General features: G+C 40.7%; 1 protein-coding gene across 1 annotated transcript; it reads right to left on the reverse strand.

The window, feature by feature from the left end:
• Positions 1-21295: 21295 nt before the first annotated feature.
• Positions 21296-31269, reverse strand: LOC141126973 (uncharacterized). Its single transcript, XM_073613059.1, has 6 exons — positions 30723-31269; positions 30563-30631; positions 30070-30126; positions 29862-29945; positions 28494-28720; positions 21296-21373 (listed from the first exon to the last, which is right to left on the reverse strand). The coding sequence occupies exons 1-6, from the start codon at positions 30913-30915 to the stop codon at positions 21296-21298; spliced, it is 708 nt and encodes a 235-aa protein (XP_073469160.1). The 5' UTR covers positions 30916-31269.
• Positions 31270-72089: the final 40820 nt, after the last annotated feature.

Genomic DNA, 72089 nt, shown 5'->3' on the forward strand with positions numbered 1-72089 from the left:
GCGCGCAGTGGTCAAGGTACATCGAGGACTTGTACACGACCTCCTCCTCCCAAAGTCCTAAATGGAGACAGGCATAGGACGGGGCCCAAGGGGCACCCATACTAGTGCCTCTGATTTGTTGGTAGAACTTCCCAAGAAACTGGAAGAAATTATTGCCCAACATGAATTCCAATAGTTCTATAATGAATTCATTGTGGGCTCCAAATAATGGATGATGAATGTCCAAGAACGTTTTGGTAGCTTGAATACCCCACTGGTGGGGAATCGATGTGTACAGACTTTCCACATCTATCCCCACCAGTAGGGCACTTGAAGATAGAGTGAAATTGGACAGCTTTAGAAGTATATCTCTGCTATCACGGACAAAAGAAGGCAATTTAGTTACCATGTCTTTGATCATCGAGTCAACAAATTTGCCAACTCTTTCAAGGGGACCCTTGATGGCCGAGACGATAGGTCTCCCTGGGGGGTTAGATAAAGACTTATGTAATTTGGGAATGATATAAAATGTGGGGATTGTTATATTTTCTACTTTAAGGTATAAGTATTCCTTGTTAGTGAGTAGGCCTGTTTCCATAGCTAATTTTAGTTTGGTGTTCAAGGTGTCGACAAGGGTGGGAAAGGGGGTCCCAGTCAGTTTCTTATAGGTCGATTGATCACTCAGCAATCTAAGTACTTCGTCCTCATAGATTTTTTCGCTGAGTAGGACCACATTACCGCCCTTGTCACTTCTTTTGATCACCAAATTGGGGGCTTCCTGTAGTTCCCGTAGTGCTTTTCGTTCAGGGCCATTTAAGTTATTAGATCCCAGCCATTCCCAGTTGATCTTTTCTAGATCATGTTTGACTTGGTCAAGGAATAATTGAAGCCATTTATGCTTGGATAGGGTTGGCATCTTTGTTGACTTGATTCTCAAACTAGATTTCCTTCTAATTGGGTGACTGGTTTCAGTTTCCGAATCGCTATTGGCGTTTTCTTCCAAGAGTGATATTAAATTATTGATGGCCTCTCTTTCCTCTTTGTCTAAATTGGATTCTGGGGTGGATGTGTTATCAGGGTCTTTTTGGTGCCAGAGTTTGAAGAGGACTTTTCTAAGGAATAGATTAATGTCCTTAAACACTTCAAATTCATTCATGGGCGCAGTGGGGGAAAAAGATAGTCCCTTTTGGAGAAGTGCAATATGGTTAGAGTCCAATTGGAAGTCAGATAAATTAATTATATTCATGTCCATAGAGGCTGAGTTAAGAGTATTGTTTAGTGTTTTTTCTGACTCCTTAGTCTCCCACTGCGCCGATTCTGAGCTGTGTTTCGGTCCCCGCCTCTTCCTTCTGTGTTTCCTCTTCCTATTCCCCTGGGGTGACTCTTTTCCACTGATTGTTTTGGGCAGTCCACAATTATGTTGCCCTGGAGTTCCTCTAAAAAAGTGACAGATTTCTTAGAACTATCTTTGTCTAGGTCACTATCTGAGGAGGAACCAGTTCTATTCCTACTAGTACGTTGTGAACGTCTGGAATTTCTTGAGGAAGATCTACTTCTATTTGGTAAGGTGGGATTAAAGATGTCTCCCGCTTCCCAATCAGTGATATTTTGTCTAAATTTTTCTTGTTTGGTGTGTTTAAGATTTTTTTGAATTCTTTCTATTTCTTTCTTGATGAACTCATTATTTTTTACAAAGTCAGGTTCATCTTTGTGGGATTCAAGGGCCTTTGCACTAATTTCTAATTCTCCTTTAATCTCCTGAAGTTGTATTTCTTCTTCAGACACAATAATTTTCATTAATGCTAGACCTCTATTCAGACATTCCTCTTTCCATACTTCCAAGAATCTCGGGGTATGGAGATGTTCGGCAGGAATTATTCTCTCCCTCAATCCTCTAGGGATGATATTGTGAGAGATATGCGATTTTAGAGAGGCAATATCCCATTTACGGTTCAAAAATTTAATCATAAGCTTCTTATGATTTTTAAAAAGTTTGCGTGTTGATTCTAGCTCTATATTATCACTCCTTCCGTCAATAGAAAAGGCTGTATCAATCTCATCATCTAAATCTCGATCAATCATATAAGCCATATATGTAATTATGTATACAGTTTGTGTAATATAAACGTCTGTCACTTTGCTAAATCACTGATATTAATACAGTGATGGTGGGATCCACAGGGCAAAGAAAGGGCAAAAGACGCCCCAAAATTAGCAGACAAAAGAACAGGAATTTTTTGCCCGGATCAACCAATGAATATTAATAGTGGTGGCTAGTTCCAGCGGGTAAGTATAGACCTATCATACAGGAAAAAAGCCTGGATGCAGTTCAAGTTGGCCTTTTAAACATATTGCAAAAAAAGGGGAGATGAGAAACAGAGGGTTTCTCTAAAGAAGGTCAACATAGAACACTATTGTCAAATACAAAACCAGCTTTATTAATAACCAAAAAATATATATAACCAATTAATATATCAAAAAGTGAAGATATAAGCAATATGGACAGACGGTTATCACAAACAAATTAAAATGGACAACGTTGTCACAGGGAATATTTAAAATCAAATGGGAGCCGCGGCAACACGCCCACACATACACATCATACACACTAGATATGGGGTATATTGAATTAAGGATAGTCCTGCACAATAGATTGGAGATTAATGGAAAATGTTCCCAATATAAAGTGTCCAGTAGGGCAGGAACAGTCCTATATCACTAGTTTGGTGATGTAAGTGGGTGGATGATCTGACAAATCAAAGAGTTGGACCATAGATGGAGCGATCTCTCAAACGATCATTGCACTCAGTGGTTATTTAGATCACAGCTGATGAAATAGATTACAAACGCTTTCCCAGTTGCAGTAAGAATGATTGTATAGACATCTACAGAGGCAGCAGGATAAATGTCCTTGGAGACAGCATTTAAGGAAACATAGAAAAACTGACATACGTTTTGTTGAAGTGCTGAGTGAGGTGGAAGAATCTCATTAACTGCACTGTGTCCGTCGTCAGACTATGTTAATCCTGGATGTTGGAGTCTCTCTGAGGGCAGATGCCAGTCACCCAATTAGAAGGAAATCTAGTTTGAGAATCAAGTCAACAAAGATGCCAACCCTATCCAAGCATAAATGGCTTCAATTATTCCTTGACCAAGTCAAACATGATCTAGAAAAGATCAACTGGGAATGGCTGGGATCTAATAACTTAAATGGCCCTGAACGAAAAGCACTACGGGAACTACAGGAAGCCCCCAATTTGGTGATCAAAAGAAGTGACAAGGGCGGTAATGTGGTCCTACTCAGCAAAAAAATCTATGAGGACGAAGTACTTAGATTGCTGAGTGATCACTCGACCTATAAGAAACTGACTGGGACCCCCTTTCCCGCCCTTGTCGACACCTCGACGTACTCGTGATATGGGAAGGCTCAGTGGAACAACTTTTGGAATTTTTATCCCTACTAAACCACAATGAAAGGAATATTCATTTAACCTATTCCTATTCTACTGATGCCCTCTCTTTTCTTGATTTACAAATCACTAGATGTGGAAATAAAATAGCAACAAGCACCTTTAGAAAGGAAACAGCAGCTAATACCCTCCTCTTAGCACAGAGTCATCATCCAAAGTCGCTAATTAGGGGAATACCCACTGGACAATTTTTAAGGATCAGACGAAACTGCTCGGAGGAGGATCAATTTCTAACTGAAGCACAAGAAATGTATAAAAGATTTAGGAAAAGAGGGTACTCACATAATTCTCTCAAAAAAGCTAAAAATAATGCATTTAAAACTAAACGTGAGGACCTTCTAATCACAAAGAAGAATCCCCAGGAAACGGACCAATCACACTGTGATTTCCCCAGAATCATCACCAGGTTTGGCTCGCAATGGACCCAAGTCCAGGAGATCCTAAACAGACACTGGCATATCCTTAAATCGGCACCCCTCATTGCTAACATAGTTAGCCCTAGACCATTACTCACGGCCAAAAGGGCACGTAATTTGGGAGATACCCTGGTTCATTCAGAATATACCAGAACGATTAATAAAAACTGGCTTACTGAGAGAAAACCTCCCCCAGGTATGCATGCATGTGGACATTGTAACATATGCAAATATGTACATCACACTGATGTGTTCGCTGATCCAAGGGGTGGCAATGACTATCGAATTAAACAATTTATTAATTGCTCAACGGCACGTGTCATATATATGCTCACGTGTCCTTGCAATAAAAATTACATAGGAAAAACCAAACGTCAGCTCCGAATTAGGATCAGCGAACACATCAGTGGTATTAGGAATAAAACCAAGAATAAGGATGATGACAGACCTATTCCAGTACACTTTGCTAAATTTCATGACAGCAATCCAGCAGGCCTTACAGTTAAAGGGATCTATGTGCTTAATCTGCCCCCTAGAAGGGGCGATTTTGACACTATACTCCTGCAAAAGGAGAAAATGTGGACGTACTTTTTAGATTCTTTAGCCCCAAAGGGGTTAAACACTGAATGCAGTTTACAATCCTTCCTAGCAACATAAACAATGCTTCCTATTTGTGGAAATAAAATCCCTATCATAAACATTACCTCTATTTCTTCACTCCTTCCATGGCTGATTTTCTAAAAAACTGTTAAAGTACTCTTTTTTCTTTTCCGTCTCTATCTCGAAAATATCTAATATTACTACCCTAATCATGTAATTAGTATGTATGCTTTGTTTGCTGAATGACTTACACTGAGGGGCTATGGTCGACATCTAGTGGATACAAGTAGTATCTGCACTCTTTATTGCTTATTTAAACTCACCACACTTGACCCCTCCTAGCTCTGAGGAAACCAGCGTCCATTGGCTGGTGAAACGCGTCAGCGGTGTGACGTCAGCACGTTCTCGGGAGCCGCGCGCAATTTGACCTGACTCATCCTTACACGGACCTAACAGCTGATCCAACAGCTGACGTTGATTCTTTTCCCTGCAGCTACGCATCATACGGCGGCAGCGGTGCTTCGGCGGCTCCATGGTGAGGAGCTGTGAGTGACGACTCCTTACCGGCCTGCACTCCTAGTGAGCCACACAGAGGCATCTGCCCTCAGAGAGACTCCAACATCCAGGATTAACATAGTCTGACGACGGACACAGTGCAGTTAATGAGATTCTTCCACCTCACTCAGCACTTCAACAAAACGTATGTCAGTTTTTCTATGTTTCCTTAAATGCTGTCTCCAAGGACATTTATCCTGCTGCCTCTGTAGATGTCTATACAATCATTCTTACTGCAACTGGGAAAGCGTTTGTAATCTATTTCATCAGCTGTGATCTAAATAACCACTGAGTGCAATGATCGTTTGAGAGATCGCTCCATCTATGGTCCAACTCTTTGATTTGTCAGATCATCCACCCACTTACATCACCAAACTAGTGATATAGGACTGTTCCTGCCCTACTGGACACTTTATATTGGGAACATTTTCCATTAATCTCCAATCTATTGTGCAGGACTATCCTTAATTCAATATACCCCATATCTAGTGTGTATGATGTGTATGTGTGGGCGTGTTGCCGCGGCTCCCATTTGATTTTAAATATTCCCTGTGACAACGTTGTCCATTTTAATTTGTTTGTGATAACCGTCTGTCCATATTGCTTATATCTTCACTTTTTGATATATTAATTGGTTATATATATTTTTTGGTTATTAATAAAGCTGGTTTTGTATTTGACAATAGTGTTCTATGTTGACCTTCTTTAGAGAAACCCTCTGTTTCTCATCTCCCCTTTTTTTGCATAGGACATCCCTCAGCATGCCAAAGGCCAATGTGAACTCTGGGACACATAATTTGCGATTCAGTCTGGGGTCTTTGGCTTTAAGGACCACCGATACGTCACCCCAGGTATAGGCCTTATTTTCTGCCAGATCATGGACAGAAATCAGGAGAGAGGCCAGGTTGACGTCCCTGCCATCCAAAATGTCCTTCATGATACTGGTTGGAACCAAATGGGAGGGGTAGACAATGGGGCTCCACCCTGTGGTACCTGCGGGAAGTGGTGTCAAAACTTGACGTATGCGGTAGGGTTGGGGATAGCCGCGGCCGGCCGAGCCTCCAGGAGTGCCACGCTGGTTTGTACGTCTGTGACCGAGGAAGAAAGGGACGCCACCATAGTGTGAAGTTGTGAGATGGCAGAGGATATCGACTGGAGGGATGCCTGCTGGGTACTGGGTCCTGCTGCAGCTGGTGGAGGGAAGAGGAGCTTGAAGAGCTCGCCTTTCCTGGCTGTAGCGGGGAAGGGCACGCCTCTCTGTCTTAGATCTGCTGTCAACTTGGGGATAGTCCATCCCCTGAGGGACTGCACGCTGCCGCTCTCTGAAACCGGAGAAGGTGACAGAGGGGCCGTGAGGTCTTCGCTGCTGGCATGGGACATGGTTGATCTGGTTAAGATATCCTGTCCTTGAGATAGTGTTTTGGTTGACTGTAACCTATTAGGGGTGACATGGATTTCAAGTTTACTTCGTTCCCCTAAACCATACTTACCCAGCTTGTGCTTCTCCCTTTTTTTTTTTTACCTGGGGGGATATCGTCCAACCTGGTGCAGGGTGGACCTACTGAACTTTGACTGACCTGGAGGAAAATGAAAGATGATAACTCATGAAGGGTTTGCTAACTAGCTTGAAGTAGTAACTAGTATGGTGATTCGCGGTATAGTGACAATGAAATGACTTGAAATGTTTTGCCTTAATCATGAAATGAATGAAATCTCTTGCCATGACAGTGCTCCGGCTCGGTCATGCCGCCACTGCAACTGACCATGAACTGGACTCTGGAGCATGTACTGAAATGAGGCAACAGAAAACATTGGTGCACACTGGGACGAATCGATGCATCTTTGGATGCATCTGGATTCGAATCGGAGCGCAGTACGAAACAACGAAATGACAGAAACGTTTTTTTACCTTGACCGAGGCTCAAATTAGTTGTGCTGTATCTGCGACTGGCAACGAACCGAGCTCTGGTACAGGTATGGATAAAGCCAAAACAACTGGGGCATTCCGTAACGAACCGGTGCATCTCGGATGCGACTGGTTTCGAAACGGTGATGCGATATGTGGGAGTGAAATGACTGGTAATTAATTCCCATGACAGAGATGCGGATCGGTCGCCCGATATCTGCGACTAACTACGATCCGGACTCTGGAGCATGTACTGAAATGAGGCCGAACCCTGGGGCACACCGTGATGAATCGGTGCATCGTAGATGCGACTGGATTCGAACCGGAGCGCGGTGAGTGCACATGTAATGGTTTGTTTGCCATGACAGAGGCACAAATCAATCATGCTGCTATTGTGGCTGACTACGAATCGGACTCTGGAGCATGTACCGAAATGTGGCAAATACCTGGGGCACGCCGAGATGAATCGGTGCATTTAATGCATCTGAATTCATATCGGAGCGTGGTACGTGACAGTGAACTGATGGCCATGACAGAGGTACGAATCGGTGAGTCGTGACTCTGGAGCATGTACTGAAATGAGGCCGTAAACAACTGGGGCACACCGGAGCGAATCGGTGCATCTTTAGATGCGACTGGATTCGGATCGGAGCGCGGTACGTGACTGAAATGAATGAAATTATTCGAAATGGTTTGAAATGTTAGAAATGTTTAGAAATGTTTCCGAAATGAGAAATGACTTAGTATCGAACTGACATGAGTCGATAAGAAATAGCGAATTGCGAATCACAACGGTTGTCTACTGACGCATGGTAACCATTTGTTAGTCATGCCTGAAGGAAGCGACGTCTATGTCGCTGTGGTTTACTAATAACAAGAACGGTAACATAACACCGGTATTTGAATAGTCGGCCTAGTGACGTATATCGCGCACAGGAAACCGACAATCACCACAGGTGAGCGGGCTGCTTAAATACCCCCCGGGCTCCTCCCATAAATTCAGGCCATCATACTGGCCTTCCTACATATATATGGTCTAGGTCTTCATAGGTGCACTCTTACTAATTTGAGGAATGTACTATAGTGACAATTGTCTGATGTGTTTTTTCTGACGTTTTTACAGAATTGTGCTGTTAATAAACTTTTGAAGTTTTATTTTTTGAGTGCTCACATCCTTTTTTTCGAGCTTATATGTGGCAACCAATAAAATTCTTTATCTTTTCTTCTTTTTTTGTTCCTGGCAGCATTGGTGACACTGAGACAGGCGGCTGGCTGCAGTTTATTCACAGAACACTGTTGGGCAGTGATCAAGGATACTGTGAGCTAGCTTGCACAGAAAGTTGCCATCAGAAGAACAGACTGACACAAGCAACAGCAGCACTTCAATATGAAGAAGCCTTACTGGTTAAATTAAAATATATATATTTTTTACATTATTTTCTTCACATAGACAAGATGGCACAGACCTCAGTTTCTTTTTATGACCAGTGCTCAAGGTCCTCTGGCACCCAAGTATTACACCACAATAAATACAGGGATTTGCCCCTAAATAAATATCCATATATACATTGCTCAAAGCCAATTAATAAAAACAATCCTGCAGGTAGTACCTAATGCTAAAGATTACTGTATTTATTGGCGTATAACACTCACTTTTTCACCCTAAAAATTGGGTGCAAATAGCACGTGCGTGTTATATGCCAATACTTCAATTTTAGATGCCTCGGAGGGGACAGGGAGGGGGGTGGGATGAGCGCTGTCAGATTACATATAGTGAGAATCTCCTGTTTACTTGGCGGCCTCTGTAATAGGAAGTCCCGTCTCCTGGGCCGCCATTGGACCACTGTTCTGTCTATCATAGGAGATTCTCACTGTATATAATCTTTCGGCGCTCGTCCCGCCCCCCTCCCTGTCCCCTCTAGGCTGCAAATGTGCATCGATCAGGCTGCACTGATGGCAATGGTGAGGCTGCTGCATTGATGTGGACTGATGGGGTCGCATTGATGGCACTTGTGAGACTGCAGATGGGCATTGATGGGGCTGCATTGGTGGCAATGGTGAGACTGCAGATGGGCACTGACCCTTATTTTGCTTCAAAGTTCCTTATTTAAAAATTATTTTTTTCCCCTGAAACTTCCCTCTTAAAATTAATGTGCGTGTTGTACACCTGTGCGTGTTATACGCCGATAAATACGGTAATTATCTATCAATAATTATCAATAGCCCCTCATGCAGCTGCCTCTACAGCCCTGGCCAAATGTTTTGAGAACACAAATATAAATTTTCATTTATAGGAATAAAACTCACTAGCCTGGGCATGAGGAAGCGCATGTAGCAGAAGTCCTGTGAAATGCAACAATGATGAGATTCCAGCCTGAATAAAAGGAAGCAACTGCTGCAGTGGCCACTGACTTTCTGCTCTCAGTGCTTCCGCTATGGGACACAGGTTTCTTCCTCTCCTCCTCTCCACCCTTAAGGGATGATAGGACGTGTTTCAGGGAATGCCCTCCCCTTCCCCAGCCTAGCTTGATTCTATCTTAACTAAACTATTAGTTAAAAACTTAGTTATTAATTTGTTTTAAAAAAACACAAATTTGTGTTTACTATAAATTTTATTCTGTGATTTGTCCCTTTTATAAAAACGCTTGAATTTTGTTTATGGTACAAAAAACTTTTTTTTTTTTATTTATAGAAATACAAAGAAACAAAAATGTAAAAATGATTAAAGGAAAATAAAAAAATATCTATTGTATGTTCAAAAAAGAAGGGAATTAGGAAGTTAATAAAAAGCAATTTGATTGTAATAAAGGCTAAAATGGTGTTTTAAAAATTATTCACACATAACAGTACATCTTGAATCAAAGGTACAATGGTAGCTTTCATTCATTATTTAATGCAGTGCAGGACCCAAGCTGTGAAACTGATAGTGTAATCCCACCAATTACACAGAGAGAATGTGGCTCTCCCTGTGTAGTCATCAGAGAACTCTGTAAAAGTCAGTAAATGTGCTCTTTTTATCAGGAAAATACTCACAAGTGTTATTTTGCAGAGTATTTTTATGAAACCGTTTCTTAAAGCTGAAGTGTGAGCAAAAATTTTGTTAGGGAATTAGCTAGGTACCAGTAAGGAAAAAACAAGTAAGCAAACACTTTTGTTAATAATGAGTTGGTCTTTATGTATCAATACTATGACTGTTCCATGAAATAATGATAGCATGACTATGTCACGTTAGTAATATTTTGTAATATTTCTTTATACCATGTTTTCTTCAACTCTGAACACCAATTGAACTTTTAAAATTAGTCTTAAATTTAAGTGTCTGCTCTGGCTCACTAGAGTGAGTGTTAAACTTCAGCCCCTATTCTGTTGGGGTTGCCTAAATTTCATATGCCACTGTAGAAATATGACAAATAACACTAAGACGGGATAAGATTTTTTTTTAATTTGCACGTATCTAAGATGAATTCTGAATTGAACTCTCATTATATTCATACATGAATTTGTGATAATCCACAATCTAAGGAAGGCACTCAGAATAAAAAAAGTATAAAAACAGTAATTAAACAATATGTTTATTGTTTACTGTATGACAGGTAATCAGAGTCTGAAACTCAATCTACTTCAATAATGACAATTGTTTACTACCGTCTTAACCCAAACTAATCATTTATCAGTCTGATATAGAGTAGTCAAGGAAGATTAAACTCCGTAACACCTGAGTTGCCAAATTATGTTGATATCTCCACTAATGTCCGAGGTTTATTTACATGAAACTCAATGTGCAGTTATATAGTTATTATATTTTACAGGGGAAACATTACGAGCCTTGTTGAACACTAATGAGCCATCCTTTAATCAGTATTCAGTAATGCCCAAAACATGGCAATCACTATTCAATTCCCATCTGGTCCATATTGTTTCTTCTGCTCATCAATTAGCTATTAAACTGGTTTTGTTTATGCAACACTTTTAATTGAAGAAAAGGGCTATATATTCAGTATGGGTAGGGCTATAAAATGGCACAAACAATGTATACATCAAGCTACAAATGCTCCCCAAGTCCTTAGTTTATCTCAACATTCAACTTAGTAAGATGTTTACATGATTTTGTTCATCAGTACAGTAGATAGACTCACATTTATATTAACATAAACAGAGGCACGTTCACTAAATTTTTACCACTGTCTTAAAATAGATTTTAACACCAAATTTATCAAGAGAATCCACCACCAAAAGTTTTGATGAAAATGATACAACCCTCAAAACTTTTAGTGTTAGATTGCATTACTCTGTCTAGTCATTTTTGCAATCAAAGGTTGGTTGACATTGGCTGAAAATTACTGTAGGTATTGTTAGCATCAGGATTCTCATTTATGTGAACTATTGTACCTCCTTTGTCTCTATAATAATGCAAGCTTTCCTCGACACTACGCAATCGTTAAGGCACCACTGCTTTTATGGGTATTCTTTTAAGAGCTTATCATGGCTCATTATGGGTTATATGCTTCCCCGGGGGATATGTACCACTTTCCCCATCAAATATTTATCATTACAAGATGCCCTTCTTGACATATACATTCTATCTTCTGTTTGGCATCTAAGAACAAACTAATCAACACCATTAGTTTTATCGATAATAAAGGCTCACCTGTTCTGCTCCCGAATGTCCACATTCTGGGTAAGGATGATGATCTAAGCAAAATTTAGTTCATTGGACTTTAGCCAAACATTTGGAAATCCATGAACCCCAAGCATAACACCAAACCATATTAATGTTTATTGAAGACAAATCTTATAATTTTTTCTGGCCTTTTTCATGACCAATTTGCAAGCTTTTGGTAAAAGGGCATGGGTAGTTGAGCACTAGTATGGGAGGCATATACCAATATGAGAAATATGTCGTAAAAATACCTTTTTAATGGGGCCTGATCTTTGGCTTTAAGGTAAACATTAAAAATACACAATTCCTTTAAATAATAATCTTGAGAGATGCCTTAAACCTGCAAGTGAAGTTGCACACTTGTACGACAAACTCCCACAAAAGTGACATTTAGAGAAATGTATTCTGTTTATAAAAAAAGTGAGTGGAATCCCCCTCAAATGCATGACAGACCCTTAAGGGACCCCGCACCATTTTTTCTTAAAGAGACAGTATATATTGTTTACATAAAATGTATACTGTCCTATTAAGAAAAAAACAAAATGGGGCCCTCCCCAAAAGTTACTGTATATCAGACCCTATTTTTGATAAGGGTCTCCTGAATCAGCACTTGTGATAGGCAAAACGCCAGTCCAATGCTGGGATGTGTTCTGTCTGTCACAGTCATCGGGTCAGGAGGCAGGGTTGTGTGTGACGGCGAGCAGAGGCAATTCTAATGTAAGCTGTTAGAGAGGGCTATCACTCTGTGATCCAGCTGGCAATCCTCTTTCTCCACGCTCTCTTCCCCTGTGATGATCCGGCCGCCCTCTCTTGCCCTCTGCACAGGTGAGGCTGCAATGGTGGGCACAGGTGAGGCTGCAATGGTGGGCACAGGCCACACTGCAATGATGGGCACAGGTCACGCTGCAATTATGGGCACAGGTCACGCTGCAATGATGGGCACAAGTGAGGCTGCAATGGTGGGCACAGGTGAGGCTCCAATGGTGGGCACAGGTCACGCTGCAATGATAGGCACAGGTCACGTTTTAATGGTGGGCACTGGATAGTACCTCAGGACTTGAAATTTTGAGCCCTGCCCTAAACCATACCAGGCCATATTCCCTCAAGATCCCACCCCACACACACACACAAACCACTTTATCCCAATGCTGATGGGAACAAGGCCCTCATCCTCATACCCCTGTCACAGGAGAAGTTGAGGTCTGTGGGAGGGAAACTTAGAGTGGATATTCATGAAATTTGAGCTGGGCACATATATCTGAAGTCCAGTGGCTTTCTCCTGCTCTGTTCTTCTGTTAGCATGATAACTTCTGAAAAGTTTTCCGACACCTGTGATAAAACCAGGCTGAATTTTGTGTCAGGGTGGTTGCTATAAATAGATTAGTAGAAAGCTGCTCTACTCACAGGACAGCTCTGAAACTCTTTGCCCATCTGAAGGGGGCCTGTGCCTTTCCTCCAATCAGCTGTCTCCCAGTGTTATCCAACACTAAACTGCTACTACTGAATGAGGAAGTGCAAATTCTAACAGGATGTGGACATTCTAAAAAGTATATAAAGCTGAAGACAGCAGATATACAAATAAAACGTATGTAGGAGGATTTGTTTCATCTCTATGTATCATCTGAGGCTGTTCACTTCACTGGGTATATGTGAGGGTTTACATCCACTTTAATAGAATCTTGAATCCCCCTTTAAAATAAGAGGGCCTCTAGGTATTTTACCCTCCTACCATGCATGAATAAGGGGTACATAAAACCCCCTGTTGCTCATTTAAAACAAAATAATTAAAAAGTAAATAAAAACACAGTAATTAAAAGTCCTTTACTTGAACAGTATTGCTTAATTACATTACCTGGGTTTGTTAATATTACCAGCTGGGAAGCTGCCATTTGTGATGGGAGTAGCGGTGGGAGAAGGGGCAGGTTGTCATCTCAGTGATTTGTTAGTCATCATGACTGACACTGAATCTACATTGCTGGATGACGAGGTAGATGTTGTATTTACATTGTAGGATACCGTTTATTTATTTTGTAATAGACTTTTACTAGAGTGTGTGAGTTTTATTTACTATTGACCTTTTTTTGTGAATATATAACAAGTGGAATAATGTACCCTGTACTCAGTTATGTAGGGAAATCAAATATCTGGGGGCCCCCCCAATCTAAAGGGGACTTCCAGATTTCAATAAGCCCCCCCCACAGACTTCCATATCCACCAGGTCAGGAATGTGGATGTGAGACCCTTGTAGACTGATAAGGACACGGTATATAAAGAAAAGTGTTGTTGGACTGTTTCCAGAAACAGATGAATGTCTCCTAATCACAGGTAATGAATACACCGAGAATGGGAGGGAGACAATGCTTCCTCTAAAAGAATGGGATCTTTAATGGAGACATCAACGTCTGTTGCCAAGGTAAACATGCAGATAGTAAGGTTTAGTTTAAGAAAGTATTACATTTATTATCGCATAATAACATAAAAAAATCACATAGTCATCATTGTCTATAGACCATAAGTGATACTTGATAAAAGAAATAACAACAAGATGCTTGGATATGCAGAAGGGCCGACAAGTTTCGCAGATTTCTGCTTCTTCAAAGGCACCGCATGCATCTATAGTTTCATCTAGGTTACATAAAACATATCATTAATAACGCAATTTAAGAATCATAGATAATAATCACTTGGTTACTTAAATGTGCGTGCTTATCCAATTTGAGGCTTCTGATGCTTTTCTGGACAATTGTGGCGTGATTGGAAATCTCTTTTAGATGGATATCTAGTGCATATAAATGCCATAACAATAAACATAATAGTTAAGTAGGAGTTGCGACTATAGTAAATGTTAGGGGAAGAAAGGGCTAAATAGTAATGTATAACTGCAATCACATATGAAACAGCAAAGGTGTTATACATCAGGCACAAAAACTATAAAGGGATAAGAGAGAGTGATTACTTGTCCGATGCTGTCAATACCTTTAGTATATAAAAGCCCTGGTGGGTGCCAGAGTATCCACTGTGCACTTCGCTGGGTAACAACCAAAGGCATGTGTCGGCGATAACACCGTCACTGCCATCTTAAATGTGCGCAATCCCACTGGAAGCAAAGGGTCAGAACTGATCCCTGACATCATTTTCAGTGCGGGGGCCCCTGAGTGTACGCCTGCGCAGTGAGACCAATGGTACGGCCATTGATGCGCAGGCGCCCATGATCGCATGCAATAGGCATGCGAAGGGAATGAGGGGGGAAGAAAGATATCCCTCCTCTCCACCAGGGGCACCCGAAAACTGCCACTAAGTACCATCAGTCATAGAAGGCTAGTGAACCGAGTCCAGAGCATGGGATGTCACACTGTCCAGCGTAGCATCCAAAGTCCCAAGTGTAGATGGGCAATTTAATTAGTATAAACATTGATTTTATCATATAAAAATGTACCAAAAAGATTTTCAAAGACAAAAGAGCATACATACATAAGTAAACACGTTCTTCTTTGTGTGTAGAATACAAAGTGTCAACTAGAAAACAACAACCAATACAAATGATGAAAGAGGGGAGAAGGTAATAAAAAATAATAAAGTAGTTGAAAAAATGAAATAATCCGAAAATGATGATTATACTCTAAAATAAATAATCAAATACCGTACACATGAAAATATACCATATATCAAAATAGGAACATCAATAGTCAAATTAAATCAGGACCAGAGTGTGGGTACTGGTTATACATCAGCTGTTATACCATACGGTAATTATTTCCCACAGAATAGACATATCTGTCAATCTCGTATTAAATTTTTTATCTGTATTATTTAGACAGTTCACGCCAGGGGAACATAATTAGACAGAATGATTATAGATTCTATATAGTTATAAAAATTATAGTTATAAATCCCCTATATACAGGCCTATAATTACAGAAAGGGTTTGAACGATAAGGCTGTATTCAACCCAAGTGGATAGGTGGCCCTTTGATTAAAGATCCATCTAGCTTCTTGCTGGAGAATCTTTTTATCGAAATCTCCTCCCCTCTCTGGTTCTGAGATCACCTCCAATGCAAAGAATGAGATGTATGCTGGGTCATAGTTATGATTTAATCCCACATGTTTGCGTACTGGGGTATATAATAGTCCCACTTCTAAATAATAAAGATGGTCCTGTATACGTTTGGTGAATGGACGTTTAGTCTTCCCAATGTAAAATGCGCTGTATTGTGAGACAGACAATACCAATGGTACAGCAGTCTGCATACATTTTAGATTTAAGGTAGTCTCCTCTTGGTAAGGAGCAGCCTGTACCCTCCCTAATCCATGGACATTGATCGCAGTGGCCACATTTAAAAGTCCCCTTTCCACCAGCCACTCCAAGGAGGGGAGCAGTAGGTGCAAAGTGACTATGCATGAGGCTATCTCTTATTGAACAGGATCTTCTATAGGTGATCTCTGGTCTAGCTGCCACATATTTTGATATAACCGGGTCCTCTGACAAAAAATGTCAATTGTTCTCTACCAGTTTACGAAATATATCCTGGTGTGCACTAAAGGTTGTAACAAATTTTGTCGTGGAGTTGATCTCACGCGTCTTAGTTTTGAAAATTAGTGACTCACGTGTATTCACTTTGGCCCTTTGATATACAGACTGCTATACCCGCACTCTGGTCCTGATTTAATTTCACTATTGATGTTCCTATTTTGATATATGGTATATTTTCATGTGTACTGTATTGATTATTTATTTTAGAGTATAAACATCATTTTCTGATTATTTCATTTTTTTCAACTACTTTATTATTTTTTCTTACCTTCCTTACCACTCCCGATTTTTCCTCCTCCCTTCATCATTTGTATTGATTGTTGTTTTGTCGTTGACACTTTGTATTCTACACACAAGGAAGAACTTGTTTACTTGTATATGTATGCTCTTTCGTCTTTTAAAATGCTTTTGGTACATTTTTAAATGATAAAACCAATGTTTATACTAATTAAATTACTCATCTTTACTTGGGACTTTGGATGCTACGCTGGACAGTGTGGCATCCCGTGCTCCGGACTCGGTTCACTAGCCTTCTATGACTGATGGTACTTAGTGGCAGTATTTGGGTGCCCCTGGTGGAGAGGAGGGATATCTTTCTTCCCCCCTCATTCCCTTTGCACGTGTATTGCGTGCGATCATGGGCGCCTGCGCATCAATGGCCGTACCATCGGTCTCACTGCGCAGGCGTACACTCAGGGGCCCCCGCACTGGAAGTGATGTCAGGGGTCATTTCTGACCCTTTGCTTCCGGTGGGATTGCTCACATGTAAGATGGCAGTGACGGCGTTATCGCCGACACATGCCTTTGGTTGTTACCCAGCACAGTGCACGGTGGATACTCTGGCACCTACCGGGGCCTTTAGATACTAAGGGTATTGATGGTGTCGGACAGGTAATCACCCTCTCTTATCTCTTTATAGTTTTTGTGCCTAATGTATAACACCTTTGCTGTTTCACACGTGATTGCAGTTATACATTACTATTTAGCCCTTTCTTCCCCTAACATTTACTATAGTCGCAACTCCTACTTAACTATTATGTTTAATGTTATGGCATTTATATGCACTATATATCCATCTAAAAGAGATTTCCTAGTCCTTCCCCCCCTCCCCTTATCCACACACGCTTTACATTATGTAAAGATTTACCAGGTTCCCCCTCCCCCTTTTTTATCTAGTGTGGCTCATTAGGGCTATGTATACAATTCTTTCCAAAGATTGATGAATATGCTCCACCTCATAAGTATCTGAGCTTGGAGCACAGATCTTATGATATGTTTTTTTCTTTATTTGTTTATGTTAGCTACTCACTAGTTAATTTGAATTGCCTAATGGCATTATTCTACAAATTTAAATCCTTAGATTATCTGTATTATCCGATTCCCTGGTAATTACGCGATCCGATACCTCCACTATCCAACCCCAGTGGATCTGACTTCCACTGGGAAGCTGCTATATTTGGCTGGCCTTTACGGCCGGATCCTGTGCATGGAATCACACCACGATTGTCTAGAAAAGCATCAGAAGCCTCAAATGGGGTAAGCACGCACATTTAAGTAACCAAGTGATTATTATCTATGATTCTTAAATTGCGTTATTAATGATATGTTTATGTAACCTAAATGAAACTATAGATGCATGTGGTGCCTTTGAAGAAGCAGGAATCTGCGAAACTTGTCGGCCCTTCTACATATCCAAGCATCTTGTTGTTATTTCTTGTATCAAGTATCACTTATGGTCTATATACAATGATGACTAGGTGATTTTTTATGCTATTATGCGATAATAAATGTAATACTTTCTTAAACTAAACCTTACTATCTGCATGTTTACCTTGGTAACAGGTATTGATGTCTCCATTAAAGATCCCATTCTCTTAAAGGAAGCATTGTCTCCCTCCCATTCTCATTTAATTGACAAGGTATCCAGCGAGGTTTGAGAGGTTTTGCTTCCTCTTCCCCTTGCAAGGCACACTTCCAATGTTGACTAGGCATGTGCAGTTCGTTTTGTTACAAATTTGTTTTTTAACGAATTTCAACAAATTCATTAATTTCAGAAATATCCAAATTAACGAAAACCCGTTTGACCTCCCTGGCGGTATGATTATTTGAGATTTTTGCGTCTCAAAGCAGTACAATTATTTTGCATAGAAATTTGGTGTTTTATATTGTAGGCCTGTAATTCTTAGCAATAACACACTTAAATCTGTCCACCAAGAGTCTAGTAGATATCCCGGGTATGGTGAAGTTTGAAACACAAAATCATAAATTATAATATAATACATAAATATAAATAATTATAAAAATATTAATATAATAATTATAAAATAAATTTCCCCACAATTCACTATTGCTCAATTTTGCAAGTGTTCTAATTTACTATCGCTGTTTTCTAGCTGGTCTAAAACCACTTTTGACGTAATGGGACACTTTTTGGTTGCCATGGACACTCTCCAGTTTCCAGACAGAAAGAACAGTATATATCATATAAAACTGCATGCAGGGCATTGGACAAAGCACTGGAGACAAAAGGGTTGTGAAATTATTTCATACAGTACTGTAATCTGTAAGATTACAGTGTACTGTATGTGTTATGAATTTTCACTTTTTTTTAATTTGCCGCCAGGCTCCGTCCCTGTGCGTTGCGAGAACCGAGCCCAGCACACAGGACATTGGGGCGGAGGACAGAGCCAGCAGACACAGCGGGGGACAATGCAGCATCCTGGGGACAAGGTAAGTACACTGCACCAGGATCCTGAGATGTAATCCCGACTAAAAAACAAAATTCAGTGCAGTGCAGATGATAAAAAATGAATAAAGTCCATATGTAAATAGAGAAATCTCTTGGGTTAAAGCCAGTCCTTCTGAATGAAACAGCGATCCTCTCCACTTACACACATGTAGTATGCTTACGGGATAGGATGGACCTCTTAAATTACAGGAGGTCAAACGAGCATAGGCTCCATACAATCTGGATGGACATAGCACGGCCCCTCTGGTTGTCCTCTGTGGTTACCGATAAATGGCTCTCAAATGCGGCAATTAAGCAGGTGAGCCGAATAGGATGGACCTCTTAAATTACAGGAGGTCATACGAGCATAGGTTTCATACAATCTGGATGGACATAGCACGGCCCCTCTGGTTGTCCTCTGTGGTTACCGATAAATGGCTCTCAAATGCAGCAATGAAGCAGGTGAGTCTCCAGTGTAATTAGGAATGCAGCAATCCCCAAAAAGAAAAAGGAAAAAACCTAAAAGCGGTCCGTATAGTAAAGCCGTGCAGGCAATTTATTGAAAAAGTAAAACCACTTCAAAACATGCGCTGAAAAGCGCTGGTATAACAATATCAATCCAAGGATAAGGACAGACTGTTCGCGTCCGAACATCTGTGAGATGGCAGCGGGTGACGTCAGAGTGAAAACTCCGCCCCCGGAGTGTGGCTCGGGGTTACCGCTAATGGTTCTGAAATTTAACCCCGAGCCACACTCGGGAAAACCGCCAGGGAGGTTAATAAATTTTCCGAATATTCGTAAATTCGAATATTCGAAAAGTCGTAAATTCATTAATTCAAAAATTGATAACTTCGGAAATTTGAAATGCGAGAATCTGAAAACCCAAAAATTCAAAAATCTGAAATAATTACTAACTAATAATAACTTAACCGTTACTAACTATTAAATTATAGGTATTGGAATTTCCTTTCAAATTTGGCTATTAGTGAACATAATGAATACAATTTTATTCAAAGTTACAAATTATCCGAAATAACGAATGCCGTATCTAAACAAATGGAACGTAACTAACTAATAATTAATAACAATAATAATAATAAAAAACGTTTTATTATTATTATTATTATTATTATTATTTATTAATTTGTTCCATTCCATTTGTTTTAACAACTTGCCCCAACACCCACAATGATCTTCTCCCATCGCACTCCCATAGCAAATGACAACTCCTCCTCCCCTTTACCTGTTGTTCTGTTTTCTGACTCCTAGTATTCTTAGTTGTAAACTCCACGACTAAAGCCTCATACATACGTCAAATTTTCCGACGGGAAATGTGTGATGACAGGCTGTTGGTGGAAAATCCGACCGTTTGTATACTCCATTGGACAATTGTTATCAGGTTTTCTACGGACAAATGTTGGATAGCAAGTTTTAAAATTTTTCGCGGACAAATGTCTGTTGTCGGATTTTCCGAGCGTGTGTACACAAGTCCTTCGGACAAAAGTCCAAAGTGCAAACACGCATGCTCGGAAGCAAGGACCAACCAGAAGCGGTTGGTCTTGTAAACTAGCATAAGTAATGGAGAATTAATATTCGTGACGTGGCAAATTATGAAATCTCGAAATGCAGCACACATTCTCTTCTTCTTTAATGGGATAATAATGAAGCTGCTTTGCTGGTGATACTGATGGAGTTATTGCAAACAATGTTCAAAGACTTTTTTTTTCTAGTGATATCAAGAATAATATTATTATGCTTTTTTTAATTATTTGGACAAGTTACCAAAACACCATTATCCCGTAGTTTTTAAGATCAAAGATACAACTATGTTGGTGTCCCTTGTCAATTTTACATTGTATTTTTTTAAATGTAACTGCCTACTCCCAAACTGTCGTTTGAAGTAAAACACATAGCAAGTATTATTCTACACAATTTTTTTTATTGTGCATTAAAAAAAGAAAACAAATAAAATTAGACATGCTATCTGCAAATAGAACTTAACCAAAAAGTGCATTCTATGCATCCAAAAATATACCAAATCAAATCATTATTCAACCAAAAAATAATGTCAAAGCGATAACTCCAAGGCCAATAATAAATAACACGTTACCTCCTCTGATTCCGCAACATGTCTGGTTTACGAAACCATTCAGAAACGAACTGAAAAGCATGAAATGATAAGCACAAACTGAAAAGCACGAAATGAAAAGCGCAAAAAGAAAAGCACGAATCAATACTCACCAAACTTATACTAATATGAAATTAGCAGAAGGAGCCCAAAGGGTGGCACTAAAGAGCTGAAAATGTAGTATGTCACTACATTCGTAATTGTTGGCCAACAATTGTGTGCCTTATGTATGCAAGACAAGTTTGGGCCAACGCCCTTCGGACAAAAGTCCACGGTTTTGTTGGCCAACAATCCGATCGTATGTACGAGGCTTTAGGGTATTCTACATTCCAAGACTCTGGCTCTGAAATGGAATTTCTTGTTCAACTATCAACCAGCCTTCTGCTTCAATGCCTGTTTTCTGCCAACACAACAACTCATTGTTACTCTTTTTCCCATTTCTGGCCATTGGCTGAGCCTATTCAAGCAAGCTATACCTAATAGTAGATGATAAAAATTTAACTGGATTAGTTTTGCAATGTTGAAAATGTTTTGCCACTCGTCAAAGTAGCTTCTTCACCTCTGATGAGTGTTCGGAACCAACTGGAACAACTATGCAGAAAAATGGGCAGAGGCCTCCATTACCATCTGTTATCAACATATAATGCTGTTCTACCCTGGTAATTTGACAACAGTTTACACCTACCATGGAATTCAGTCAATTAACACTGGTTGCAGACTTCTTGACACGATGGGAATTGGATTATGTAACTAGAATAGTAAGGTTTCACAAACTGTCACACTTCTAATTTTGTTCTTGGAAGAGCAACATCAGCCTTGAATTATTTTATATTTATTGAATTAAGTTCATTAATTTGCCTGTGTGGCTTTAAATACTGGGGAATGATTTGGGCACCCAACAGAGCTGAGGGAGCTACATGGATAAACAGTAAAATGCCTTCTACATTATAGAACATGTCCAGTTGGATGTGACAAGACACTGTTAGGTAAACCATGACTTGCATAATTGAAAACCTTTACAGACAAACTGTATTCTTGAGCAAGAAGCTTTTCTTAGCTGGTCACTTCCCTTGAAGTAGGCCAGGATGAGGCATGTCAACAGGACATTTTACTTTTACTCTTAAGAAGTAAGCAAGCATGTTTAATTGTGGCAGAGCGACCCTTACTATCAGATTATCACCCCTCAGTAATTATACAAACTCCAGTATCCCTTTTCTTGTAAGTTACAAAAGCATAAACAAACAGGTGGAAGTGTAATCACAAATCAGGTTCCTTCAGTAAAGTCTCTGTGACAAGTTTACAAACATATGCACCTGTATTCCTGGACAACCAGTGTAAAAGTTTGCAAAGATCGGAGACAGATTTATTCATGTAGATGAGACAGATTTCCACTCTAAACAGATGCATAATAAAGAAGTGATCAGGGTCAAGTTTCATGCAGTCACAAGGCAACATGAGAGCAGCCAAAGGAGGATTTATTTGGCTCCAGCTATAACCTTGTAATACATTTGTCTCATAATACATCTCACTGTTCATGTTTAGCATTGCCTTGCAGTGAAACAGAATTGATAAATGCCCCACAACATACATTCCTAGCTACTGAGGCCAGCTTTACAGACATAATTTCAGTTATTATTAGACATGTGCATTCGTTTTCGTCCGAATGCATTTTCGTCCGAATTTCAGGTATTTTCGTTATCGTTTTAACAAACGATAACGAAAGCGCAGATTCCGAAAAACGAAAGATCCGACATAAACAAATGCTTTATTTTCGTTTTCGTTGCGACAACAGTTCGATATAGATAGGAGATTCGACATGACGCTAACAATAACAATTTGTGTCTATCGAACCTGTGGTCGAATGTGCCTAACCTTAACTCTATAGTCTATCCACCATAGTAGTCCAAGATTATTCGAAAAGATTCGACATAGAGAGAAGATTCGACATAGAGAGAGAAGATTCGACGTAGAGAGAAAAATTAAGTAAAATAAAAATAATGATGATGATGGTTATTATTGGTCAATTGTAACCAAAGAGGAGGGGCAGTAACATAGCTAGAACCGCATGTACAGCCAACTTAGTTTCACTTACGATTTGCTAGCAGAGAGAGACAGACACGCTGATTCATTTCAGAACAGTCAATCTTAGCTGGTCCGTTTGAATTCATTGTCACTTTATCAGAGATCCTGAACTATTTCATTTGAGCATAAGCTAAGCACAGCAGCAGAATAGTAGTGAAGCAAGCTACATCTGTGTTATGAACTTGATAGATAGACTAGTGATACTAGTGTTGCTGCTAGTGTTGTGATAGCCTCAGAGGCTGCCCGTGTTGTGGTGGGGGGTGATTTATAGATTGAGATTCTATATACCCTATCTCCACTCCAGTCCATTTTCTGACTTGCAGTTGCTGTAAAGTTCAGAAATGTACCGTTCTAATGTAAAAGTGAAGGCTGGTAGAGGTAGTGGTCGTGGTCCCGGTGGACGCCTTGGTAAAAAAAGTGGCAAGGTCTCTGCTACTTGTGCCTCTGACACTTCTGCCGCCACCAACATGCCGTCCACAGCAGTGGGTGTCACCGCCAATGCCACCAGCAAAGCTAGTTCCACCACCCCCAGTTCTTCTAATATTACTTTTCCTGCCAGACCACCAACATCTGCTGCCACTTCCACTGCCAGTGCAGCGCCTCCTTCCACTTCTACAGGTGTCATGGCTGCATATTTTTATGGAATAGGCAAGAAACCTAGTAAAGTGGAGTTGCCTTTACAGTCACCACCACCAATCACACTACCAGTGCCACTGCCCAGCTCCCCAAAGGAGCAATTGAGGGAGAGAGCAGCAGAGACAGAGTGTGAGACTTTTTCTTCATTGGCCCAAGAAGATGATTTAGAATGTGATGCTCCTCTTTCCCCAAACACTGCGGATGACCTGGAGAAAGTGCAAGAGGGATATTCTGTGAGGAGCAGGACAGGTAGCAGTCCACTTTTTTCATCTGCTGCTAACTCCCCTTCTCCCTCTGTTATTATGGAAGAATCCTGTGATGATATCACCGACCTCCCAGTCCCCAGCACCCCTGCCATTAGCAGCACTAGTTCTAGTTCACCAAGTGTAACTGTAGTGGCAACAGCTTCCACCACTGGTGTGCTACCTGCTGCAGCTATATCAGCCCTAAATAGATATCCACAGGGTCAAGGGGCTGCATCCCGCCGCAGCAACGTTTGGAAATACTTTCAAACATTGGAAGGCGGGTTCTTTGCCAAGTGTAAATTGTGTGGGAAGCAAGTAAGTAGGGGTAAAAAGTTAGGTCATTTAACCAATGCTGGTATGAACCTACACCTTAAAAATTACCACCACTCTACTTTACTGCGGGCAGAGGCAGAAAAAGAAGATGGTAGCGCAGGAAGCAGCATAACGGACTCTGACTGTACTGGTGGTACCTCCTCAAGCACACCACTTACTCAGAGCACAGGAGGCAATAGAGAGGGTTCAATTAATACAACCCGCCCACGTGCAGTAGTTCCACTGCAGACCCAATCAGGCTCCTCATCCTCCCAAGGACATCATCAGCCTACCCTCGATAGTTTTGTTGGCTTTAGTTCCAAGGGCATGTCAAAACAGCAGGCCAACAAGATCACCCGCCTCATTGGCCAATTCATTGCTGTTGGAGGAGCCTCTTTTCGCATGATTGAAGGGGAGCCGTTTAAACAGCTCATGCATGCCCTTGCTCCACGATACGTTGTTCCTGCACGAACAACTTTCAGCAGAAAGATTATTCCAGCACTATACCACTCATGCGTTGGATTATTGAAGGAAAAAATGGCCAAAGCCGAGGGTCAGACAATTCATTTGACAACTGATTTGTGGACAGCTCCCAGCGGTCAACACGCTTTCCTGTCTTTGACTGCACACTGGTGGCAGGCCACTGTGCCTGTTGGTGGTGGCGCTGGTGTAAGAGTTCAAACTCCATCAGGAAGCAGGTCTGCAGCGCAAGACCAGCAGGGTTATCAAGCTTTCCTGCTCCACACAGAAGTCCGTGATGACCAACACAGCTCTGCCAACATATTGCGGGCAATTAGATCAATGTTGGCCAATTGGTTTGGAGAGCAGGCAGTCACCAATGTCTCTGTTGGGTTCATTGTGACAGACGGAGGTTCAAACATGGTTAAAGCTCTCCAAGATGGATCTTTTGTCGGTGTGCGCTGTTCTGCACACATACTGCATTTAGTGGTCAAGGGTGCAATCCCAGTGGAGAAAACCAACAAGATTGCTCAAATCTTGAACCTTTGTAGAAAGATTGCAGGGCATTTCCACCGCAGTGTTGGGGCTAGTCAACTGTTGAGGGAGGAGCAAGAACAATCAGGGCTCCCCATACATCGCCTGAAACAAGATGTCAGCACCCGGTGGAACTATACCCTGGAAATGCTGGAACGCATTTTGGAGCAAAAGACAGCCATCCACAATCTATCATCCCGCCACAGCATCGGGATTGATTCCACACTGGGACGTGATGACTGGTGTATAATTGGGCAGCTCGTTTATGTCTTAAAACCCTTTCGGAATGTGACGGAAAACTTGAGTCAGAGCAATGCCAGCCTAGGACAGGTCATACCCTTGTTTACCTATCTCATAGATAAGATGGGATTGTACCTAGAAAACAGTGAGCCTGTTTGTGGCAGCCCACTTCATGCCGATGTAGCGTCTTTCATCAGAAAGCTACAAGCTAACTTAAAAGATCGGCTAAATGACCGTGTCCGCAAAAGCCCTGAACTCATGCTGGCTTCCCTGTGTGATCCCAGGATCAAAGGTAAACTGGCACTCAGAGACAACAGCCTCTCCTACTGGAAACAAAAATTAATTGAAAGGGTCCGGAATTTGCAGCAACAGAGATGTACGACGGTTGAGGCTGGTTTGGAAGATTCACCTGCCATGTCTGCTATTCCAAGGCCTGGCAGCATCACTCAAAAACAACAGAGTGGAGCATGTGCATGTTGGGTAGAGGCACTTGACAATCTGGTGGATGCAGGTCAAGCAGCAGGTAATCGAGAGGAGAGCAGTGCCTCTGAAATGGTCAGGGCCTACCTATATGAAGCACCTTTGCTTCCTACAGAGGACCCTTTGACCTATTGGGATGGTAAGAAAAGTTTGTGGCCTGGTCTTTGCCTGGTTGCCCAGCAACTACTATCCTGTCCTCCAACCACTGTGCAAAGTGAGAGAGTTTTCTCTATTACTGGGAATATCCTTAATCCACACCGTTCACAACTAACACCCCATTTGATGGAACAAATAACTTTCCTCAAATTTAACCTCCCCAAGCTGGGTTACCCTACCCTTAATTTGTGAGACCTGAATCATTGTTACCATGTGAAGATAGATGGGACAAGAGTGACTTAATTGTGCGTGATTGCATGAATGAATGTTGTGTGAATGGACAGTGAAGATAGATGGGACTCAGAGGAACCATCCAAATGTTGAGGAAAATCATTTTTTTTATTTTCTTACCACTTGACACAATAGCAGTTGTCTACTTGACTTTGGTGTGACCCCAAGATTTAAATAGAATTATATTGTTTTAAGCAATCCAAATTTTTCCCTTTATTCCTTCCATCACCCTTTTTTGTAATGAATGTTGTGTAGAGTGACTAGAGTATGCTTGATTGCATGAATGAATGTTGTGTGAATGGACAGTAGCAAGGGTTGAAGCCTTGACGTGGCGCTACTGCTCACGTGTTGCTGTCTTTGTAAATACAAATAGCAACATGTGCTAATTTAACCATTTTTGTTTGGTGGTCTGGAAATAAGAGACAATGATTAAAGATGACCTCAACAGCATGACAGTTCCTCTTGATGGAGAGACTGTCAACTCAAGGATCAGAATATGCTACCAACACAACATAGCACAAAGAAGCATACAGTTGGAAACGTGATTCTATGCAAGATATATTAGTTGGTCACTGCTGAGCTGCATCCAGATGCCCAGGACCCCTCCCATTTACCATCTCTGACCCTGGGGACACCAGGGCCCTCTCTGATCCTCCGCCTGTTTCATGACCATCTGCAATTGTCCATAGTCACTAGTGTGAGTGAGTAATCTACCCTGCTGCCATGTTACTCAAGCCCTGGAAATGATGACTGCCTGTCAGGTCACCTTGAGGCTAGGTGACAGATGCACTCTGTAGGAATCGGAAGTGCACCGCTAGGTAGTGGATCCTAGGACTGACTGCTGTGGATTGAAACCTGGGAGGTTCAGGAAGCAGGTCTACTGGATCACTAACACAGATCCCACTGGGCGCTAGAGCATAGATTCTCCAGGGCGCGGAGTCTAAGAGCCAGTAGGTGTTCACCAGAGCCTCTAGTGGTGAGGATGGACTGCGCTGCAGTCTGGCTCCAGGTCGCAGCCCCCAGGGTCTCACATCTCATGCTCACGGTAGACTACAGGAGAAGAGGAAAGAGGCAGCAGGCTGGAACAACAAGGAAGTAAGGGACAAGCCAAGGTCGAGGCCACAAGCAGACAAGGACAACAGAGTACACGCCAAGGTTCAGGGTCACAGGCAAACAGGGATGGTCAGGGACACACCAAAGGTCAGGGTCACGAGTAGACAGGAATAGTAGAGAACAGGCCAAAGTCGGTAACTGGAATCAGACGTAGGAAACACAGCCAGTACACACGAAAGCTAACACACAATGGTTGATCAGCACTGCTGGCTTGCAGTGCACAGGTTAATATAGGGTTCCCTGATAGGAGCTGGGGTGGAGCCATGCTAGAGGAGAGCTTACAAAAGCAGTCAGGTGAGGGTCAGCTGGTCTCTAGAGATGAACACATGGAGACAGGTATGCTGACAGACAAACTCTATTGCATAACCATGACACTGCCCTTTGAACTGTTGCCCCTTGTAATTGCGTTAGCCTGTGAACCTCTGTCCGGTTAACTGTTGCCCTCATGATTGCAAGCCTGCAACCTATGTCCTGTGAACTGTTGAGGACTGTATAGAGTAACCCCTGCTCTAACTATCTGCTGTGTATTCTGGTGGAGGGAAAGCTGAACGGCGTGACTGGACACAATACATTGGATTACCCTTTGCACATTGAAATAGTGTAGAGAGAAATCTCATCAATTTTCTAAGTTCAGCCTGATGGTTAAATGTAGAAAAACTACAATTATAAGGCCTCTAGTAAGTTAGTAACAATATATGGACTAGTTCATTTAGATAAACATCACACAAATCTAACAAGTAAAGCAAAACTCAAGAAAACAATTATTTCTGAACAAAATTTTTTTATTTAACATTTAACATAAACAAAACAAAAAAAAAATTAGAGTACATTCTCCCCCAACCTGGTGACCAGTCGCTGTAGGGACATATTAATCCCAGCCAACTGGTCACCAAGGTACCGCGTAGCCTCCAGGTGTCTCCTGAGGCTACGCTGGTACCTCTGCAGAGCCACAGAGTGACGGAGCTGCCGGCGATTGTGGAGGGCCAAAGATCGACGCAGCCTCCGGGTAACTGCAAAATGTCTCTTTTGGACCTCCACAATGCGCCGCAGATAATCCGTCACATGTGGCTCTGGAGGGTGGGTGATGTGTGCCTGTTCTGGAGCGGGTGAAGGATGCACTGGGGAGGCCAGGTGGGGGGATGTTGAAGGGTGGAGGACTGTAGAAACCACTGGGGACTCAGAAGGACAGCCAGTCCAACCAGACGCGGGCAGGTCCAGGTCTTCGTCCACAGGCTGCAGTTGCAGGATGAAGACTTCACCTGTGAAGAAAAGAAAATACATTAGATAGATAGATAATACAATACACATACACATGGCTTCTTCACCCTAACATTATATAAAGGCAACGATCTCCCAGCCCTTGTAGACAATCCTGTAACATCTTGAGATGTTTTCACTTCCATCCATACCAGTTTTTGATATTTAGTGAGATGCACCTAATCAATTTGTGTGTAGGAGATAGTGGTGTCTGTGTCAATTCGCTGCATCATACCAAGTTTGCAGAGCTGTGCAGGAAGGTGTAGTACTACTTTACTGTACTCTGACCGGGGTGGAGCTGAGTGTCCTCCCCGGCCAGAGTACAAAGGGATTCCCCTCTACACATCGAGCAGTGTAAAGGGGAATCTCCCAAAGATTTTATCCGCTTGGTCGCACGGGTGGCTGGAGAAAATCTTAAGGTGTAATGGACGCCTAAGTGCTACTGCTAACTAATCTACCTCATCCAGACTGACTGACTTTGGCAAATATGGAGGATCAGTTGCACTTGCAGAAAAACATATCAGCTATACCAGCTTTTAACATTACACTCACCAAAGAGAAGCCATTCAAGCCATTGCATTTGGGATGACCTAATAAAAAGTTGTTTAATAAAATATAGCAGGCTATTTTTTAAAGTTGATAATTTTGTAAGGCCACTGATTGTTGAATAAATTAAGCCCCACTTCTGTTCTAGGCTAGGTAGGTTACTCACTCCTGGTCTAGGCTAGGAGGTATAACAGGTATAACATCATGAGAAAAGTGTTAATGCATGCATTAGGGGCATGCCAGAGATTGAACATGTCCAGGGACTGCCAGCCAATAGCTGGAGATTCTTTTCTGACACCCCCCTCCCAGCCTGTTGTGTTATTCATAATGATTAACAGTGATTGGCTCAGACTGGCAATCTAAACTGCAGCAAGAAGGTGGCATGATCAGGGACATTGGGGAAATATTAACAAGCACAGGTCACGCTAACAGGAAGACTGGAATCATCTGCAGAGGGGAACTAATATAATTAATAGTTCCAGCTAAACCGAAGCCTTGCAGAATAAATCACAAGCTATTCTAGACAAGGTATGCCATCAGCATTTCATATTTAAAATACTATATTTGCCTGTAAAATACAAAAAAAGTTATGCTTACTCCCTGGATCTGCCGCATCTGGCTGTTCCTCCGCATCCCCAGCAGCCTCTACAGGGCAGGTCTCCTCCACCTCCTGCTCAGCAGCTGTTGAGTAATGATAGAAAAGAACATTACAATCTGCAGTGTACAACAATCTCACACATTAGTACAAGAACATTGAAACATGTATGATCACTCAGCAGATACCAGCAAGATTATACTAACTTACATGTGGGCGTTGCTGCCTCAGCCTCCTCCTCAGTCTCCCCCTCTGACTGGATGACACCTATTTATAAAGGAGAAATGATGAACGTTAATAAACGTAAATAAATATACTGTAGTGTAAATAGATAAAATTAATTATCCATTAGCATGGCAATACAGGGCAGGTCACTAACGTTTATCTACAAGGCAGGGACATGCATTCACCATTTAGAAAAAATCATTTAAAAAAAAAACAAATACGAGGCATTTACCTGTCCTGGTTCCAGCAGCGCCGGCGAGTGCTAGGTGCACTGCCACTGATCAGGCACCTCAGTTCAGAGCGGCCACGTTCTGTCAAATTACGTAAGTTACGCAATCGCTTGCGTTACCTGACAGAGCGTTGCAGAGGCTCTACCTGTCACTACATGAGCGAGAAACAATGACGCTGGAATCAACAATAGAAGGCTGGACAAATGGAAAAGGAACCACTGTATTAGTGTCACTACTACAGTACTTACTGCATGATGACGTGGAGGACTCCTGCTCCTCTGCCCTCTGCCTCCGGCGGCGCTGGGCCTGGAGACGATCTTTAAATAAAATCAAACACATCATGGTAAATGACTATGCGCATGGTTGACAAAAAAAATTTCCTACACACAAAGCAATGCTGACACCAACCCTGATGAGCAAGCAGTTTTTTTATCTCATCCTCCCCTACAGCTGCTAAGAGCTCCTTCTCATGGGGGAGGAGAGATACCTGCTTTCCTCTGTGCCCCGACTGCCTGCGTTTACGCGCTATGGAACTGCAAAACAAAAAGAGAAGAGAAACGGGTTCCACAATTAAACTACAATTGTAATCTGAAAATGACATCAACACATGAAACACATGTAGAATGAACCCGTAGAATGAAACAATGCAAATGGAATTTTTGGATTAGGCACATTTTTTCATGTAGCACAAGGTTTGCACATTTATTTATTAACCAAATTTATTGTAAGAAAAACCTATGCTTTTTTGGTGCACAATAAATAATAAAAGGCAGGATAGGGATTGTGCCGAGTAAATGTCCATTGTGTCCACTCCAGTCCACCTTTCTATTACGCGCTTGTGTGAACTGTGTATAGTGTAAAATTTCCTTCCTTGTTTCTTTTGCAAAGCATTAACCCACTTGCAGATGTGGACCCCCCCCCATAGTAACTAAAAATATGGCGGGTCCGCAAGCTGGTTAAGTCCAGCCACCGTAACACTTTTTTATATATATACATATATATATATATATATATATATATATATATATATATATATATATATATATAACTTTTTTATTTTTCAATAACAAAAAATGTAAAACCCAGCGGTGATCTAATGCCACCAATAAAAGCTCTATATATGGCGGGAGAAGAGCATAAATTTCATTTGGGTAATACATCACAGGAGCGTGCAGTTTAAAGCTGCAAAATATGGCCTGGTCAGAAAGGGGGCGCAACCTACAGGTGGTCAGGTCAAGTGGAACTTAAAAGCACTTACTGCTCAGTTTAGTGATAACTAACTAAGAACAAATAACGGCATGGAAATATTCCTCTTAAAATGATTGTGGCGATAATATATAACATGTGCAACTGCAAACTATGTGTAGGCTAGGCACACCTATGCGCAAATTTGGTTTTTCACAGGAGGGAGGATAAATTGAAAATTATTTATTCCTTTTTAAAAAAAAAATTCACCTAACTTTACTGACATCAAATTGTGATAGCAATAACATATGTTTATATGTGTGTGTGTAAAATCAGTGCATTTTTTGGAGCTTTTATCATTGTATAAATGACAATGGTCCCGAAATGGCATCAAAAGTGTCCGATGTGTCCGCCATAATGTCGCAGTCACAATAAAAATCGCTGATCGCCGCCATTACTAGTAAAAAAAATTGTTAATAAAAATGCCATAAAACTATCCCTATTTTGTAGACGCTATAACTTTTGCACAAACCAATCAATAAACGCCTATTGCAATTTTTGTTACCAAAAATATGTAGAAGAATACATATCGGCCTAAACTGAGGAAAAAATTCGTTTTTTATATATTTGTTGGGGATACTTATATAGCAAAAAGCAAATAAAAACCGCAGAGGTGATCAAATACCACCAAAACAAAGCTCTATTTGTGGGAAAAAAAGGACTTCAATTTTGTTTGGGAGCAACGTCACACGAACGCGCAATTGTCAGTTAAAGCGTCGCAGTGCCGAATCGCACAAAGTGGCATGGTCATTTGGCAGCCATACCTCCGGGGCTGAAGTGGTTAAAATGTAAAAAAAAAAAATAATCAGACACGTTACTTACCGTTTTATGTCGCTGAATTTTTTGCGACAGGCAGTCGGGTCACGCCGATGGCGATATGTCTCCTCCACCTTCCTGGAAATCTCCTCCCACTTTTCTCGCTTCCACTCCGTAGTGGTTTCCCTGGAGCGGGGGCCACACAGCTGCATCCAGCAAGGAAGCGTTTCCCTTACCAGGACCTGGGACTCAATATGAGTCCACATTAGGTTACGCTTCCTGCTGGATGCAGCTTGTGACCCCCTCCTGCGCCCATTTTTGGATGCTGCCTTAGAAGGCCCAGGAACAGCCTCCTCCATGCTGCTAGTGCTGGAATGGGTTGCTGCTGGTGCTGCCATTGCCATTATCTCTCTAAGCCACACAGCGTCGGATTTTGCGGCCGCACTTCCGCACTTCCGATTGAGAAATGAATGTGAAAGTTTGGTTGGCTGACTGCTGGGGCAGAGTAGACCAATGCAATGAGCATGAACGATGAAGATTCGACACAGAAACGAAAACATGCAAACGTAAATGTGGCTTATGGTGTCTGTCAAAAGTTAGAAGATTCAACAGAGCAGCTAAACAAACTGTACGATGCTGCTATCGAACATTTCCGGTCAAATGCATCCCAGAAAATTCGACCGGAATGTACGATTGCGACGTCGTACAGTTTAGCTGCTCCGTCGAATCTACTTTGAACATTTGACAGACACCATAAGCCTTTAATGACCGATTCGACCTTAATTCATTTCGATTTTCGGACGAATGCAAGTTTTTAACGAAAAACGAAATAAAGAAAAACGAATTTCGTGAGTAACTAAATAAATTTATATTTCGGACGAAAACGAAATTCCGAAACGAAATATTTCAGTGTGCACATGTCTATGTGTGTGTTAATGTTTAGCCACTAAGAAAGAGCATGTCAGTGTGTGGGGCACTCTGAGGAATGTACACTGCATAGAGGGCACTAGAGTGGTGACAATGAGTGAAACAGGGAATATCTGTTTAAAGAAAAGAGTATGGTGTAGAGTACAATGAAAGGTTGATAAAGGAAGCCTTCTCTGCATTGGCTAAGTTTAAAAGGAGGTGGATGACAAATAGAAGTAACACTCCCCTCCTCCTTCCCACTATTTTATGATTTTATGATATCCCTACTTAATCCTGGATTGACCTGACACTTATTTACTCTCCTCTTCCACATCCACCCTTCAAACAACTTGTCCAACAGTTTGTCATCTCAATCTAATCTGTATACTTACCAGTTACATCACCCCACCACAAATGCTGGAGATGAAAGTGGAAATATACAGCATTTAAAAATAAAAAACATAAGAGCTGAAACTGTAAAAAATACCCCAGAAGTACATACTGTATACCATTGATTGTGGGGGGGTTAACCAAAGTCTGATAACAAACTTGGTGTAGCACTTTGAATATTTATTGTATGATAAGTGTGCTGTTGCATTTTCTTTTAAAAGTATAGTTAGCTATTTGTCCATTTTACAATCACCAAGAATAAGCAGAGGATCCATGCTCATTAGGAACCTGGATGGCAAGGATATGTACAGACCATATTGGTAAGGAATGTGGTCTGATAAGAAAGAAGGAGATCATAGATTAAATCCATCAGATCAATAGCAGAGAGACTGCCCAGACAATTAAAAATAATAATTTCTGGATAAAAAAGTAAAAAAAAACATTGCTGTCATGATCCTTTAAACTATACTACATTCTTTTGATTTGCTCCAGTCTTTTGATTTTCTCAGTTGTGGAACTTGTGGAATTTCACAATAAGAAACATTAGTAAAATGTAGACAATGTAAAATGTAAAATGTAGAACAAAGGCAGTGCACAGATCTGTTATTTTTTTCCCTGGCTGTACAAGGCTCTGATCTTTATTTAATTGAGCTAGTAATGAAACATGTAGAAGTATGTTAAATAAGGTGTTCAGTAAGTTAAATGAAAGGTCACTAAATAACCGGAAAATGCTTGACAATATTTAGACTGCATAAAGTCAATACTGAGAATCCAATATGCCGAATGTGTCTCTTCCATGACTTCTTAATATAATTATTTATTGAACTGTCCTTATCTATAAATTCCCTGATGTACTGGAGTTAGATTGTAGATTGTGATTTTATACAAAGCAGAGAAGAATGATGTCCTAGTTTAATCTCAAGAGTAAAATTTAAATCAGTTCGGTGTTAATTAACTTGTAAGGCTGCCCACCAAGCTCTATACTGATGCCTTTAAACGGGCACATTTTTAGTAAGTCTATAGATTAGTCAGTGTAAACTTTTCAAAATTATATAGTACATGCCAATAAGCTGAATCTTAACTGAACATGTAATTTGTCTTAAATATATAAATAAACAATTGGGGTGAGGGAGCACGGAAAGGTATCTACAACAAACATTTAAGTCTTCTAAATAGTGCTTGTATGCCTACAGTGCCTTACACTGTATCCTTGGCTTTTTCAGCTTAGTGCTCATTCCAACCCCACCTCCATTTCCACTAAAGCACTGCCATTGGATTGCTTGAATTGTGGGAAAGAGCTTAGGTCTACTCAGAGGGTTAAGTATAAGCAGTCAAAGTTTACAGTATATGGACACTGTGATGGCATTAGTGAAATTTATAAATAAATAAAAACATGCATCAACCTATACATACACATAAAGCACTCAATCTACATCTGCACTTTTTGCATCAACACTCACATAAGAATGCACGGTATCAATAAAACATTTTAAGAAAAAACAACTGTAAAAATGCTGCAAAAAATAGGACATTTCCTCAGTATTAAAAGGAACTGTTCAGAGATAGAGAACTTACTGGAGGAGGCCTGGGACCTATCATTTAGATTCAAGCACCAACAAGGGCATTCAAGGGAAGCCTATATTTGGAAAGGTTTTCAGTGAGCATATAACACTGAGAGGATTGTGTTGATAAAAGGTACCTCTAGAATAATTAATAGTAAAAATCAGGAAGAACAACCTAAATTAGGTTTATCACTAAATTTGGTCCTCACTGGAAAATGAGAAAGACATTCTATGAAGACAATAGAGCATTTTACAAATGGACTCTGAGATAGCCAGTATTGTGGGACACCCATCCAAGCATGACAGCAAAGAGGCCTGAGGTCTGGGAGATGTTGCAGATTGGAAATCCACTCCCACTGGGAAAAGAATGGCTAAGCAGGATTTAGTTGTAGCAGCTGGATAGATGTGGCAAAAGCCACTGAGTAGGTACAGAGAGCTTGGCATGCACACTCAATTAGTGATCGTGAGAGTCCTCATAAGGGCCAATGTCTAAGTCTAAAGCATCACCTGCTGTTCCCCAGAGCTCCTAGAGGTGGAAATCTTACACTGCAGGTGATACCTAGGTTGTAGTCCTCTGACTCACCAGAGCAAGCAACTACTGAAAGCAGGTGAAAGTAATTTACAGTGCTGGGATGCTGGCTATCCAAAGGCAGTAAGTAACAAATTAGGAGTGCACATAAACACACAGAGACACAGAAGAGAAACACAGATTGGGAGTGCACAGGTGCTGATAATGAGAGGCTAGCTGAAAGTTAAAGGGAAACACACTGGGGCAGAGAAACAGGTAATTGACTGAAATGCAGAGGGAGTCATGGTGGTGAAGGAAGACTGGATGCTTGTACTTGTGTCAGTGGAGCCTGATATAGACTGGGGAATATGTAAATCACAAGAGCAGACTTGGGGCAACAGGCTGGAGTACACAGGAATATACACAGGCTGGAATGACTGAAAACACTGGGAAATGCTGGAACCACTCAGATGCACAGGAACTGGATACAGGTTGAACAGACATTGGAAACACTCAAGATCACAGAGACAATACTGTGAATCACTAGACAAGTCACTTGGGAACATAGGGAGTCCAGCTACTAGTGAGTAGACTTGCACCAAAACATAAAAAATAACAAAAGAGCGTGTTACAACCCAGGAGCTACCTCCTCATAAGTTTATTAGTACCAATTCAATAATAAACAGCATCACAAATCCCATGTCCCTCCTTACCCCCTTCCTCCTTCACACACCCACCAGCCAACCGCCCTAAGAACCCATGGCCCACTCACACACTACCTCTTGATGAAGTTCCAGTGGGCAGAACAAAACATGTCACTATGGGAAAGGATCCCCCTCCCCCTGTAGCACCGCATGGATTATTGGCACACAGGATCAAACAGAGGACAACTATCATAACCACTGTAGCCGAGGGAGGAATGGAGCTTTTACAGTGACCCTTGTTAAGCAGGAAGCCTCTTCACAGTGGCAGCCTTTCCTTGCATATATTGGGAGAAGCAGTCTGGATACACACATTGAATGGCATGGATGCCAGATCTTCAGACATGGTTCAGTGAGTACCATTGACCCTTAGTGTTCTCATACTGGCCATATCAGCTGTGCAGGCTGTGGTACCCTTACAGCACAGGACCAGCCATACAGCACAGGCCGGTTCATGAACATCGGTGACAGTCTTGATATCAGGTACCTAATCATGGCATACCACCCTCAGCCTCTGTCACTAGGCTTTGCCTTCACTAACTGTTGGCATCTTATTTGGTCACTAATCAGTGGCTCGTATCCCCCTTCTGCATCACTTTGGCTTGTGACATCATGTGTCTTTATTTTGGACTTGGAGTGAGCATAACAATCATTTATCTGACCACTTTGCCTACTATATATGCATACTGCGTGCAGCCGCTTATCCATCCATTTATACATCCATTCCAGCATGCAACCTACAGTATACTCTGTGACCATCGATATCTGCAGTTGTTTTATCATCTGATGGACTGTAGGACATTGATATCTCTATACAGTGGTCTTCTAGTCTCTGCTGCATGCTGTGAGACATGTGCCATTTCAATTCCATGCCCTATTATAGGGTAAGCATACTGTGGCGGACCACCTGGGCTTTGTTGGACTAGTTATGTGCACTCCATGCACTCATTGTGGTTTTAAGGTGTAGTGCCATCTAGACCACGGTCCTTGTTAATCATATTTTGATCCCCATCTACATGCAGGTGCATTGGCAGGGGTAATCTGGAGGTTCTTCAAGGGTTACCTATGTCCCAGCTCCTATTGGGAGGGATTGAGGTAGTGTGTGGGTGGGCCACGGTTTTTAGGGGGTTGGCTGGTGGGCATGTGAGGGAGGGAGGTAAGGAGGTACATGGGATTTGTGATGCTGTTTATTATTGAATTGGTACTAATAAACTTATGTTATATAATATATGTTATGTTATGTTATGTTATGTTATGTTATGTTATGTTATATAATAACTCTTTTGTTATTTTGGTTTATGTTTGATGCAATGTTCTTATGTGATGACACCCACCTTTTAAGCTAGGGAAGCACCACCTCAATATTAACACAATTACAGGGCTCCCAAAACCAACATTTTTTTTGGTGTAGTGTGTAGACTTGTTGCCAGAACCTGGAGCAACAAAAGTGTTAGCTCTGAAAGATGAAGCCTGAACATGAATTGGCTGAGGTGCTGGCGGACTCTGATTGGCTTCATGCCAATGACCTTGCATAGGGGAGAAAACCTGGCACTGGAGCATTGAACAAGTGAGTGTGATATTACCATTTTTTTCTTACAGAACTTCCCCAGTTGCCGAAGTCCAGATTTCAAGGGGAAGCAAAGATAAAACTTCTTTACCACGAGAGGTGCTTAAATATCAGAAGCTGGGACCCAGGACCTTTCTTCAAGACTGAACCCCTTTCAATCAATCATGTTTTGTAGCTTCCTATAAGAGAATTTGGAGTCCAAAATTTGGCGAACCTCAAATTCTTGAGACGGGTTGGCAGGAGGAACTAAGGATTAAGGGCAAGAAAACTTGTTCAAGACAAACGGTTTAAGGATTGACAAACTGTAGGAAGCTGAGAATCTTATAACATAAAGACCAATGTACCGCGGAGCAAATTTCTTAGATGGGACTTTGTACCTTGCAAAACAAACCTTGTCCTTGGGTTGAAGGAACCTTTTACCATTGGCAGTCAGTGAATCGTTTGTGTCTACCAGCAGATAGCTGAAGCTGAGGCTGGATTTGGGACCAGATCTGGTTCATATTTTTTCTATAAAGCATTCAGGGCAGGAGCTTCTGGAGCACAACAGAATATGTGGGTGTCTATCATAAATAATGAAAAAGGAGAATCGTGCGTACTGGTATTATTATAAATATTATTGGCAAACTCTGCCAACAGCAGAAGGACAACCAAGTTGTCCTGATGGGCAGGCAAAAAAGTTTGGAGGAATTGCTCAAGAGACTGAAAACTGTAGTGATACCTCCAAGGATTTATAAAGGCTGTGGTTGGATACTATAGATGTTGGCATCCTATGGATTTTGAAAATCTCTCGAATAAAGATTGGTACCAAAGTTATTGTTGAAGGCAATGATGGGAAAGGTATGAAATAGGCTATCTTGGATTATCGATGTACAACTACCCAAACCACAGTACAGCTTTCAGTTGGAGGCAGGTCTGTAATGAAGTCCATACCTATATGGCACCAGTGTTCTTCAGGAACAGGCAGAGGTAGAAGGGGCCCTTTAGAAGCTTGAGTGGAAGATTTAGGCACAGACTGTACAGGCTTTAGCATGCTCTTCCACAACCTTGCAGAGCCCAGGCCAGCAGTATTTGGCTGAAGAGGAGAACAAAGTTTCTAAGGACCCCAGGGTGTCTGGAAAATTGTGCTCATTAGCCTAGCTTGGAAGTTTGGTGCATAGCTCCACAGATACAAACATTTTGCCTGGAGGAACACCAGGACTCAAGTAGGAAGAATAATAAACTCTGCCTCATTATAAGTTTCATTATCTTGCATGTCAAAGCAATGGGAAAGACCACCTGCATGAGAAATAACTGTCCCCAGTTTAAATATAATGACAAAATCAAGCTGAGAAAAGAATCAGGACCAATGGGCTTGCTTGGGGTTCAAGCAATGTGCAGACTAATAGTATTGCAGGTTCTTTTCATCTGTGTAGATTGTGATCTAATGAGGCAAACCTTCCAGGAGCTAACACTACACTTCTAGGGTCAGTTTTACTGCATGAAATTCCCAATCTTGAATGGAGTAGTTTTTCTGGGTTGTGGAAAAGTTCATTCAGAAAAGGGCTTTAGGTGCCTAACTCAAATTGAGAACTGGAAAAGGACTGCTCCAACCCCTACAGAGGAGGCATCAATGGAAAAAGGCTTAGTAATGGCAAGCCTCAAGAGAGCAGGGACAGAAAGGGAAGGGAGAGGGAGGGGCACCAAGAGGCAACTCGCGAGCGCTCTGTAAACATTAGCATGTCTCTGAAGGAGAACATACAGGTTCTGGGGTCTGTGACTTCTGTGAAGACCACTGCAGCCAAAGATGCACGGGAGCCAACAAGAGGACCACTCGAGCCGCTGTTGTCTTACTTCTGGAGCACCGCTGACTTGACAGGAAAGCAGGAGCTTGTGGCTAATGTGGATACGCATTTCAAAGGCAGAAATCTGCCTTCTTCCTTAGACAGAAATGAATGCTTGTTTTAGAGTAAGGGTTGTGATTGAGGCTACAAGTAAAAGTAGTGATGAATAAACTGCAGAATGCAGATAATAGTTTGTGAAACCCAGGGGCCTTAATGCTGCTAGACAAGGTCTATTTGAATAGAATACATTATTGGAGACATTACAGTCCAGGAAAGGTACTTATGGTTATTCAAAGAGACAATATTCCACATTAGGGTAGACCCCATTGTCCTGAAAGTAGCATGGTATGGACATGCTGTTTGTGAGCAGGGAGACATGGAAAAAAAGATGAAAATGTCATACAAATATTTGACCGCACACAAAGAAGAAGATACTGGAAAATTGCTAAGGTGTTGAACAGGCCAAGCGCCATTACAAGATAAACATATTGGCCATCCCTTGTGTTGAAAGGACAAAAAATGTAAGTCACACTCCAAAACTTGGCTTTTCCTTCTGAGGTTGTTTTCGAAAAAGGAAGTTTGATTTCGATGGAGACATGAATGTGTGCATTTTTTAAATTATGAAACATAGAAAGAAGAGCTGAGTTTTGGGGTGCAATTTACATTTTTTATATATACTTTTCATGGAAAGTGGAGACGAGCTGTAGTAGCCAGTGCCTGGGTTGTTTGTGTGGGATAAAAGGAGCCTGTCTGAAGTGGAGCCATGGGTTTGGGTACATGCCTTGTGTTGAACACCAATTTCCATTTATCGCCTTCCTTTGTGCAAATTTGTTGGTAAGCTCTCTGCAAATCTATTTTCAAGAAGATTTGGGCCCCACAAAGACGGTCAGACAGCCTAGTACTCAGTGGCAATGGGTAAAGTTTTTTATTGTGATGCCACTCAGGCCTCAATAATCTATGCTAGATATATGATAGATGGACATAGAAAAGAGAGGTGAGAATAATAGTGTAATGTGCCTCCATCAAGACACACTAAACGTGAAAGATTTCTGATCACTGTGGACATTGTTTCGAAACATGTACTTTTTGGCCACAATAGATGCAGAGTGCCCGAGACCAGCATCTGGTTCTTCCTGTAAGTGAGAGGCATGAGCAGCCCAGTTGCATTGGGGGAGCCAGTGTGGCAGTCCTAGGTGGTGTCCTTAAAAATCCTCTGCTAGGCCCTGCCAAAAAATAACTGTAAGAGCTTCATTTTTCAAGGATGACAAACTGCCCCGCCATAAGGATATCTTGATGGAGCCAAAGGAGGGCACTTGCTGTAGAGGAGGCTTGAGCCAGTTTGTCTAAGATTTCCCTGAAGAAGGTTAAGAATGCTGTTATGCTGTTAGAAATGGGATCAAGTCTTTCCCACAGTAGAGTGGCCCAGGACGAAGCATACCTAGAGAGCAGGACACAATATAAGCTACCTTAGTGCAGTGAGAAGGGAAATGTTGAAGCTGTAGTTCAAAGTGAATGTGACATGGGCTCACAAAGTAGCGGCAGGCCTTGAATCTCTGGAAAAGCGAGAAGGTGGCTGCAAAAGTGGAGGAGACACCATTGAGGGCACTGATTGCTGGACAGGAAGTAACAGAGATGGGGTGGCCATTCAGCAAAGCAGGTTTGTATTTGATCCAGGATATTTGTGACCAAAAAGAGGTGACACAGCATCTGAACCTGGCTCGCCTCAAAGGCAATAGGGCAAGGAGAATGGTGTTGATGTGGGAATCTCTCATTGTCTTCTCCCGGCGGGGAAGGGTGGGGGGAGCCATCCCCACCAGGAGAGGACAGTGATTATTGTTAGTGGTTATAGCAGCTACTAGCAATAATCGCAGGTAAAACCCAGCATTCTGGTTGTACCCAAGTTGATTAATCGATCAACTTGGTACATTCAGCCTGCCCATACACAGAGAACCATGCATGGCCAGCCTTTACTAGAGTGTGGTTGTTTCCTCTGTGGAAATTAGGAATGGCTGATTTCAGCACAGACTCCCTAAGACTGTTTGTGTCACAGAGCAGGTGCACATTCAAGTGAGATTTAGAATTTGGGCCAAAGACTTCCTCCTGGATCTAGAGATGAATTTTTCCCATTAGGCACTATGTTATTTCAGATCTGAGCTAACAATTTTCATGAGGGAATAAGGAGGGAGTAACAATAAGGTAAAGTTTACTTTGAGGTGAAAGATCCACTGTAAGTGGTTTTAGTGCTATAGTAATTGAAGATCAATAGTGGATTTAGTTTTACGTAAAAGATTTAGAATGTCCCCTGCATTTCACAATGCATTACATGTACCATACTGATCTGTACTGAGGAGCACACATTGTGGATCAGGTTACCTTTTATATTGAGTGTCTCAAGGTTTGGGGCTTCCATGCTGCTTAGGCAAAAAAATGCATAGGTACCTTGTGGTCACTACTTCTATTTTAATACTTTACCATCACAATTCTTACTTGACAGGTTTGCCCTGAGGTTGAAAAAATATCTTGTCACAAAAGGTTGTAAAATGACTTGTGTAATAATACAGAAAAATTCCAGTTCTAAAATCTAATATATGTACAAGGCACTGTGTTATTAAAATAATCAAATTATTAATCTTCAGACAGAATGAAAATTATTTAGGAGAAAGTCACACAACGTCATTATTTTACAGCCTGTTGTTCATGTTTCATCTTCCCTTCTTTTTTTTTATTTCTTATGCCATGCCATTTATGTTTGATGAATAAAATAACAAAACAGTGACTCCTTTTGAAATTGGTGAACTCTACTGTTTGTATACTAAAAAAAAAGCTGTGAGTGACAACAACAATGAAGGGGACATCAATCACAACACAAAACAAATTAGTTACATAAAATCTGCTGTAAAATATAGTGAAACATCTCAACAGACAAAAACAGGGTTTGTATTAGCGTAATACAAGTGAGTGATTTGAGTGGCACAGACTCAATCAGGTATTTGGCAGCAGAGATGCTTTGAGTAGCAAATATATGTAAAGTCATTACACAGTTCACTGAAAAGCAGAAATGCATCATTTGCAAATACACTTGAATTGAGTTGCATTTGATCATGCAAGCAGCCCTGGCTTCTTTTAGTTGATAAAGAAATTTTCCATTACAGTCATCAAAATAGCAGCACAGTAACCTACTTTAACATGCACATTATCTTGTTAACGTAGAACTGAATAGCAACATTTTTGCAATGGTCCCCCTTGTACTTCACAATATTACAGTAAATAAAAATTCAGACTTCAGATCGGGAGTTTCTAGTGGTAGACAGAACAACCACAGTGCAGTGTCTGTTTACTAGTTATAACATTGTACATAGACTTCAATGGGCTGTCTGTCATTATGTCCATTAGTTGCTGTACAGACAACCAGTAGCAGTGTATACACCTGGCTAATGGTTGCAAATTACTGTGCAGTGTCAGCTTGGGGAAAGCATTGGAAACAGAGAGGATACACTGCGGATATGGCAACCACCACCATGGAAGCTTATCTAACGTCTCCAGACCAAATGCCTGCACAAAGCCACCACTTTTAGCTTGGTAGCTGACAAAAGCTAGAACTTTACTGGGGCTAAAAGTGAGATCACACAGAACTGTGTGAACCGCATCTCCCCTCCCCGTAAATTGTTTTTGTGTACATATACCTGTACATTTTTGTTTATTACATTACATTACATTTTTGTTACTTCACTACAGACAATACTCTCCTGATGAAGCGGCAAAGCCCTGCAAAACACGTTGACAAAGAGTAATGCATGACTTGTGAGGATCCACTATACTTCTGTTCTCCTTCTTGGAGCACATCCAGTGGTAGCGACATACATGTATTGTTGATATATACCTCTGAACAGCATTAGAACGTATAAAACGTGATTTTTTAATGTAATTTTGGGATATGTATCCTAAATTTTAATATTTTGTATTAAAAAAATATACTTTACTTATAATCAGCTGTGTACTCTGCTCAAATTGGTACCCTGATAGTCCCAATTGTCCTTTTTCCCTTTGTGGTGACCTGTTGGGGACAGGTTCCCATGTACCAACTTTCTCAAATCATTTTCGATGATGGTACCCTTTTCCCCATGTATTTGTAACTACTATGAGGCTTAAAACTTTATTTATAATGTAAGGTACCTACAGTGTATTTCCACTATCTGCTATCTGTATAAAGCCCAACCCAAGAATAGATAATTGTAATGTCTATTGTTGATGTCCCACATTTATACACTTTTAGGGAGTTTGGTACTACACATGTGCACATGCTACTGTATGAATATTCACACATATGTGGAAATTGTCATACAACAGCATAACATACAGGATTTGTTTTGTCTTTTAGCTTGGCACATGCCTGTTTAACTGTTTTGTGAGCTAGTCATATTTTTTTAATTTCAGGTGACTATGTGTTTGGTGCGCCCATTATGTGATGCACCTTACAGGTACAGGGGCATGAAAGCAACACTATTTGGATGCTTAACATGCACCAATGCACCAGTGCACAATCAGCTAAATAAGAGCTGGGATCACGATTGAACATATAAGTGAAATTTTCCCATGTTCAAAGACACAGTGAGCATGTGATTCAACCATAGCCGTGTGGTTTATCCTTGCTCATGTTTATTTTATTTAGTAAATCATCTTCACTGTTTGTAGCTGTTATGGTTTGTAGTGTATCTCTGATATGCATCCAGATTTGTTAAAAAGCAATGCTGATACATGGTCTTCCTGTATTAAACACAGTTGTTGTCTTTTCTTTTCCTGAGTTTTAGTTAAGGCGTGTTTACACATGCACATTGTGATAACATATGGTAAAGTGCATAGGTTACTGCAATGCATGCTAATGCACTATTTGGGCATCGGTACATTGCAATGTCATTGTTTTTCCATTGTGCACTGGGATGCAGCCCCCCCCCACCCCCCCATGCACCACAGAAGCTCTACAATACAATATATTTGTCATAGCGCATGGCAAGAAAGTGCAGAAAGCAATAAGGCCCGTTCATATTAAATGAGTTGACAAACACAATGCCCTTGAATGTATGAAAACACTCTTAGCTGTTTCATCCAAATGTGTGGATGTACACCATGTGTTATATTTATGTGTGCCCACTTCTCTTTCCTGTGTCACAAAATGGCTATCGCAACTACCGATTTTATTAATTTATTCCTCTGTCTAGTAAAGAACACTGCCATTGTTCTGTTCCATTTGTATGTCATGTTTAATGTGTTCTATTCATCTATATTAGGTTGCTATGGTTTATGTATGCTAACATCTAGTGGTTTTGGGCCAGCTTGATTACTGATGTGATTTGGTATCTCCCTCTGCCCTCCTCTCTTGTTTAGTACTAGTAAGTTCAGTCCCAAACAGACCCTCCCTGCTTCTTCCATGTTCCCTCAAACAGTGTTAGTCCTTTGCAGACACAAGGCTTCAAAAAGTCATTATCTTCTTAAAATTATGAAGACTGGAAAAAACATCCTCTGTACTGCAATTGTCCAAAGTAAAATTGTGTTGCATTCAACTTCTGTGTCTTATTGAAGAGTTAAGCTGCCTATGGATGGTACTAAGTCAGCAGGTAACCATATAGTCAGGAAAGACTGTGTGTAAGGTATGTCAATGCTTAAAATGGAATTTGACACAAAACAACTATGCCGACACAAAGCGGTATTAAACCCAAAACCAAAAATCTAATACGAGGTGTGTCTACTAAATAAATAAATAAATAATTTATATGTATTACAAATGTAATGTTTGCCCCCTTCAATATAATCCCCATTTGCACTAATACATTGCTGCAGTCTTGTTTTCCACTGGTCGAAGGCATGGAGAAAATCTATTTCTGTCAGCTGTTTCAACACATCTTTTTTCTTTACAGCATCAACTGACTCAAAACGTGTCTCTTTAAGCACTGATTTCACTTTTGGGAATTCATCCTCACGTCCCTCGCTGAATCTTTTGTGCCACTCAAACACACGCGCGCGAGACAGGCCGTCATTCCTATAAGCTGTAGTAAGCATTTGAAAACATTCTGTTGGTGTTGTGTGCAATTTTACTATAAATTTCAAATTGACACGTTGTTCAACTTTTAAACTGATCATTTTTTCGGCACACTACAGGAAACACAACCAAACTAAATAGCGACAATCAATCAACTGAACGTCATAGAGTGTTGGTGCTTGTCATTCAGGTTCAAACATGTTCACCACGCATGCAGTTATAACCGGTTCTGACTGCTTTGTTTACTAGGTGGTATCACAGTCTCGTTATTTAATAGACATACCTCATATATCATTAAATATAGTAAGTATGAAAATTCAGCAATTTATTCATATAACAACAATTACATTTAAACAGCATTTATATATGGTAAAAATACTTTCTGTCAATGACAAGGCTATATATACATTATCTCTGTTCTTGAACTAGTACATTTTGTTTCTACTTCTCCCAGGTATTGAGATACCACATGGGCGCAACTTTTTCACAGCTTAGCCACATAGGGGAATTCAAAATCCAAGGTGCATCTTCAGGGGAATTTTTGGAGGGCCTGTAGCACCAGGACAGTGGACAATGCGGACTGAAAATGAAAATGTATTTTTTTTTACACAAAGTTGTCAATAATAGGCTATTTCTAACACACCATAGGTATACTTAAAATTACAAACCAAAACACATGCTGCCACACCTTCCAAATAAACAACATATAAGAGTTTTCCATGTTTGGACTGATTATGTACCAAACATTGTATCTTTTGTATCACACAAATCAATCAATTGTTTTAAAACCTATGTACTTGTTGTATTACGGTCACTTGATAGTTTTTTTTAGACTTTTTTGTGGTTGTATTCCATATGTTCAAAGAGAGATCACACAAATACATATAAGTATAACATTTATTAAAAGTCATGACAGATACAGATAATATTAGAAAATATGACAAGAATACATCACTAAAGATGCTGTTTCGCCACAGAGTCCCATATGCATATGCAGCGTGGCACACAGGTGATCACAGACGTATGCACGATTGCAAGCTCTAAAGACGAGACTGAATGTTCCAAGTGAAAACTGTAGTATATAGACTTGTGTGAAAAGAATGGACAACCCCAAGCCAACTCCCTTTGTAAGCAACTAAATGATCTTTAAGGACTTGGTCAGTTTGCAGTAACATTCCTTTGGTATGAGTCAACTAAAGTTACCATCCTTGTCTTGTATAGCCCCTTAACCAGGTTTAGAATTCATTATTAGTGATAGTGATAGTGTGAGCCAACAATATGAGCCAACAATAATAAGGAAATATAAAATATCCAATTTCCCCATCAGTACTGTAATGGCCACCTCTATACAAGAGGTCAGGGAATATATCTTAGTAAAGCATCACCTATAGCAGTTCCTGTTCCTATAAGCCAAGGAATCGTGGCTTACTGGTAGGTGTTTGCCCCCAGGAATGCCCTGTTCACTGGCCAGAAAGTACAGGAGGGTGAAGAAAGAGTGTACAAAAGAGTTCCTGCAGTTCCAGGAGTGCAGTTGTCTGTGAAGGGTGGCTGGGACTGGTGTCTCACAGGAACATAGTCAGTCAGACGTGCAGATGGGTCAGTTCAAGTGGCAGGCAGAGACATGGTCAGCAAACAGACAAAGGAATGGTCAGGCAGTAGATAGAAACATGGTCAATAAACAGTCCAGGGCCAGTACAGGCGGCAGGCAGAGGCAACACTGGTGTGACGGTGATCAGGAACACTGTTGCTGACTGCACTGACCTGGTGACACTGGGATTTGTGTAGGGGTGATCAGGAACATTGTTGCCTGCTCACACTGGTCTGGTGACACTGGGTGCTAGTGTGGCAGAAATCAAGAACACTGTTGCTGACTTACACTTTTCTGCTGACACTGGGACTGGTATGGGACAATCAGGGACACCTTTGCTGGCCTACACTGGTCTGGTGACACAGCAGCTGGCGTGGCAGTGATAAGGGACACTGTTGCTGGCATTGGTCTGATGACATTGGGACTGGTGTGGCGATGATCAGGAAAACTGTTGCTGGCTGCACTGGTTTGGTGTGGTGCCAATCAGGAATGCTGATTCTAGCTATACTGGTCTTGCAACACTGGTGTGGTGTTGATCAGAAACAGTGTGAATTGCTGCACCATTAGGGCTCATTCTCACCTTGTGGTTTTACTGCCTCTCAACCACTACCCCTTTAGCTGCAGGGGCAGCAGCTGGGGGTGTACATATACCATGTCTATGATGCTTTGTTTGCAGCTGTGACATTAATTATACCCCTTGTATGGGCACCAATAGCAGCAATGGAAGTGTTTGTGCGGGGTCCAAGGGGTTACATACAACGCCTCCTCACCACCTGTCAAATGATCTCTGAAGAGCCATCCAAACATGGATGGCATTTTAGAGAACATTGCACATGTGAACAAGCCCTTACTGTGACACTATGACTGGTGTGCCAGTGATCAGGGACACTGTGACTGGTGCGGTGGTAACTAGGGACACTGGGGTTGATTTACTAAAACTGGAACATGCAAAATCTGGTGCAGCTGTGCATGGAAACCAATCAGCTTTCAGGTTTTATTCTCAAAGCTTAATTGAACTAGCAGTAGTTAGAAGCTGATTGGCTACCATGCACTGCTACACTAGATTCTGAGTGCTCCTGTTTTAGTAAATTCCCCACTGTGACTGGTATGGTGAATACAGTAATATCAGAGCAGCTGTACATTATACATGATCACAGCCACAGCATACAATGTCACCATTGCGACACTATACTTGCTGTAGTGACAGTACATACAGGCACCAGAACAGTGCAGTGTCACTCTACTACTCTGGGGGGAAGGGGAGGGGGGGTGATCAGGTTTACTGTACAGCCATGATGAATAACAAATAGTTGGAAATAATGAAAAATAAAAGATAAAAAAGTAGCGGGACTTTATATAAACACACGGGAGCAAGAATAAAATTGATAGCTTTTAATGGATTCAAATTGTCATAGAGTTTTTGTATTCAAATAATTCAATGCATGATGCTATATAAAACTATTCGTACAACTACTACAATTCATTGGAGCCAGAAAAAATATACATACATACATATTCCAACAAGGAATCAATACATGTTATATAATATAAAAACATTTAAAGCATGAATGCATGATTGAATGGAGAAAATAATCATATATGAAAAACAAAAAAAAGGGGGGTTATTTAGGAAGGAGGAAACCAATTAATATGGAACGGCCTGACCAGATGCATCATTGTGTACACTAGGTTGATGTTGGCTCTACGCGTTTCAAGGTTTTTAACCTATCATCAGGAGCAAGGAACCATAGTGATAATCTAAAAAATGAAAATAAAAAATAAATAAATAAATAAAGGAAAAATATTTTTTATTAAAAGAAAAAAAAAAAAAAAGGGAAAGAAGAAAAAGGAGAAAAAAAAAGGGGGAAAAAGAAAAAACACAAACAGGCAAGAAGGGTCCTCCCTGATGGACCCGAACTGCCCGTACACTTACATGTGTGGTCCACACAGTGGTGGTGCGGCCATGAAGTCCCCAGACCAAACCAAATATGCCCTGCACGGGAGCTGAGGGGACATGCCGCGGCGGGCCAAACACAAAAATGAACGACGCCCCGCAGGAATATCAGGTACACATCTCCCTCCCACCACATTTGTGTTTTCCAAATTTAGTTTCATTTCCCCTTCACCACTTTCTTGGTTTTATTTCTTCCCTCTTCCTTTTCTCACACCTGCTTTCCTCTTTCTCCTTTTCTCCCCCCCTCTTGTTCCCCACTACCTGTTTTTCTCGAATTACCCAGCTACATATTTTCCTCTCTCCCCTTTTTCTTTTCAGTCTCCCTTTTTCCCTTCACCTCTTTCTATATTTTCACTCCTTTTTTCCATTCACACTAATTTTTTTCACCCTTCTTATTCCCCTCCCTTCGTTTTAACATCTTCCATCTCTATTTTAAATTTTGTTTTTTCACTTTTTGTTTTCATCCACCCCACAGCAACACTTTCTTTTTTCCTCCCTTTTTACCTTCTAGATTCGGTTCCATTGTTCCACCACCTTTCCACACTGTTATTCCTGCGGGGCGTCGTTCATTTTTGTGTTTGGCCGCCGCGGCATGTCCCTTCAGCTCCCGTGCAGGGCATATTTGGTTTGGTCTGGGGACTTCATGGCCGCACCACCACTGTGTGGACCACACATGTAAGTGTACGGGCAGTTCGGGTCCATCAGGGAGGACCCTTCTTGCCTGTTTGTGTTTTTTCTTTTTCCCCCTTTTTTTTTCTCCTTTTTCTCCTTTCCCTTTTTTTTTTTTTTTTTTCTTTTAATAAAAAATATTTTTCCTTTATTTATTTATTTATTTTTATTTTCATTTTTTAGATTATCACTATGGTTCCTTGCTCCTGATGATAGGTTAAAAACCTTGAAACGCGTAGAGCCAACATCAACCTAGTGTACACAATGATGCATCTGGTCAGGTCGTTCCATATTAATTGGTTTCCTCCTTCCTAAATAACCCCCCTTTTTTTTGTTTTTCATATATGATTATTTTCTCCATTCAATCATGCATTCATGCTTTAAACGTTTTTATATTATATATCATGTATTGATTCCTTGTTGGAATATGTATGTATGTATATTTTTTCTGGCTCCAATGAATTGTAGTAGTTGTACGAATAGTTTTATATAGCATCATGCATTGACTTATTTGAATACAAAAACTCTAGGACAATTTGAATCCATTAAAAGCTATCAATTTTATTCTTGCTCCCGTGTGTTTATATAAAGTCCTGCTACTTTTTTATCTTTTATTTTTCATTATTTTCATCTAATCGGGATGGAGGGGGGGACCTGAGCGGCACCCCTATACCTCATATAAAGTCCCACTAATTCCTTCCTCATATATTATCAACAAATAGTTGGGTTTTCTCAACTTTGACAGCAAAAATGGCAAAAGTGGAGATATACTGTATGCGCTTTAAGTAGGTCAAAAATGGTAAATATTTGCAAGTGATGGAGCCTTGCATGTAATTATCAGATAATCTGTGGTCAAGATATTAATTCTTGGCTGAGTTACTAAATTAGGATGATGGTCAGGAATAAGATAAGCTACCATAAAATATTGAATTAAGATTTTAAACTGAGGTTAAAGTAGAAGGCAAGAACTGGAATTTTAATATAAGCTGTTACCAACAAACAAATCACACTGGTATACCATGTCTATATCATGCAATAAAGTATAGATAATGAACACGGACTCATGGCCATGATTGGAGTTTTGTAGCAGCTCAAGATACATGATCCTAAAGTAAATCCTGTAATCATTCAGCTGTCAGCTGGAAGAATTAAGTAAATAACACAAAACAGTAGATTTTTACTGGTTGTGAATGGTGTTTACTTGTGTATGTGGAGTGTTGGCTCTAATGTGTTTGTACCTTCAATGCACCTTACTGAACGCTCCCCACCACTAAGGATCCCACTGGACATGATGATATACAAAGAAAATGATTGTGCCCGAGGGAGAAGCTTAAGAAAAGGCAACACTATTCTACCTTCACAATCAAGACATGGTGTAGATGTTTAGTGTTTCGGAGTTCAAGACCTCTAATTTGCAAAACTAATAGTAGAAAATACATCATATAAGTGTTGTGTAATAGTATTCTGTACTTCTCAGTAGGCTAAAAACTGAGTTAAATGACATGATGATGACTCACAGATTATACCATAATCTCCAGTTTTTGTCAGAAAATGAAATGACTTTGCTACCTTCTCTACCTGCCCTCAGTTGATATAATAAATTATGCCAAGTTTAGGGTGGCATAAATAAACAAATACTCAACATAAAGAGCAGAAACATAGCTGGAATTTGCTTCATTATTATCATCTTTGTTAACCACTTCAGCCCCGGAAGATTTTACCTCCATCCTGACCAGAGCACTTTTTACACACTGCATTGCTTTAACTGACAATTGTGCGATCGTGCGATGCTGTACCCAGACAAAATTTGTGTCCTTTTTTTCCCCACAAATAGAGCTTTCTTTTGGTGGTATTTGATCACCTCTGCATTTTTTTATTTTTTGCGCTATAAACAAAAAAAAGTGACAATTTAAAAAAAAAAGAAACAATATTTTTTATTTTTTGCTATAATAAATATCCCCAATTAAAAAAAAAAAACACATTTCTTCATTAGTTTAAGCCAATATATATTCTTTTACATATTTTTGGTAAAAAAAAAAATCGCAATTATTGTATATTGATTGGTGGTTTGCGCAAAACTTATAGCATCTACAAACTATGGGAAATATTTTTTGGCATTTTTATGGCATTTTTATTATTATTATTTTGTTTACTAGTAACGGTGGTGATCTGCGATTTCTAGCAGTATCGCAACATTGCAACAGACAGATCAGACACTTTTGCCACATTTTTGGGACCATTGACAATTATACACCGATCAGTGCTATAAAAATGCACTGATTACTGTGTAAATATCACTGGCAGGGAAGGGGTTAACACTAGAGGGCGATCAAGGGGTTAATTGTGTGTTCCCTCAGTGTGTTCTAACTGTGGGGGGATGGACTAGGAGAGGAGCCATATCGTTTTTCCTACTTAGTAGGAACAAACAATATGGCTCCTCTCCTCTCACAGCACAGGGATTTGTGTGTTTACATACACAAATCCCTGTGCTGGCACTCATGCCCACGATTGCACGTGGGCGGTGGCAATTGTTCCCACTGGCCATGTGCATCGGGTCCCCTGCTGTGCAGCGAGCCCAGGCGCGCCACCGGCGGTCCGCACGTGCCCTCCGATGGCCAAGAAAGGGTAGGACGTACCTGTACGGGGTTTCACCCAAGACAGCCATTCTGCCGCAGTATATCTGTGTGAGCCGGTTGGGAACCAGTTAAACAATACATAAAAATTAAGAGATAAAGGTGCCCAAGAAGTTTTATAAATAGACATAACTGTCAGAATTTATATATTCCATTATAAATTTGCATATTAAATATTGCTGAATGGCCATTTGTATTTGTCTACTGCTTATTTTAGAAGAAAGAGCAGCAAATAAATGAAATGTGAACTACAATCAGATTTCGGTTTACTGTAGTTTGATCAGTAAAAACTTGAAATCTGATGGGTTTGCATTGACTCTATTACAAAAAAATAATGCCTGGTTGATTTAGATTAAAACAGTAATCATATGATAGAACAATTTTAAAATTATGCAAAAAAAAGTTTTTCTATTTATAGTATACTGTGGATGTAAATCTTTCAAAACCTTTCATTGACCCCAGCTTTTCAAAAACATTCAATTAAAAAGATCTGAAAATATATGGAATTTACTGGGTTATTTTCACCTTTGTTAAAAAAAAATATATATATATATATATATATATATATATATATATATATATATATTATGAAAAAAAGAAGATAAAGGTACCCAAGCAGTTTTATAATTAGACATAAGTGTCAGAATTAATAAGTTCTATTATAAATTAGCATATTAAAAATTCTTGTCTTTTATAAATATCGCTGTGTGGCCATTGTTATATGTCCATAGCTTATGTAAAATGGTAGTAAACCACAGGAGAGTTAAAAAAATAAAAAAAACCTGTAAAACAATGCCATAAAGTGCTAGTATGCATCGCATACTAGCACAATATGAAATACTTATCTTAGAATTAAGCCCTCCAGTGGCTCTCTTTCACTGCTGAGAGGGCTGACATTTTCTCCCTGTCATTCTTCTGGGTTTGCGGGGTCCAGTGCTGTGAATGGCTGGAGTTGTGATGACATCACTCCCTTGCATGCGTGTGGGAGCCGGCACAATAAGCCGGACCTGCAAAATGCATTCGCTGCTGAGGTCACTGGCTGCATCCAGGGTGAATATCTCTTAAACGGTGCATGTTTAGGAGCTATTCATTTTACCTATAGGTAAGCCTTATTATAGGCTTACCTGTAGGTAAAAATCACAAAGCAGGGTTTACTACTGCTTTAGGAAAATACTACATACAGACAGATTTCAGTTTACTATAGTCTGATCAGTAAAAAAATGAAATCGGATCGTTTTTCATGAACTTTACCGATAAAAAAATACCTGGTTGATTTCAGGCAAATTGCAAGTTCACAATAGAGAAATTTGAAGTTTTTCTTTGTATAGCATACTGTGGATGTAAATGTTACAAAAGCTTTCAATGATCCCAGTTTTTCTTGTGATGTATAGGTCTGTAATGTAGAACATTCATGCAGCTTACTACAAATAGTTTTTGAATGTCACGTACCACTTAAGCGATTTGCCTAGGCATTTTATGCTAAAGATGTATTTGTCAAGTGTTATTTTTTAATAGAAACCTATTTTTCTAAAAATTGTGCAGAAAAGGCAAACGATCCATGTTACTATATAAGTGCCTTTGTAAACTCACAAGGGCTCCTATAAATTAGATGCAGTTTTAATACTGTCTCTTTTTTTAGTATTCTTTGCTCTGAACACAAATGTGTTTATATGATACTGTTAAATCTCTGTGGCAAAAAAAAGTTTTATTCTGGTTTGAAGCCTAATGCAATTATTAGTGCATAGTTGCAAAATAATGAGCATAGTTATAAGTATATGATGCATTAAATCAAGCCTTGGCAGCACAAACAACCAACATGATGAATATTTAAAGCCCTAGTTCTGCCTGACGTAGTAAGTGAATTTCCAGTTGCCTAAAAGCCTGCACATACTCCATTACACTGTGGCAGATGGCAGAAAAACAGAAGAACATGTCTTGTGTCTACTGATCCAGCCTGTACTTGTGAAAGACATAAAATTGAATAATTGTAGGGTTCAATTGTAAAAATATATTGGTTTGTTACATTATTTAAAGCCTAACAGGTAGGAATTACAACAGCAGATGCCATTTTCATTTCTCTATTGTTATTAATTCCATGAAAAAAAAGCAACAATGTTTTGACCCTAGTGAGAGCATTGTCCAGCTGTATAATCAACATTAAAATGCGTAGAGATATATAAAAACATGACTGCTAGACTCCAACAATCCAGGTCAAAAGTTATTACTACATGTCTTCTATATGTATCAACACATCACTTTAAAAAACATTCACAGGACACAAGTGCAGAAAAATAGTATTTTGTTTTAAATATTGGGAATAAAAAATATTGGGATAACTCAACAACAGTCATACAACTTAAATCATTATCTTGATAACACTAAAAAGTTCCTTAGCACGTCTACTAATTTATTTAAATCTTCTATGTGCCTTTACTTATATAGTGCAAATGTTTTTTTTTAAACTAAAAGCTTCAATCTTGAAAAGAAGAAATAAAGTACTATATCAAGCAACTAAAGACTAAGTGCATTAAAGCATATCATAGCTTGAGTCATACTACCAGAAAAAATATATCACAAAAATTACCCAATTTCTTTTCTTAGTTAGTTTTTTTTAATTTGTTACTTTAATACTTCTCTGGTTATTGGGGCACAAAATATTTTACTTTGCACAGGATTGGATGGTACTGGAGTTGATCTACTAAAGTCAAATAAGGTGTTCACTTTGCAAGAGAAGTTTTCCCCAGGGCTTAGTAAATAAGCTGAAGCGCTGCTGACTTCCATCAACCAATCATGTGCAAGAAAAAAATGCAGTTTTTTATTTTCGTTACAGGTTATTGGGTATTTTTGTAAAGTGAAAGCTCATGCCATTCACTAAGCTCTGAGGGTTAAAGGGGTTGTAAAGGTACGTGTCTTTTCACCTTAATGCAGCCTATGCATTAAGGTGAAAAAACACCTGGCAGTCACCTGCCCCCTAGCCCCCCGTTTACTTACCTAAACCCCTTCATTCAGTCGGCGGGGACGCCCTGGCTCCTTCTCCACGGGCTCCCAGGTCTTGATTGGAGAGCTTCAAATCCAATGACGCAGACGCTGGGGCGCCGGGGCGCCAGGCCGAGACCGGCATTCTGTGTCTATAGACGCAAATGCTAGACTCGGGAGTGCGCCCGCAAGGTAACCCCCTTGGGAAAGTGCTTCTCTGAAGGGGTTATCAGATGTGGGGAGGAGCCACGAGAGCTGGGGGGGTTATCAGATGTGGGAACCTTTGACCTGGGGAAAATACAACCAAGTGGTCCTTTTATAGTAGATTTCTATGGGTTAAAAAGAGTGCAAAGTGTGTCATGATGCCTCAATTATTGGCGGGCGGGTGGGTGAAAAGCGGGTGTTCCTAATCATTTTGATGCAACTTTCTACACCTTTCAGCATAAGCTCTTGCTATTCATCTCCTGACATCTCAGAGCCACAAATGAAGTTGGTGATGGAAGTGTTTCCTCTGGATCTGAAAATGGAGCAATTGGTTATATCATGTCCAGAATTAATACACAGACTGTGGTCCCCCTAAGGGCACTTTCACTGCGGCGTCGGCGGTAAAGCACCGATATTTTTAGCAGCGCTTTACCATTGTTTTAGCAGCACTTTTTAACTGCTAGTGGGGCACTTTTAACCCCGGCTAGCGGCCAAAAAAGGGTTAAAAGCGCCCACAAAGCCCCACTGCAGTGGGGCTTTGTGGCGCTGCCCATTGATTTTTGGTGTATATGCCACTCCGAAAGCGCCTCAAAGATGCTGCTTGCAGGACTTTTTTAAGCATCCTGCCAGCGCACCGCTCACTCCAGTGTGAAAGCCCTCGGGCTTTCACACTAGAGTGACAGGAGAGGCGCTTTACAAGGCACTTTGCAGGCACTATTTTAAGCATTATAACGCCTGTAAAGCACCTCGGTGTGAAAGTAGCCTGAATGTTTGAATGGCTGCTAGCTAAACATATCTTATTAGTACTGGCCCCAGGGTAAAATGCCCCCTCTTGCCCAGTTCTTCCCTAATAACTACATTTTTCAGTCTGATATGTTATTTTCTGCATTGTTTCCAGGGTTGGATTTCTATCAGTAGAACCTCTATTGAGAAAACTTGAGGTGTCTAAAGCAACATAGTTACATTGTTACATAGTAGGTGAGGTTGAAAAAAGACACAGGTCCATCAAGTCCAACCTATGTGTGTGAGTATATGTCAGTATTACATTGTACATCTCAGTATGTTGTGGTTTAGGTGCTTATCTAATAGTTTTTTGAAACTGTTGATGACCCCCCCGCGCTGAAATCACTGCCTGTGGAAGGGAATGTACATCCTTGCCACTCTTACAGTAAAGAACCCTTTACGCAGTTTAAGATTAAACCTCTTTTCTTCTAATTTTAGTGAGTGTCCACGTGTCTTATTAAACCCCCTTCCGCAAAAAAGTTTTATCCCTTTTGTGGGGTCACCAGTATTGTATTTGTAAATTGAAATCATATCCCCTCTCAAGCGTCTCTTCTCCAGAGAGAATAAGTTCAGTGCTCGCAACCTTTCTTCATCATAACTAATATCCTCCAGACCCTTTATTAGCTTTGTTGCCCTTCTTTGTACTCACTCCATTTCCAGTACATCCTTCCTGAGGACTGGTGCCCAGACCTGGGCAGCATACTCCAGGTGAGGCCGGACTAAAGTCTTGTAGAGTGGGAGAATTATCGCTTTATCCCTGGACTAAATCCCTTTTTTAATGCATGCCAATATTCTGTTTGCTTTGTTAGCAGCAGCTTGCCATTGCTTGCCATTGCTGAGCCTATCATCCACTAGGACCCCCAGGTCATTTTTCATCCTAGATTCCCCCAGAGGTTCACCCCCTAGTGAGTAGATTGCATTCGTATTTTTACCACCCAAATGCATTATTTTACATTTTTCTACATTAAACCTCATTTGCCATGTAGTTGCCCACCTCATTAATTTGTTCAGATCTTCTTGCAAGGTTCCCATATCCTAGCTTCGTCCGCAAATACAGAGATTGAACCCCATCCTCCAGGTCGTTTATGAACAAATTAAACAGGATTGGTCCCAGCACAGAACCCTGGGGACCCCACTTCCCACCCCTAACCATACAGAGTATTTCACATTTATCACCACCCTCTGAACTCACCCTTGTAGCCAGGTTTCAATCCATGTACTCACATTATGGTCAATGCCAACGGACCTTACCTTATAAAGTAAAGGTTTATGGGAAACTGTGTCAAATGCTTTTGCAAAATCCAGATACACCACGTCTACGGGCCTTCCTTTATCTAGATGGCAGCTCACCTCCTCATAGAAGGTTAATAGATTGGTTTGACAAGAACGATTCCTCATGAATCCCTGCTGATTACTGCTAATGATACCATTTTCATGAATAAAAACTTGTATATAGTCCCTTATCATCCCCTCCAAGAGCTTGCATACTATTGATGTTAGGCTAACTGGTCTGTAATTTTCAGGGATGTATTTTGGCCCTTTTTTAAATATTGGTGCTACATTGGCTTTTCTCCAATCAGCTGGTACCATTCCAGTCAGTAGACTGTCAGCAAAAATTAGGAACAATGATCTGGAAATTACTTGACTGAGTTCCCTAAGTACCCTCAGGTGAAAGCCATCTGGTCCTGGTGATTTATTAATGTTAAGTTTCCCAAGTCTATTTCTAATTCTGTCCTCTGTTAGCCATGAGGGTGCTTCCTGTGATGTGTCATGGGGACAAACACTGCAGTTTTACTTACTGAAGCCCCCTGATTCCCACGTGAAGACTGAGGAGAAGAATAAATTCAATACCTTCACCATCTCCCCATCCTTTGTAACCAGAATTCCTTCCCCATTCTTTATGGGGCCAATATGGTCTGTCCTCCCTTTTTAACTGTTTATATACTTAAAGAATTTCTTGGGATTTTTTTTGCTCTCCTCCGCTATGTGTCTTTCGTGTTCTATCTTAGTCGCACCCTTAATTGCACCCTTACATATCTTGTTGCAATCTTTGTAAAGTCTGAATTCTGATGATAATCCCTCAGCCTTGTGTTTTTTGAAAGCCTTCTCCTTTGCTTTTATATGCATTTTTACGTTGGAGTTAAGCCATCCACGACTTTTGTTCGCTCTTTTAAATTTATTTCCCTATGCGATGCACTGACTAATGCCCTTATTTAATATGCTCTTAAAGCAAACCCATCTCTCCTCCCTGTTCTTTGTTTCTAAGATTTTATCCCAATTTATATCTTCTAGCAAGGTTCGTTGTTTAGGGAAGTTGGCTCTTTTGAAATTCAGTGTCTTTGTGTTCCCTTTGTGTTTCCTATTTGTGTGATTTATACTAAAGCCAATTGATCTGTGATTGCTGTTTCCGAAATTGCCCCATATTTCCACATCCGTGATCAGTTCTGTATTGTTGGTAATCAGTAGATCTAGTAACCCCTTGTTTCTAGCTGGTGCGTCTACCATCTGACCCTTGAAATTGTCCTGCAAGACATTTAGGAACTGGCGAGCCTTAGATGAATGCGTGGTTCCCTCTGCCCAGTCTATGTCTGGATAATCCAAATTTTAATAGGAGGTCCATCTCCCCCTCCTCCCTCAGGTTAGGGGACCTAAAGCATACTCCCAGTATTATTTTCCCCTTAGCTTCATACCTTTGGCGCTCTACCCATAAAGATTTCACCTCCTCCTTAGCTCCCTTATTGATGTCATCTCTCACATTCACTTGTACATTATTCTTGATATATAGCCATACCCCTCCCCCTATTTTACCCTCTCTATTCCTGCGATAAAGGGATTACCCTTGAATGGTTACCAGCCAATCATGAGAGCTGTTGAAGCAGGTCTCTGAAATTCCCACAAAATCTAAACCCTCCTCGTTCAACAGTATCTCTAGTTCACCCATGTTGTCTGCCAGGCTCCTGGCATTGGTGAACATGCCACGTAGTTTAGACCAGTCGCATTCTGTTCTCCTTTTGGGTGTTGCAAGATTGCAAATAGGACTTCTTACTATACTTACCTTGGGTTTAGTCAACCTACCACTAATGCCCCCAATGTTACTCTCTGGAATATGTTCATTACTGACTATTTCTACCTCTGGACCCTTCCCCTGCATCGCCTAGTTTAAAAATCCCCTATAACTTTTTGGCCATCTTCACTTCCAGCAGATCTGTACCCTCTTCATTTAGGTACAGTCCGTCCCTTCTATAGAACTGGTGACCGACTGAGAAGTCGGCCCAGTTCTCCAGGAACCCAAACTCCTCCTTACTACACCAGCTCCTCAGCCACTTGTTCACTTCTCTAATCTCCCTCTGCCTTTCTGGTGTGGCTCGAGGTACCAGTAGTATTCCTGAGAATACTACCTTGGAGGTCCTTTTCCTCAATTTAGCTCCTAATTCCCTAAAATCGTTCTTTGAGGCACTCCATCTGCCTCTGACTTTGTCATTGGTGCCAAAGTGCACCATGACAGCCGGGTCTTCTCCAGCCCCTCCCAGTAATCTGTCCACCAGATCCGTGATGTGCCGAACCCGAGCGCTCGGTAGACAGCATACAGTTCGGTGCTTCAGGTCTTTGTCATAGATTGCCCTCTCTGACCTTTTACATCACTCTGCTAGGGTCCTCTCTTTTACATAATAGGTTTCTGAGCCAGACTTGCCATATGCTATATCAACAATGTGCAAATAACTGTATTTTTTACTGATGTTAGGACAAATATGAAGTCAATAACTATACAAGGAAAAGTCACCATTTGGCCTCTTCTGCCTATAAGCATAGTCCTAATGTGCCTAAAGCTGCCTCTTATTGTTTCTTTTTTTGTAATAATAGCCACAATACTTTACAAATGCATTTGAACAGGTCAATCTGTTATTTAATCCATTAGCACAAACACATTTGATCCTAAAAAAAAAATAGTTCCTATTCAGCAAAATAATAACAATCTTATAAAATATCTATCTTGCTTTACCCTGATATTTGTAGTGTATTTTGCATATCATTTACACCGCTGTCATTTTCTATAGACAATGTTCAAATTAGAAAACTAGAGATGTCAAAAGAACCCAAAATAGCATTTCTGTGTGAATCTGTACTGATTAGGTAAGAGGATCCCAGCAAGAGTAACTTTCAACATTCTATAACAGGCCACAGTACCTCCACGAAGACAAATATAGATGCACAAGACTAGTAATTCTTATGGTCCATTTAAAGATTTGTGCATTGCTTGCAGGAGTATTACTGGAATTTCTAGTAAGCTGCTACATCTTTTCTCATGTTATCGAGCTTTTAATGCTTTCTATTTTAAAGCCCAATTTTCCTTAGAAACTAGAACTTTAGGTCACAGATACATTTGGATTGTTAAACTGAGCCCTCATTTTTTGTGTGTAATAGTACCGGTTTTAATGTTTAATTTTGAAGGAAACCACACAAGTCTTATTTTATTTAAATTAGTATTGCTCTGTTTATTTAAATAAGTACTGGTTAGTTTATTTGGCATGCTTAAAGCTTGAGTTTTGTTAAATTAAAAAAAAAATCAGCACAAGGACAATACTTACTGTACATTTAATGATAACTATCCCTTGTGCTGTGCTGTTTATCCTAGTTGAAATCTTACATCCTCTGTTCCCCCCCATATAGCTGCTGGGCCTGTCATAGGCATTCATAAAGAGTGCCAACTATGCCCACCCCTTCCCCCCCTCCTCTATTCATAGAAGCTTTACTATTGCGCTCAGCAAATACCCACTGTATCTTTGAAAGGCTATAATATATAAGTTATGCATGATGACAGATGGCCTCATGAAAGGAGACCGGAGGGTGGGGGAGGGGGAACAAAAGTACAAATCAAATAAAAGGAGAGCTATTTTTTTAGCTTTAGCTTTTAGTTTGCTCATTTCAATCTGATAAAATATTTTGGAGAATGTATTTGGTGGAGATGTGTTTGCATTAGTTGCAGAGCATAGCATCATTAACATTAGCAGTAAAGAAGCACACATGTGGATGGATTCATGTGGATTCCTGTTTCCATTTTCACACACAATCAACTTCATCAGATATCATTTAAAACTGATTTATCTCCTTGTATATTTCTCTTTCCTTGTACTGGTTACTAGCTGGAGGCTGATTTGGATAGACTGCTGTATCCAAGCTGTTATAGGTGAATATCTCATAAGTCTGTAATGACATTAAGTACTTTATTGGTGGTTATATGGCTTAAAAAAGACACACTGATTTCTTCTAGGAATTAGCAACATTGAAAGTTTTCATTTACCAGAGTTTTCACTGAATAATTATTTTGTGTAATTTCAAATTAAAGTAAATGATTTGGCCTCCAATTGATTGTAAGTAATTTCACCTAAGGAGGAATATCTGTGTTCGGTTTCCTCTGGGGAATTAGACATTTCTCTTTCAACATTTTAGACAAAAATGCACTGGAAATAATACACAATTTAAAGAATTAGACAGCCTTTTTCAACCAAGGTGCAGCAGGAGGTCCTGCTCTGACAAACATAAACACAACAGGAACTTGATCGGCACAGTACAGTGAAGAGAGGTGACATTTTGAATTCTGAGCTCTCTGCCTCCCCTTACAGCACAGTACCGGCCAGCACCACCCACACCCATGTGGATTGTAATGAAAGAATGGACCTGCCCTGATGCTCTGGTAAGAGGAAAGCAGGGTGCAGAGGGGATCCAAAGAGAGGGTGAGGGTTGGCTTGCAGAGGTTAGCAGTGAGCAGAGAGGGGGTTTGGGGCCTGGAGGTGAGCAGAGAGGGGGTTTGGGGTGTGGAGGTGAGCAGAGAGGGGGTTTTTGAGTACTGGGGTGAGCAGGGAGGGGGTTTTAGAGTACTGGAGTAATCAGAGAGGGGGTTTTGGGTTACGGAGGTAAGCAGAAAGGGAGTTTGGGGTGTGGTGGTGAGCAGAGAGCGGGTATGGGGTACAGAGATGAGCAGAGAAGGGGGTTGTGATGCAGAGACTAGCAGGGGGATTGGGGTCCAAAGGTGAGCAGAGTGGGATTGGGGTGCAGAGGTTAGCAGAGAGGGGAATGTGCAATCTGATTTTGTAGTCAATTCATTTGAATGGGCTGCAAATTGCACTAAAAGGCAGAAAAAGTAGTACATGCACTACTTTGAAAAAAAACACACCAAACTACATGTTACTGCCGTACTATGCAATTTGGTGCCTTCAAACACATCGCATTTGTGATCTGCTCCTGGGGTGCCATTAATACATTGGCACCTGCATGTGGATCACGATCACCTGCACCTTCAGGAAACGCACACAGAACACGCCTTTCCCGCACCATGTGTTAAACAGCCCTAGTCCCTGACCCTATTTTAGATTGTGCCAGCCCCAAAATATGCATGCGTTTACTAATGCATGGAGGTACCATTAAGAATTGATGACACTCCTGTGCATCTGCTAAAGAGCAGCGCATTTGTGTACGTATTGAGAACTCACACGATTTTGCATGTGTTCCCTGACACAGTAAGGTGAACCATGACTTAACTGGGGTGCCTTGAGAATAAAAATAGTTTTCAAGGGCACTCTAACTGGAAGAAGGTTGAGAAATTTGGAGGTGCTACTGTAATATGTATCTGTTTGGTTCTTGTTGGCACAGTTAACTATCTATATTGTTTAAAGCCTAAGTTTACCTAAAAGATTTAAAAATCAGCATATGGCACATTACCTTCTGTGAGATGTGTCCCTTGTGTCGCTGTGTGATCTATGAATGGAGGAGGCAGATCTATCAATCATCCTCCCGTCCTTCATTCATAGACCTTGTTTCATTCATAGAAGTTGCAGTAATGGGGCAGCTGAGCGAAAGGGTGGCCATAGTCAGCAACTCTTGTTGAGTGTCTACTCTTAAAGCAAAACCCATCTTTCTTCCCTGTTGAGTGTCTGTCACAGTCCATTAGTTCTAGTTACTCCAACAACAACAAAAAGGTTACAGTGGGGAAGGCATTGGAGAAGGAAGATTTCAACACTGAAAGTAATTACTGCCCCTTGTGCTGATTTTGTATTGTTTTTTTTTGTAGGTAAACTTAGGTTTTAATGTTCAGTGCAATGAATTACGTTTATAACAGATCTTCATATAAAAATATTATTATCAGTAAGTTTAAATAAATGAATAAATGGCTTTTTGTGCTTCCTCTTTTCTTTTCATTTGACCATGGAAATAATTTTCATGTTTAGTGTCAAAGCATTATTGCGGTTGATTTACTAAAGAGGAATTGACTGTTCACTTTGCAAGTGAAGTTGCATTGTGCAAGGGACTTTTCTGGACAACCAACGACATGCAAAGAAAATTTTTTTAATTGTATTTTTGCTTGCACACGTTTGGAAGATGGAAGTCAGCAGAGCGCCATCTTTTTCACTAAGTCCTGGGGATTTTTCTCTTGCAAAGTGTAACTTCTCTTGCAAAGTAAACAACCTATTTGACTTTAGTAAATTTACCCCAGTGTCTAAAAGCATAAAAGAGTCTAACTTTTGTTTTGAAGCAGAGGGATGTTGCAGAGAGCAATTTGGGGCAATCAGATGAACGAAAGTTTTGTGGTGCTTTATTATTTCTGACAAGTATTCTGTTTAAACATTCAAAGCAGATACATGTAAGTAGTCATTAAACGGAGTACTTGTCATTAAAATGTGTGTTCTGTCAGTAAGGAAGTCAACATAGATACAAGGGTTTATTTTAAACAGATAAATGTTGTTTTGAATACAGTTTTTACAATATGCATCATTTCACTAGAAATCATGAAGATCATTTGGAAGAATACGGCAGATGTTAGGCTAGGATATTGACCAAGCCACACACCCTTTTAAAGTAACAATTGTGCTTACATAAATGGGAATGCTAATATTGTCTCATTAATAAGAGATAAACACTAGCCATTACTGCTAATTTATTTTTTAGGAGCTCCATATATGTCATGGTATATTTACTCCATCCCTCAACATTTCATATTTTAACAGGATACAGCTTGATGTGCATTACTGGCATTGTGTTACACTGTCATGAGTTACTGCAAATGGGCAGTGAATCTTCCATTTGTCTTTGTACTGTCTTTGTTCATCTATTAAAATTTCTCGTGCATTGCACATACAACGTTCATCAATGTCTTTATTTTAAAAGGTCTGTTAATGTGATGTTTTGGTACTGCTAATGCGATAAATTGATTTTGGATGGCCACAACCTCTGGGCTGACAAATGCAGTTCACGTAGAACAATGATGCCTAACAAGCTGTTCCGGCTCATTGTAGTTCCAAGCAGGTTTTTCAGGTATATGCTGAAAACTGTCTGCTTGAAATCTACCAAGGCAGAGTCATTCTTGTTTAGTCAATCAACAACAAAGAAACTGCCTCCACTACTACTCATTGATTAGCTTGCGAAGGAACAAGTTACAGATAAGAAAGTGAATAAAAACCTGAAAGGACATTATTATATTGTTTGCAGCAATTAATATAGCTTTTCTAAAGTTGTTATTTATAGGTTCAGACAACAGTTTAAACAGTTAAAGGGAAACTCTTTCTCAACTTACACATCCTTCAGAATGGAACAGGTGGAGTGTCTCTGTGTGGTTTGCAGAGGAGGAAGTTGTGTGCAGCTCTCTGAGGTTGATTTACTAGAACACAAATTTTCAGCTCATGTTATCTCATGTGTCAGTGAATTGACTCTGCTGATAACAGGGGAATGGAGCACCAGAGAGAATGGCACTTAGAGCTTTGGAGAAAGATAAATAAACACTACAGATATATGTGCTCAGATCAAATTTCATGAATGGGGTTTACAACCACTTTAATTGAAGTTGAAGTTAGAAGCTGATTGGCTACAATGCACAGCTACACCAGATTTTGCACTCTCCAGTTTTATTAACCACTTGACCTCTGAAAGATTTACCCCCCTTCATGACCAGGTAATTTTTTGCTATATGGCACTGCGTTACTTTAATCACTTCAGCCCCAGACGTATTTACCCCCTAAATGACAAGTCCATTTTTTGCGATACAGCACTGCGTCTCTTTAACTGACAATTGCGCAGTCGTCCGACGTTGTACCAAATCAAAATCCATGTCCTTTTTTTTCCCCACAAATAGAGCTTTCTTTTGGTAGTATTTGACCATGTTTGCTGTTTTTTTTTTTTGTGCTATAAACAAAATAAAACCGACAAAAAAAAACAATATTTTTTACTTTTTGCTATAATAAATATCCAAAATAAATTAATTTCTTCATCAGTTTAGGCCAATATGTATTCTTCTACATATTTTTGGTAAAAAAAAAAAATCGCAATAAGCGTATATTGGATTGGTTTATGCAAAAGTTATAGCGTCTATAAAATAGGGGATAGATTTATGGCATTTTTATTATTAATTTTCTTTTTACTAGTAATGGCGGTGATCAGCGATTTTTAGCAGGACTGTGACATTGCAGCGGACAGATTGGACACTTTTGACACTTTTTTGGGACCAGTAACATTATTACAGTGATCAGAGCTAAAAATAGCCACTGATTACTGTATATATGACACTGGCAGGGAAGGGGTTAACACTAGGGGCGATCTAGGGGTTAAGTGTTCCCTAAGGAGGTGTTTCTAACTGTGGGGGGTAGTGTACTGACAGGGAGTAGAGAGAGATCGCTGTTCCTGATTACTAGGAACAGCAGATCTCTCTCTACTCCCCTGACAGAACAGGGATCTGCTTTGTTTACACTGGAAGATCCCCGTTCTGGCTCTTTGTGGTGGGATCGCGGGTGGCCGGCAGATATCGCGGCTGCCAGCCACACGCATCGGCTTCAGCGACGCACTGCGCGCGCCTGCTACAGCTATTGCAAGGAGATCCATACCAGTACGGAGATTTGCACATAAGAGAAGTCTTGCTGCAGTATATCTGCGGGGGCTGGTCGGCAAGTGGTCAACTGACAATTGTGCGGTTGTGTGACACTGTACCCAAATAAAAGTCAAGTCATTTTTTTTCCCACAAATAGAGCTTTCTTTTGGTGGTATATCACCACTGTTTATATTCTTATAAACAAAAAAATACTGATAATTTATATATATATATATATATATATATATATATATATATATATATATATATATATATGTATATATATATATATATATATATATATATATATATATATATATATATATATATATATATATTTTTTTTTTTTTTTTTTTTTAACTTTTTGCTATAAAACATATCCAGTAAAAAACGAATTTCTTCATAAATTTAGGCCAATATGTATTCTGCTACGTGTTTTGGTACACAAAAATCCCAATACGTGTATATTGATTGGTTTACGCGAACATTATAGTGTCTACAAACTATGGGATATATTTATGGAATTTGTATTTATTTCTTTTTTCTAAGACCCCATACACACTATACAACTTTTGTTGTGTGATTTCCTTTAGATTTACCAAAATCATGTAGTGCAAGGGCCTGCCTGATCGCATACAAATTGAAACTCTTATGACGCGTACACACGACTGGACTTTCCGGCAGAAAAGGTCCGACGGAATCATTCCGTCGGATTGTGTGTGGGCTTCATCTGACTTTTTCTTTCTAAAATTCTTACGGACCTAGAAAATCTTTTCGACGGAATCAGTTCCTATTGGGAAAACCACTTGTCTGTATGCTATTCCGATGACCAAAAACGACGCAAGGGCAGCTATTGGCTACTGGCTATTGAACTTCCTTTTTCTAGTCCCGTTGTACGTTATCGCGTTCTAAACGATCGGACATTGGTGTGATCCTGTGTAGGCAATTCTGTTTCTCCGTCGGAACTCCGTCGTAAAGACCGTCGGTGTCTTTTCTTACAGAAAGTCTGGTCGTGTGTATGTGGCAACAAGGTTTGACCTCATATTATATGGTTTTGGTAAATCTAAAGGAAAAAATTTTAAGAAAATTGTATAGTGTGTATTCAGCACAATACAAGTAATGGTGGTGATCAGCGACTTATAGCGGGACTGCGACTGCGATATCGCGATGGACAATCGGATGCTAACTGACACTTTTGACCAGTGACACTAGTACAGTGATCAGTGCTAAAAATATGCACTGCTACTGTACTAATGACACAGGCTGGGAAAGAGGTTAAACATCTAGGGCGATCAAAGAGTTAACTGTGTGCCTAGCCAGTATTTTTCTGTACACAGTGGGCTGCTCTTACTAGGGGAAGTAATGGACTCTAGTCCTTGCTTTGCAGAGACAAAGAATCCATTCCTTCCCCCTGTCAGAACTAAGATATGCCTTCTCTACATAGGCATATCTCAGTTTTATGTGTTTTAATAACGATCGCCGGGTGCAGGAGGACATTGAGTCCCCAGGACCCGCAGATCGGCTTCTGCTGTGAAATTTCCATAACAGAAGCAGCCCACTGGTCGCATGCACTAGCCCCTGCAGGTGGAAATGCAGAATCTCTTATATATACATGATCTTGCACACAGCTGCCATCCTGTAGCAGTAAATGTGCTATAAGATGGTCAGCGAGTTGTTAAATAAACCCCTGTGTTTGTTTCTATCCTAACATCTCCGCATACATAAATGAGAAGATGCTGATGTGAGAAAATGGTGTGTTGGTGTTGTTATATGTTACTATATTAATAAAAAAGCCTTTTTATAGTAACACGTTTATTTTCTTTAGATTTAGTCTTTGCATTACCTAAATTTAATCATCAGAAGAACACAGACAGTTCTTATGAGTCAGTAATTAAAGGGATGATTTTCAAACCTCAACCCACAGCATGTTAGAACAGTATGCTCTGAAGAATTTACAATATCAATGTACTTCACTAATGCACTATTTCATAACTGTGTTTACTGTTCAAAAAATCTTTCTGGAATTTTATATTTCTCACAGATAAAAGCCTCCATAACCTCATATGGACTAGGTTCAAGCCATGCACCAATTTACTAAGTTCAAAAACGTGATCACCAGGCTGCTAAACCCTGGGAATGTAGCAAGGATGCCTTAACCTAATTTACTAAAGCCAAATGTGATGCGCATAGCTTGCTCAGGCCATGTACATGTATATGTATAATAGAACACACCATCCATGGTTCAATCAACCCTATTGCAAACTTGCATCCCCTCACTTCTCTGGAATGGGGATATTGGGATTTTAGAGGTAGATAACAATATGCTTACAATGTTTGAATGCAACTTCAGTGCTCCATATTTTTTTACAATTGCTGCACATTATCTTGGCATAAAAATATATTTAAAAAAAAATGAAATAAACATCTGCATATGGTATTTTATTTCAGTTAGTTTATGTCATTGCAGGCTGACAGCTCTGTTATTTTTTATTTAATGTACTGTAATCAGGAAATAATATATTTAACATTTTATGTATTTCATATATTTCCTTTCTTTAATTACAGAGTAAATCAATAAAAATGTATATTAAATTGATGACCAATTAATATTCCTAAGGTCACACTCCAGAGGAGCTAACAACCAGCTGACTTACAACTTTTTCATACTTCAAAGCCATTGCTCCATTGAAATCAGTTTTGTGGAGCACTTCAAATTCATTAGGTGCAATGAAGGAGTTCAAAAGTATTTTATTTTCTTATATTCTTAAATGCACATACTTACTTAAAAGTACAGTTGCTATTTCAATTTTCTCATTAACCACCTCAATACAGGGCACTTACATCCCCCTCCTGCCCAGGCCAATTTTCAGCTTTCAGCGCTGTCGCTGTTTAAATGACAATTTCACGGTCATGCTACACTGTACCCAAACAGAATTTTTATAATTTTGTTCCCACAAATAGAGCTTTCTTTTGGTGGTATTTGATCACCTCTGCGTTTTTTATTTTTTGCTAAGCAAATAAAAAAATACCTAAAATTTTGAAAAAAATAACGTTTTCTTTTGTTTCTGTTATACAATTTTGTAAATAAGTACGTCACCCTGCCCCTTCCTGACCCCACCCACCACAAAGCGGCACCCTGCCACTCCTGGCTCCGACCACCCACAGAGCAGCACCCTGCCCCTCTTCCTGACTCCGCCCACCACAGAGTGACACCCTGCCCACTATAGAGCTGCCATCTCCTGGTGACATGAGTGGTCTGGTGAGGTTGCTGCTCTGTGGCGGGCTGAGGAGGGTGGACGCCGGGGCCCCCAGGAGGGCCAAGAGTAGTGTGGTAGCGGAGTCTATGAACCCCAGGTGTGGACGGCGGAGTATGCTGTGAAAGGGCTTATCGTCACCAAGGCCAGGGAGATCGAGAGGAGCTGCAGAGGGTGAGTGGCTACAACTGCCAGCATAACCACACTGACAGGGGGACTATAACTGCCAGCATGACTACACTGACAGGGGGACTACAACTGCCAGCATGACCACACTGACAGAAGGACTACAACTGCCAGCATGACCACACTGACAGGGGGACTGCAACTGCCAGCATGACCACACTGACAGGGGGACTACAACTGTCAGCATGACCATACTGACAGGGGGACAACAACTGGCAGGGTGACCATACTGACAAGAGGGACTACAACTGCCAGCATATCCTGAGTTACAGGGAAATTAGAAGTTCCTGTATGCATAGGATAACAAGGGACTGTATGTACATAATGCATTACTGAACCTCGCACTCTGCACAAAACGCACTTCTGAACCTTGCACTCTATACGTAACACACTCCTGAATCTTGGACTCTGTAAATAATGCACTCCTGAACCTTTCACTCTGTGCGTAAAGCACTCCTGAACCTCGCACTCTGTACAAAACGCACTCCTGAACCTTGCACTCTGTATGTAACGCACTCCTGAATCTTGCACTCTGTACGCAACGCACTCCATAATCTTGCACTCTGAACGTAACGCACTCCTGAACCTTTCACTCTGTACATAACGCACTCCTGAACCTTGCACTCTGTAGGTAACGCAGTCCTGAACCTTGCACTCTGTGCTTAAAGCACTCCTGAACCTTGCACTCTGTACGTAAGGCACTCCTGAACCTCACACTCTGTATAAAATGCACTCCTGAACCTTGCACTCTGTACGTAAAGCACTCCTGAACCTTGCACTCTGTAGGTAACGCACTCCTGAACCTTGCACTCTGTACGTAACCCACTCCTGAATCTTGCACTCTCTACGTAACGCACTCCTGATGTACGTAATGCACTCCTGAACCTTGCACTCTGTATGTAATGAACTCCTGAATCTTGCACTCTGCACATAATGCACTCCTGAATCTTGCACTCTATACATAAAGCACTCCTGAACCTTGCACTCTGTATGCAATGCACTCCTGAACCTTGCACTCTGTACGTAACGCACTACTGAACCTTGCACTCTCTACGTAGCGCACATAATGCACTCCTGAATCTTGCACTCTATACATAAAGCACTCCTGAACCTTGCACTCTGTATGCAATGCACTCCTGAACTTCGCACTCTGTATAAAACGCACTCCTGTACCTTGCACTCTGTACATAGCGCACTCCTGAACCTTGCACTCTCTACGTAGCGCACTCCTGAACCTCGCACTCTGTACAAAACGCACTCCTGAACCTTGCACTCTGTACGTAAACCACTCCTGAACCTTGCACTCTGTACGTAACGCACTCCTGAACCTTGCACTCTGTACATAACCCACTCCTGAATCTTGCACTCTGTACGCAACGCACTCCTGAATCTTGCACTTTGTACTTAACGCACGCCTGAACCTTGCACTCTGTATATAATGCACTCCTGAATCTTGCAGTCTGTACATAATGCACTCCTGAATCTTGCACTCTATACATAAAGCACTCCTGAACCTTGCACTCTGTATGCAATGCACTCCTGAACTAGGGATGAGCCGAACACCCCCCGGTTCGGTTCGCACCAGAACCCGCGAACGGACCGAAAGTTCGCACGAACGTTAGAACCCCATTGACGTCTATGGGACTCGAACGTTCGAAATCAAAAGTGCTCATTTTAAAGGCTAATTTGCATGGTATTGTCCTAAAAAGGGTTTGGGGACCCGGGTCCTACCCCAGGGGACATGTATCAATGCATAAAAAAACTTTTAAAAACGGACGTTTTTTCGGGAGCAGTGATTTTAATGATGCTTAAAGTAAAAAAAAAAAAGTGAAATATTCCTTTAAATATCGTACCTGGGGGGTGTCTATAGTATGCCTGTAAAGTGACGCGTGTTTCCCATGTTTAGAACAGTCCCTGCACCAAATGTCATTTTTAAAGGAAAAAATCTCATTTAAAACTGCTTGCGGGTTTAATGTCATGTCGGGTCATGGCAATATGGATGAAAATCAGTGAGACAAACGGCATGGGTACCCCCCAGTCCATTACCAGGCCCTTTGGGTCTTGTATGGATATTAAGGGGAACCCCGCACCCAAATTTAAATAAGGAAAGGTGTGGGGCCACCGGGCCCTATACACTCTGAACAGCAGTATACAGGCGGTGCAAACAAGACAGGGACTGTAGGTTTGTT

Source organism: Aquarana catesbeiana, linkage group LG02, assembly GCF_042186555.1.
Source record: "Aquarana catesbeiana isolate 2022-GZ linkage group LG02, ASM4218655v1, whole genome shotgun sequence".
Lineage (NCBI taxonomy): Eukaryota > Metazoa > Chordata > Amphibia > Anura > Ranidae > Aquarana > Aquarana catesbeiana.

Coding starts and splice junctions, on each gene's coding strand:
- LOC141126973 (XM_073613059.1), bottom strand. CDS start 30,915: ATGTCATTTTCAGATTACAATTGTAGTTTAATTGTGGAACCCGTTTCT. Junction 30,632..30,722: donor AAAACTGCTTGCTCATCAGG/GTTGGTGTCAGC, acceptor TTTTATTTAAAG/ATCGTCTCCAGGCCCAGCGC. Junction 29,946..30,069: donor TGAGGCAGCAACGCCCACAT/GTAAGTTAGTAT, acceptor ATTACTCAACAG/CTGCTGAGCAGGAGGTGGAG.